Raw genomic sequence first — 72089 nt, forward strand, 5'->3', positions numbered from 1 at the left:
GCCTGGGGTGGGCGGGAAGGGTGGGGGCTCCAGAGGAATTGAGACCAGGGCTCTGAGCCCACCCTATCCCTCACTAGCACGTGGGCCTGGGAAGATCCCAAGCCCCATGGCCTCATTTCTTCTCCTGTGAAGTCAGCCTTTTTGATTAACCCGTGTGTTGGGCTGCATGATGCACCTGAGGGATGGAATGCAGCTGCCAGGGCCTGGCGGCCATTGCCTCTGTGATGTTGGGACAGGAATCTGTCACAATATTGCCCCCAGACTGTCTTTCACTCTCCACTGTGGGAAGGGATCGACTGCTTTGTGGTCCAGGGCTTGTCCGAGAATGTGCACCTCAATAGGATGTGGAATACCTAATCAGCCAAACAGGCTGTTTCAAAATTAAAACTAAGAAACTTTGCAACTTAGACCATAGTGAACCATAATGTTAGTAGCTCAGTCGTGTCTGAATGTTTGCTATTCCATGTACTGTAGCCTGCCAATCTCGTCTGTCCATGGAATTCTCCAGGCAAGAATACTGGAGTGGGTTGCCATGCCCTTCTTCAGGTGAACTTCCTGACCCAGGAATCGATCCCAGGTCTCCTACAGTGCAAGCAGAATCTTCGTCATTTGAGCTACCAGGCAAGCCGCATTTCCATAGAAGACATGTTAAATTTGGGTGTGAAGGAGTGTCCTACAGGACCAAAGATGCTCCAGGATATAGAAGCAAGAACCACTATTTGCCTCTGCCCCAGCTAGTCTTCCATCCAAAACATTACTTTCCTTTATTGCAGTCCCAGCTAAGGTCAACTCCTTGATTACAATGGCCAATTACAATCAAGATAATTGAAAGTTAATTAACACCTTGGGTTCTGGATTCAGGGGGCCAGGAAAGAAAGGGTCGTTCCATGCATTTCTTGGGCAACACTTCAAGGGAATGCGACCAAAGTCCTGCAGGATTCCTAGCAGATATGGGGTAGAAAACACCTCCTTTGCCCCTGTGATCAACAGCAGTGCGACAAGAGTTAGGACCCCTTCCTTCCTGCCCCAGAAAGAGATCTCTCTGGGCTTTATCCAAGATGCAAAAGGACACCTTACAGCAATAATCCGTTTCAGACTTTGCCATCACCCCGAAGACACACTGTCTGCAAGTCTGAGGGCTGCCACCTGCCTGCCTCACCTCGACCACCTCCCACAAAGGAACCCAGCTTCCCAAAGCCGTAAACCACCTTGGCTGAGGCACTGAAACTCGAGTGCTCCTCCTGGAGCCCCAACGCCCTACCTCATGTTGCCTTGTTCAGTGCGACTAGGGGAGGTCTCTCCACCTTCACTGTGTGACTGCAGCTCCTAGACCTTTGCTGTAGGTGTGGGGGTGTCCTGCTTCTCCTAGTGTCCCCACTCCTAACATGGCCTTTCCTGGAGCAGATACTCTGTAAAGGTCTTCAGACTATATGAGCTAGTGAATAGGGGCCTCAGATTAATTGTCTGCTATTTCCTTAAATATCCCAGGCAAATCGAAATAAAGATAATTTAGTTTTTGAGAATGACACACAAGAAGGACAGATGGATGAATTCACTACAATTACTTTTATCATCTAATTCTTGCCCCATCAATATTTGTGCATCCCTGGTGGCTCAGACGGTAAAGCGTCTGTCTACAATCGGGAGACCTGTGTTCCATCCCTGGGTCAGGATGATCCCCTGGAGAAGGAAATGGCAGCCCACTCCATTACTCTCGCCTGGAAAATCCCATGGACTGAGGAACCTTGTGGGCTACAGTCCATGTGGTTGCAAAGAGACGGACACAACTGAGTGACTCCACCACTCCACCACAAGCTCACATTTTGGAAATGGTTCTAATTCCAATTCCATTATGTCCCATTCAGGGTCACAAAACAAAATGTAAGAGTTTCCAATCTCTTACAAAACAGCAAAACTCTTGTTCCTGAACTGTGTAAGCACAAACACATAGTGATCAACCTCATTCACCAACTTACGACACTGAACTTTATTTAGCTTTTTGGGAAAACAATCAAAGCTTGAAGATTTTCTAAGGAAAATAGATGAATCTCCATGTCATTGTAGAGAACAGGAGCCCACAGATGCTGTGCACTGGTTCCCCCAACTGGTCCGGGCCCTCACTTCTGAGAAGGCTGACTACTCCCTCTTCAATCAGAGAGGGAAGGATTACCCTGGCTGCTGCTCTGGCTCAGACCGCCTATTCCTCCTCCCTCACAGCCTTTGCAGACAGGAGTGGGCAGGCGCTCAAAGCCCTCTGTTTGATGCTGAGCGCACACACCATGACTTGCCACTTGCTGATCTCCTTAGGCCAGGGGACCCCACAGGAACTCATAGCGAGCAGGGTGGCTGTCAGGCACCTGCTGGTACTCCAGGCATCCCTCCCGCACCCACACTTGGGTTAGCAGCTCCCTGGGCTCCCCAAAGAGACAGGACTCACTCCAAACACACACCCCCATCTGTTGAGTGCTCCCAAGATGCTTCCTCAGGGGGCAGGTCTTCATTCTGCATGATCAGATTGAGGACCAGCACCAGGAGGCCAGCCTTGGGCAGGCTCTGCCCATTGCTCAGCATCACATCGCAGGTGAGGCCCAGCATGGGGACCATGATGTAGATGTGCTCCCCGGAGTCCAACTCCTTTACCTCCACACCAACAACCATCTGTAGGCACTCTTAGGCTTGACTGAAGACCACCAGGACATGTTCCTTGCTATCCCTGAGGACCTTCTTCAGCATTTCTGCCTGGGATGTCAGCTGTTTGGCCAGTTACTTCAGGAGCAAGAACTTCATCAAGTTAGGCACCATCTCATTCAGAGCTTCCTGGGGCAAGGCCTCCACAAGGGTGGAGCAGGAGACTGTGTGGGAGGAGGCTGAGGGAAATGCAACCTCCCCTGCCTCAGTCCCAGAGAGCTGCACCTCCACAGGGCCCTGGCCTCACCTGGGTCCTGAAGGTCTTCCTCGATCTTGCTCAGATCAGTCATCTTGACCACGAGCAAGATGCCTGGCATCAAACTACAGAGTGAGGCAGGAGTGAGGCATGGGGGCAAATGGGGACAGATGGGCACCACAGGCCTGGATGGTGGATAGACGAACTGTAAATGGCCTCACCTGAGAACCACACACTGGGTGGCCACAGGCCACTTGCAGGTCTCCTCTTGAAAAATGCTCTCAGATCTCATGGGGTCATGCCTCTGGAGCGGCCATTCCCCTGGCTACCTGAAGGAGGGAGTGAGGTGGCTCCCCAGGGTGTGGTCAGCACAGCCCGAGATTTCTGGGATTGTCAAGGTAAGGGGATTAGGCCCTTGTGGGGTCCCCTCAGTTCGGGGATATGGAGCCCTTGGTGTCCACTCAGGACAAACTCATCACCCTGACTCCTGGCACTGCCTGGGCCTCCTCTGCTCTCTGACCTCAGGACACGGGCCTCAGACGTCTGCCTTCACCTCCTGGTTCCAGCAGCTCCTGTGAGAGAAATGGAGGGGGCACCTCAGTGGTATCCTGTGGCACAGCCCTGAGCATTCTCTGACGGTATGAGGGGTGGACACTGTGAGGCCCCCTCTGGGCTCCCTTGTAGTACTTACCTTTCTCATGGCACAACCTGGTCCCTCCCCTCTGGGGGCCTGCAGGGAAACTCAGAACAAGACCCGAGACTGAAAAGAATGCGCTGAGGGACCCCACATGTGGCTGCACTTGCCCAGGGTCTACTGCGGTTCCTAGGCTGGGGAGATGCTCAGTCCTCAATTCCTCCTCACTTCCTGCCTGGCCTCCCAGCACTGACCACAGGGGCGGGGGTCTGCTCAGTCCTCCATTGCAGTTGAGGAGTACAGCCTCTGCTGACCTGAAGCCTTCACCCTCTGCCTGAAAAACCTCACCTTCCAAGGTCCCTAAGCCAGAGGTCAAGAAACTGCTCACCCCACTCTGGGCCCACCAAGACCCTCTTGCAAGGGCCAAGATCCCTCCCTGTTGGGGTCTAACTGCCTCAGTACATCCTTGTATGGAACCTAGACTCCAGACAAGACCTGCAAGTTTCCCATCTGCCATTTGGAGGTTCCACTGCTTTCAAAAGGTCCCCAGTCTCTCTGAATGGTTGTCAGGCAATGCGGCACGAGGTCATCCTGCCGAGGGACTAGCAGCGTTCCCTCTGTGCTGAGATCTGGCTACCCTCAGTCCTCCCTCAGGGTCCTCACCTTGATTTCCAGGAGGACCTAGTCTCTGTCCTCTCCCCACTGTAGTCCCTGCTCCTCACACCAGGTCCCCTGTATCACAGAGCTGGATGTCAGGAACTCAGGACAGACATAGTGTGCTCTTCTCACCCCGAGGGCTCCCAGGGCCAATGGCAGGGGCAGGCATCTGTGGGGTTCCATCACTCTTATCTTGGGATTCCTAGAGTTTTCACTTGGGGTCCCTTCAACCTTCCCTCAGGGACCTCACCTTGTCTCCAGGTATGACTTCAGATTCTCTCCTCTCCCCTACTAATGCCCCAACCCTCACACCAGGACCCCAGGCTTTCTGAGATGCAGATGTCAGTAACTCCGCTCTCTATACTAGGACACAAGTCTGAAATCCGGATATTAGGAAGGCAGCCACCATACCAGGTCCCCAGTCTCTCTCAGACCCAGTCAGGAAATCCAGCATATGTTCATCCACCATATGTCCCCCCATAGCCCACTCTGCTCTGGGGTCCAGGGTCCCCTCAGTCCTTCCTCAGTGTCCTCACCTTGACTCTCAAAAGAAAGATCTTTCCCACTGCCCATCTGAGGCCCTGCCCCTTCTAACAATTGCCTAATATCTCTGAGACACAGATGCGGGTGTCAGAAGAGGCTGCCAAGTGCTCATCCCACCACCAGGGTGACCCAGGGCTGACAGCAGGGTCAGGGATCTGTGGGGTTCCTTATATCCTCCCTCAGGAACCTCATCTTGAGCCCTGGCAGATCTGGGGATGCCCCTTGTGTTGACCAGAGGCGGGACCCTCACATCAAGTCTCAGGGAGCACAGAGGGTAGATGAGCACATGCTGCATTTCCTGACATCTGGGTCTCAGAGAGACTGGGGACCTGGGAAAGGGGGTGTAGCCTCAGGGAGCAGAGGGAAGAAACTCAGCTCCTCCTGGATTTCAATTTGAGGACCCTGAGGGGCGACTGAGGGGACCTCAGAAAAGCCTGGAGTTGCTGTTGGTCCTTGTTGGACCTGGGATACGATGAGCCCAAAGTGCATGGTCTCACTTCCTGACATCCGGGTCTCTGACTGGGGACCTCGCATATGGGGCAGGGCCTACGCGGGGCCGATTCCCAGGTCTTTCAGGGTTGAAGAATTTGCAGACCCTGAAGAGGGACTAGAGGACCCTGAACCCCTAATCAGAGGAGACCTCAGAGAAGCCCAACTCTGTTGTCAGTGCAGGGCAACCTTGGGGGCAGGATGAGCGCCACTGGCCTGAGCTGACTTCCTGACATCCGGGTCTTCAAGAGACTGGGGTCCTGGTATAAGGGGCGGGGCTTAAGTTGCGGAGAGGCGAGAATCCAGGTTCTGCACGGAGGCAAGGTGAGGTTCCGGAAGGAGGACTGTGGGGACCCTGAGTGAGGACCGATGGTACCCCACAGATCCCCATCCCTGTAGTCGTCCCTGGGAGCCCTTGGGTTGAGAAGAGCACACTAGGTCTGTCTGACTTCCTCACATGCGGGTCTCAGAGGAACTGGAGGCCTTGTGAAAGCGGCGGGGTCTCAAAATGGCAGACAGGACAATCACGTGTCCTGCCTGGAGTCCAGGCTCCATGCGAGGAAGGATTGAGGCAGTTAGACCCCAACAGAGAGGGATCTCGGCCCTAGCAGGAGGGTCTTGGAGGGCCCAGAGTGGGGTGAGCAGGGTGAGCAGTTTCTTGACCGCTGGCTTAGGGACCTCGGGAGGTGAGTTTTTACGGGCGGAGGGCGGAGGCTTCCGGTTGGCAGAGGCTGGACTCCCCAACCCCGAGGTGGACTGAGCAGAACCCCGCCCCTGTGGTCAGTGCTGGGAGGCCAGGCAGGACGTGAAGAGGACCTGAGGACCGAGCATCTTCCCCAGCCTAGGTCCTGCGCGAGGACCTGGGCAGGTGTGGCTGCATGTGGGGCCCCTCAGCGCTTTCCGCTGAGGCTTGTGTCTTCTTTTCAGTTTCCTTTTACTCCTCCAAAGGGGATGGCCCAGGTCATGCCAGGGGAAAGGTGAGCACTACAAGGAACCCACCACACAACTGGCTGTACTCACAGTGTCCACCCCCTCCTACCATCACAGAAGGCGCAGGGCTGTTCCACAGTACAGCCCTTAGATACCACCTCCATTTCCCTCACAGGAGCTCCAGGAACCAGTTGGTGAAGGCAGAGGTCTGAAGCCTCTGTCCTGAGTTCAGAGAGCAGAGGAGGTCCAGGCAGTATCAGGAGTCAAGGTGAGAGGGTGACCTGAAGTGAACCAGAGTATTCCAGAACAGAGCGGGGGCCCCAGAAGACCCCGATTCCTCCCACTTTGTTGGACCCGGAAATCTCAGGCTATGCTGACTGCACCCTGGGGAGCCACCTCCCTTCCTCCTTCGGGTAACCAGGGGACTGGCCTCCCAGGAGGAGCGTTCCTGTGAGGTCTGAAGCACCGCTTAAGGCGAGAGCTGTAAGTGACCTGTGTCATACATCCAGGATGCGTTTCTTAGGCGAGGTCGCTCACACTTCCTCTCTCGTGGAGGCCCTTTGTCCCAGTCTGTACCTCTGCCTCACTTCTGTGTCTTGTTTGACCTCAGGCATTGTGCTCGTGGTTGAGATGAGTGAGGTCAGCAAGCCCGAGGAAGACCTTCAGGACCCAGGCTAGGCACAGGGCCCTGTTGAGGTGCCACTCTTGGAGGCTGAGGTGGACAAGTCCACATCCCACTTGGCCTCCTATGCCCTAGCATCCTCCTCTGCTACTGTGGAGGCCTTGCCCCAAGAAATTCTGGATGGGATGATGGCTAACCTGCTGAAGTTCTTGCTCCTCAAGTATCGAGCCAAGAAGATGACCTCCCAGGCGGAAATGCTGAATAAGGTCCTCAGGGATAACCAAGAGCACTTCCCGGTGGTCTTCGGGGAAGTCTCAGAGTGTCTGCAGCTGGTCTTTGGCGTGGATGTGAAGGAGGTGGACCCAGCGGAGCACACCTATATCTTGGTCCCCACCCTGGGCCTCACCTGCGATGAGATGCTGAGCGATGGGGAGGGCCTGCCCAAGGCCGGCTTCTTGGTGCTGGTCCTCAGCGTGATCATGCGGTGTGGAGACCCGGCCCCTGAGGAGGCGGTCTGGGGAGCAATCAGCAGGATGGGGGTGTATGTTGGGAGGGAGCACTGTGTCTTTGGGGAGCCCAGGGAGCTGCTGACCCAAGTGTGGGTGCGGGAGAGTTACCTGGAATACCAGCAGGTGCCTGACAGCCACCCTGCTTGCTATGAGTTCCTGTGGGGTCCCCAGGCCTATGTGGAGACCAGCAAGTGGCAAGTCATGACATTTTTGCTCAGGGTCAATCAAAGAGCTTTGAGGGCCTTCCCATTCCTGTCTGCAGAGGACGTGAGGGAGGAGGGCCAGTTGGGGGAACCAGTGTGTAGCATCTTTTGGTTCCTGTTCTCTATGATGACACGGGGATTCATCTCTGTTTTCTTTAAAACTTTTTCAAAGTTTGGTTTCAGAGAAGGTTGAAGAAACTTCAATATCTTAGCTTTGTGAATGATATTGATCCAAGTGTATTTGTGGTTACCCAGTTCAAAAACAAGAGTTTTGCTGTTTTGTAAAGGAGATTGGGAAGTCTTCCATTTTGTTTTGTGGTCCTGAACATAATACAATGGAATAGAAATTAGAACTGTTTTGAAATCTTGAATTTACATAGCAATAGTATTTAATGGAGAAGAATTAGATAATAAAAGGAATCATAGTGAATTCATGCTTATGTCCTTCTTGTCTGTCATTCACAATAACTAAATGATCTCAGTTAATTGAATTTTCCTGGGTTATTAAAGTAGCAGACAATCTGAGATCCCTGCTCACTGGCTCAGTTATTCCAAAGACGTTTATAGATTCTCTGCTCCGGGATAGGCCGTGTTAGCAGTGGGGACACCAGGAGAAGCAGGACACTCCCACACTTACAGCAATGGTCCAGGAGTTGCAGTCACATGAGGTTTGTCTTGGGGGTGAGGGGAATCTCTGAAACGGATCATTGCTGTGAGGTGTCCTTTTGCTTCTTGGATAAACCCCAGAGAGATCTCTTTCTAGGGCAGGCTGGAAGGGGTCCTGGCTCTTGTCCCGTATCTGTTGACCACAGGGATGAAATAGGTGTTTTCTATCCACCATCTGCTAGGAATCCTAGAGAAATGTGAATCTTGCTCTTTGATATATGGCCCAGTATTTCCTGTGCTAGCCCTCTTGTCTCTGCCTTGGGAAGCTGATTACCAAGTACATTGAAATAACAGATTCGTTGGTCATCTGGACCTTATTATTTTCACTTGTGAGCATGGTCTAGATTTCATTTGGATGAAATGAGTGAAGAGAAGCTGCAAAAGTGGACAGGACCTGCTGTGTGACTAGAATCCTGGGATCTTTGAGTGAGCTCTGCCCCGCTGGAAACACTGCTCTCCACACCGAAATACACACAGAGACTGGAATTGATATACATTTTCCGGGAGAAAAACACAGAACAGCAATTCTGAGTGGTTTTCTATTCCATTTCTAATTAAGCTGCCAATTCTCTGAGGTGTCCTGAAAACAAAACAATTTCCAGCGGAGAGAGGGACAGAGTCTAAGATCCGAATAGCATGAGAAGTAAGTACTAGCCTGTAAAAATGTAACATCTGCCAGCATCCCTGAGTTCAGGCAGGTTCATAAGTGTGGAGGCAGCAGAGACCCAGGTTAAGGCTGTGCCTGGCATGAAAAGGCAGGAGTGACGTCCGGGCCTAAGGAGGTGGTGAGATCACTGCAGTGGGCCTGGGTCAAGTTCAGCATCCTCTCCTTATCCTTTTTGTGTTTCTGTTCCCTGGCCTTGATGCGGTCCATCCTGCACAACAAAACACCAGCAGAAATGCCAAGAACACGCCCACAGTTACCTACACACTTATGCACACAGCCTACACCGACAGTTACCTATACACTTTTATCCAAAATCGTGGATAGTGTGGCAACAGTTGGGACTTGTGGATGGTTGCTTGTTAGCAACAAGTATCTCTTTGTTTCTTTTATTCTCCCAGATTTTGCATTCTTCTTAAAAAAAAAATACTGCCTACCTCATAGAGTTGTGAAGATCAAGTGAAAAGATGTATAAATGTGAGAACTGTTTTGTAAAGAGAAAATTGCTACTTGAACATTCTCCAGTGTTCTATCAGACCCCACAAGTCTTCTGTGTGTCACATCTAATCTCTTATTGGATCTGGGAAAATGTATTGTAGCTTTTTGTCTGTTTATTCAGGAAATCTGTTCAGAAACTGCAGTGTTTAGCTTCATCTCCCACACATACTCTCTTGAAAAATATCATTTATTTTTTTTTAATTAAAAAAATGTGGCCTCTTTGTGAGGCAATGTGGTACATACACATAATGGAATATTACTCAGCTAATAAAAATAATGCATTTGAATCAGTTCTAATGAGGTGGATGAAACTGGAGCTTATTATACAGAGTGAAATAAGTCAGAAAGAAAAACACTAGTACAGTATATTAATGCATATATAAGGAATTTAGAAAGATGATAACAATGACCTTATATGTGAGACAACAAAAGAGACACAGATATAAAGAACAGATTTTTGGACTCTGTGGGAGAAGGTGAGAGTGTGAAGATTTGAGAGAATCATGCATGAGACAGGGCTCTCAGGGCCAGTACATTGGGATGACCCAGAGGGATGGGATGGGGAGGGAGGTGGGAGGGGGGTTCTGGATGGGGGACACATGTACACCCATGGCTGATTCATGTGAATGTGTGGCAAATCCACTACAATATTGTAAAGTAATTAGCCTCCAATTAAAATAAATAAATTAATTTACAAAAAAATTTTTTTGGCCTTACTGTGCAGCATGTGGGATCTTAATTCCCAGATCAGGGATCAAAACTCTGCCCCACTCCTGCAGTAGAAGTCTGCTGGACTACCAAGAAAGTCCTAAAATATTTCATTTCCTGGTTTCTTAAAATTCTAAATGTATGGCCCAAGTTTTAAAACTGATTTAAGCGACATTTCTGCTTTGGGCAGTTTAAATATTTTCTTTATTTGTTTGTAATTAGCAATGATCATTGCCTTCATTCTTTTTTTTTTTTTATTCTGACTTCTCATTTGAGGAAATGGAAAAATCCAGTGATGTAAATTATAGTAAAAGGTCTCACTTATGGGAAATTAGGAACACATACTACATGTGAGTTCAAACTTGCTATTTCTCTAGAGCTGATTTTGATAGCTAGAATCAGCAATATGAGTAGCTACACCATATAGTACTTTCATTATATATATTTTATATACCTCATATCTCTGATTATGAAAAAAGCCATGCCATGATATAATGTGATTCATATTGGCAAATAATTTTTGCACAGGGAAAGGAGCTGGGAAATGAGGTCAGGATGGAATGAAGTAGTCTTAGAAATGCAGGGAACTTTTCAGGTGGGCTGGCAGAGTCTCTCCATTTTCCTGGAGAAAGTGTCTAGGTTTTGAATTCTATGGCTATCAGCTCTTAAACCTGGCCCCAGACATGTGAGGCACTAGCCTTCCTCGGAAGTTCCACTTATTGCTAGAGATTTCACTCTAAAAAAATCATTATTTTCAGTGGGCTAATTCAAAAAGAAAAAGACTTCTCAGATCTCCTGGGTGGAGTTAGTCCATTACTTGAGTTCTCCAGAATGGCCCGGTGGGACAGGAGGCCATGAACTGGACATGGAAATGTGAGTGTATTTTTAGTGCCACCTCCGGTTAGTTGTGGGTTTTAAGTCATCTGCTACATGCATCAGTAGCTTCTCCCCAGACTGGGCTGTATTATCTCTAAAGATCCTTCTGAAGTGAGAACCCATGTACCTTCACTTCACCCATAGACACAATGGACTTCACTCTGAGTTAGTGTTGCTGGGAATGACCCAGTCTCATTCACTAGCTTGTTTAATATTTACCAGGATCAGGCAGAACTGAATCCTAATCTAAAACAGGAAACTGGAATTCAGAGAGTTTAGAGACCTGTTGGGGGTTCCAGAAGAAGCATCTAAACTAGGACCTGACACTGGTCTTGCCCATGGCAGCTCTTCCCCTCGCCCCAACTCCTCTGTGACCTCCTTCGGAAAATTTCCATGTCAGTTGACACAGAGCAAATACCTGGGCGTGTGAAGGTCACCACAAATGGCTTCTTTGGGGCTTGGGGCTCCCTGGGAGCCTGGATCTGGTGGGACAGGATCAGGCAAACCCCAAATGAAAGGGAAGTGTCCTTACTGCCTCTTCAGCTGGTCCATGGACTTTTTCTCCTCCTCGATTCTGGCCTTTACAGTCTTTACAATGGTGGTATGGAAAAGCTCAACCCCTCTAAAGGAAAGCCAGAAACAGAATGAATGAGCATTCTTATCGGTATTGGCCACTATCCCTGACAACAGTTACTAAGAGAAAACATTTCGGGCAGGCTGCTGCCTGGAGTCTCTGGGCTGGGACTGGAGATCCCAAGTCCCATCCAGAAGCCCCATCCCCATGGATGGGCTCACACAGCCTCCATCCTCCCCTGGGCAGAGTGGCTCCACCAGCTATACTCTGAACGGTAACAGGTGAGTATTTTTTCTCTACCTTCAGGAGTTTCTCCTTAAAATGGAGGCCACATGGGGGTGGGGGAAGATGTACTAGACTCTGGACCAACATGGTCTCTGCTTCTGTTCTGACTCAGGAGACCCCAAGGAGCTACTCCAGGACTGAGGTCTGGACCGAGGAGTTCAATGTCCAGTCTGTCTTTGAACTTCAAGAGTATCCTAGTCTTGGTTAGGTGTAACTCCCTCCAGAGTCTTCCTCTTTACTCTTCTGTTCTATATCTTAAAGCCTTGGATCACTTTTCCTGGAAAGAATGTGTCTTAATTCCTTGTGGGTTCTACAGGCAAACTCAGACAGCAGCCTGGGTGCAATGTCACTTCCCAGCAGGTTTCTTAGGAGAAATCCCTTGATTCCACAGCCTGACCCACCTGGATGCCAGGATCTTCAAGGCTTTTATATCCACCACCACATGCAGGAAATAGTAACTCATGAACACTCTTCTCTGCAGCAGGAGGGAGGCAAAGCACATGCTGTCCCAAATGATTCCCACCTCCCTACTGAGCAGTTTACACGAGGAGTCGTCATCAGCTGGGGGAGGGGAAAAGAAAAAGAAAAAAATTAAAATGAATACTCATTTTCATTGTTATTTTATAAGCTCTGTGATACAATCACACAGACATACGGGCAAACTTTCAAGACATTGAGTCCCTATGAAAGGATTTATTTGCAGCCAAGGGCACAAACTTCAAGTCTGGTAACAGCACCAGTTCAGAAGGCTGATCATAAGTGAGCTCTGCATACTCTAGGGCTCAGGAAGAAAGGCCAGGGAGAAATTGCATCTGTTTGTCCCAACACCATAGGGCATCTGGGCACAAATAAGACATGTTCTGGGAATGGGCCCTTCCCAGGGTGACTAGCAGAGTAGCTACAGTCTACTGGAAGAAGAGGTGCCAACAGCATGTCTGGCACCGCCCGCCCCCCCCGCCCCCCCCCCCCAGTCAGAACAAGCTCTAGTGCCTTCTTCATCCTCTGACCAGAAGGCAGGGCAGGGCGGGGGTGGGGGTGTGGGTGGGAGTGGAGGAGAGCCAGGTTCCAGGACCTATGGAGAACAGAGAGGGGGGTGGCGCTGTCCAGGGTGCTGACGCAAGAGGCACAGGGTGGGTGAGAATGGGAGTCCCGCCTCCATCAGGGAGGGAGTCTAACTGCAGACATTCTGCTGCTCCTCCCAACTGTCCACCCGGTGGGGCTTCTCTGAGCTTTGCGGTGGGGGCTCTGCAGGCAGAGCTCCTCTGATGATCCACCCAGCAGTCATAGGTTGTATGGGCATCTGTGACGCTTTCCATCATAAATACAGGAAGTTCAGGGAGTTGCTAAACACCTGCTTGGGGAGAGGGATGGGATGTTTGTAGAAGAAGATCAAAGATTATCTTGGAGCTGGAGGTGTCCTGACCACAGATACCCTGGAGGCACCAACCCACAGCTCCATGAAGACACTGAGTTGGGCATCCCTTCATCTCCTTCCTTCAGGGGCTTTGGCCCAGATATTTAAATTAGAACACTACTTCTGCCCTCCCTTCTCTGTCCCTCCATTCCCAAATCTGTTTTTCATACTCATGCATTTTGTATCCCTTGACTGTGCAGGCCAGGCTGAATGCTTGGATCAACCAGCAACTATTTCGAACCAATTTTTCAATATAGCCACATGCTCCTATCTGAAAAACAAATGGGAAAGGAGTATTCTGAAACTCTGCACTCAGAAAACAAGATTTATGTCTTGCAATCCCAACACATGCAGGAATTCCCTACAGCTCAGTGCTTTGATGGCTCCTAAAATCCAGTCCCACCCAGTAAAGCACCTGATGTTTCACTTCTGGGAGTTAAACCCAAGGAGCAAGGAGAAGCCTCAGCATGGTGCTCTCTGCACTAGGAACTACCTCTCTTTTCAAAGAGGATACTTAGAGCATCATAGGAACAAGCCTGACTCTGCAATAGCCAATGGGTGAGCACTAATCCAGGATTCATATTTGGGCAGAGACAAACCTAGACAGCATATTAAAAAGCAGAGACATCACTTTGCCAACAAAGGTCCATATAGTCAAAATTATGGTTTTTTCCAGTAGTCATGTATGGATGTGAGAGTTATGCCATAAAGAAGGCTGAGCACTGAAGTATTGATGCTTTTGAGTTGTGGTGCTGGAGAAGACTCTTGAGATTCCCTTGGACAGCAAGGAGATCAAACCAGTCAATCCTAAAGGAAACCAACCCTGAGTATTCATTGAAAGTACAGATGCCGAAGCCCCAATACTTTGGCCACCTGATGTGAAGAGCTGATTCATTGGAAAAGACCCTGATGCTGGGAAAGATTGAAGGCAAGAGGAGAAGGAGACAACAGATGATGAGATGGTTGGATGGTATCACTGACTCAATGGACATGAGTTTGAGCAAACTCCCTGGGTGATAGTGAAGGGCAGGGAAGCTTGATGTGCTGCAGTCCATGGGGTCTCAAAGAGTTTGACAAGCCTGGGCACCTAAACAACAACAGAAAAGTGAAGACCAGGTCTGAAACCCAGGTTTACAGAATGAATAAGTGAATCAGTGGATTTCACAGTCACACACTTTCCAGGAACAGCTCTTGGAAGGGATCAGTTACCAGGCGCCAGTCTCTGCCCATCAGACTGACTTCAGGAGAAACCATGACCTCCTGTCCTGCCTCACCCCCTGCCCGACAACTCTCAACACCACCCCACAGGCAAACATGCACTGCTGGAGTCCAACTGAGGAATAAAAATAACTTTTACTGCCAACTAGAAATTTAACCATTCACATGGACTGGAGAAAAACTAAATTCTTCAAAGACACACTCACGGTTACAGAGACTTGGCTTCCCCAGACCTCTAAACACAGCAATGTATGTGCCTCCCCACACCCAAAGTCAAAAACTTGCCAGGAGAATTGCCTGGCAGGCTCATCTTTAAGTACCAGGAAGGGGAGAAGCAGGAAGTCATAAATCACTGGTTTTTTATTTCTATTTTAATTAATTTTAATTGGAAAATAATTGCTTTGCAATATTGTGTTGGTTTCTACCATATATCAACATGAATCAGCATATATATATATATATATATACACACACACACATATATATACATATATATATATATATATATATATATATCCTCCTTGAAACTCATTCTCACCTCCCACTCCATTCAACCACTGTCCTTCTAATGCTCTATCAGTTACAGCCATGAGCAGCAGGCCCTGAGATTGAGTTTAAATCAGAGCTAGAGGTGGATTAACTCCAGCTCCTGAAAGGTCACTGTTTAATTTCTTGACAGAATACATAGCTTAAAAGGTATCTTTGTGGCTTAAAATTTTCACGCAATTCTGGGATGACCCGTGTGCAGTTTATCTACCAGGGAGGGGCCACACTGTGACCTGGAAAGTAGAAATTTAACAGAGAACTGGCCATGTTCTGTGGACAGGAGGTGTTGGTCTCAATCCTGAACCATCTTAGCTGTTTTTGAGTCAAGACACCAGTGCTTAGGGCAGCTATGAAGCTCCTGTGTCCACCTATGCATCAGGGCATCATAAAACACCTGCACCTTTGGGAGCCTGTCCCTCCCATCTGTACCCCACACAGTGTGGTGAAAAACCTTGTCCATTCTATCAATATTTACACTTGCATGGTGCTTTCCTGGTAAGAAAGTTGGTTTCAGCCAACAGAATATAATTTGTGAAGACATCCCATGATTATTTCAACTCATAAAGGGCCACATGCAGCCTGTCCTGGAGAGATATCCAATTGTTCCTCAGAAGGGATAGATTTTAATTGAGAAAATACATTGTAGAGTTTTTCCCCCTACAAATACATATTTTCTTGTCCTTGAGAGGGTAGAAGTGAGCAAAAAGGATTCTGCTTAAAACGGCAAAGCAAGGAGTAATAAACCATCATTCCAATTCTGAGTTTGCCAGCATCCTATTTGGGGCTTTTAAGAGAGCAGCATGAGGGGCTGAGGGCTTTCTGTAACCACCCAATGGGTCATTTGCTCTGAGGCTGGGACCACAAATGTGTTACACGGCACGAGCCACTTACTGACAGTATGTTTTTTGTTGTGATCATGAAGACGTTGTAAGCAATCAGTCAGTCCCAGTAGCACGGGATGCTCTTGATGGGTTTCAGCAGCAAGTTGCCCCCGAAGAGCAGGAAGTAGAAGCAGGCCACCACATAGCCCATGCAAAAGTTGCTGATGTGGGTCGTCCCAGTGATGAAGATGATAATGAGCACGAACCAGAAGAGGTAACTGAAGATGACCACCATAGATATGTCCAGGTATGGCCTGGACAACGAAACCAAGAGACAACACAGACTGCAGCACAGATGAAGTTGGGAGGTTCTAGTCGAGGAAGGGAATGCATTCACACATCCTCCTCCTGACTTGGCCTGGAGGCACAGGCCAGACAGGCACTCTGATCACTGGATGGTCCACGTGTAATCCTTGCCCAGTTAGTGACAGACAGAGCAGTACTTTGTGAAAACACCGTGTGCACTTTTATTATCATCAAACTGGGGCCAAACTTCCCACAAGCAGCAACATTCTCTGCCTAGTACCTGAAGAGTCAGACATGACTGAGTGACTACCACTTTCACTTTTTTACACACCAACATGGAGTTTGCAGGCTCTGTAAGCACTCTCTCTGCACTTCCCTGGGCTGAGCCAAGATCCCTTCTGTGGGACCACTCCTCACTCTGCAGACAGGCAGATGCTCAGGCCCTGTCCTCCCCCAGTGATGGAGCTCCAGGAGCTTCCCCAGCTGGGTATCAGCTGACAGACATTGTGCTTACAAGTCGTGTCCTGTCTGGATTCATTTGCTCAGAGGATCTCGGCTTTGGAGGCTTTGCTTGGTTGTTTCTCTTCCTAAGTGGGGAGAAGCACAGAAGCACCAATTGTGCTATCAGATACTTGATAACTGAGTTGTTGTTTTGTGGAAGCTCTTAAGTCGTCTCTGATAAAATAGGTTCTACACTGTTTTCAGCATGGTTAGAGAATAAATGGTCCCTAGAAGAATGCTGGTGATGGACAAGGTGATGGAGTTGGTGACAGAGAGGGAAGGCTGGCATGCTGCAGTCCATGGGGTTGCAAAAAGTCGGACATGACTGAGTGACTGAACTGAACTGAGAAGAAAGCTGTCACAGAAGTGGACTTTTGGACTGTACTCTTAGGCTAAAATACTCAACACTTTTGAATAGTTCCATGATTTTTCTCTAAACTATGTTTCACTCATCCTTGATGTCACACACACTGGAGAATGCATAAGATGTGAGTGTTTCTCAGCATCCCACGGTCACACAGGCAACGTCAGTGATTCAGTCCTGGTGGGATCTGAACACCCATAGTCCTCCTGATGTGTGTGACTTGAAGTTGGTGGAACTAGGCTGCTGGCATGTTTGAGTGTGAGTGTGTATGTACTTGTGTGCACATGTTTGTGCACTGTGGGCTTTCCATCCATTTTTCTTCCCTGCCTGCAGCTGTGAATCCCCCTGTAGGAGCTCCAGCCCTCACTCCTCAGCCTGACCTGCTGTGGGTTCAGAAATCATAAAACTAAGCCTGTGGAAACAGCATGGAAACACCAGCCAACATGCCCCGGGGAGGACCTCTGGGGGCCCTGGGAGCATGTGAGGCCCAGGCTGTCCTGGGGTTCAAGGGCATCTGCTCCCCAGAACTGCCCTAGGCATGTCCATGGAAGATGGAGGATAACAAGGAGGTTTGACCTCCAGATCACCAAGCCATCTGGCCCTGGGATTCTTGGCTTCATGGTGCAATCAGCGGGTCAGTGCCCAGGAAAGGCAGGGGAGCTGGAGGCATGGACTTCGGGGTCATGCCTTCTCAGGGGCTGCCCGCGGGTGGCCGCATTACTTGCAGTGGATGAAGTTGGGCATGGGGTTGTGCTGGCTGAATGAGGCCACGTCCAGATTCAGGCAGATCTCTACATTGTCACCTGCCACGATCCATATGGCAGCCTTATTCTTGTCCTCAAAGATCTGTCATTGCAGCGAGGCACACAGGAGCAGCATGAAATCATCTGGTGGAACAGAAGCATCTGTGGTCTGGCCTTGTCCTTCCAGCTACCCTGTCCAGTCTGTAGGTCTATGTCCATGGTGGCAGCAAGAAGCAACTGCTTCCCCCAGACCAGGCCCATCCACCCCTACAGCACCCCCAAAAGGTGAGTGCATACAGGTGTTTGGGGCTGGATAGTGGGGGTATGTGGCAGGAGATAAAATTACTAAAGTGAAAAAAGTGTTTGGAATGCTAACACGGTATTAACTCTGCAGACATAACAGGGCCGACCAGCCTGTCCAGACTGTATGTGCAGGGGTGTGGTGGGAGGGGGGGCAGGAATGCACCACTAGGGAAAGATGATCAGGTGGGACCCCAGCTCCCCACTTACACAAGAGGAACACAAGTTTGGGCCAAACGATGAAGTCAGGGAAGTACAGCCACTTGACGATATTGTCATTGAAGCTGGCACCCTTGAACTTCCAGGGGTGGTCTGCAGGGGGTGGAGTGGGAGGAGCTGGTCAGGGAGCCCCTCATGCCCTTGAGTTCCCTCCTTCCCAGCGCCAGCACTGGTGTGGGGGAGACTCACCTCGGCAGGGGGCAGGGGGGATGCCGGTGCAGATGAAATACTGGAAGGTGATGGTGCAAGCCAGGAAGCAGCAGTACTTGGGTGGATCAAATCTCCGTGATGGCCTTCCTCCCGTGCTGGTACAGGATGGCAATCAGCCAGCGGGCGTGAATCACAGTGTAGAAGTCTATGCACTGGTCGATCACGTTAGCTGACATGAGAAAACAGATTTGCATGAGGATGAAAGAGGCAAGCTGCAGAGCAGGGGACAGGCACTGAGTCCTGGAGACTCTCCACCAGGCCAGGAACCCTGCCATGGAAGCTCCCCCCAGACCCCTGGATCCCAAGGAGGCAGAAACCAGGGTGTGGAGACGTGCCACAAAGCCCTAGTGGCCACCTGGCTGAAAGCAGCCACTGGAATTTTCAGAGAAAAGAGAAAGAAAACAGCTCAGCAAGGAAACTCACCTCCAGACCAAACTTGTGGAAAAAGTAATTGATGAAATACTTGGCACAGTTAACAAGTCCATCATCCAGCGGAGTCTTGTGATGTTGTGGAAGATGGTTTTAGAGAAAGGGGGTCAAAAGGTTGTTCTGACTTTGGTAATACTCCTGATGGTGGTAGATGGTGACCTCGAAGGCCAGAATGGCCAGCATCAGCAGGTTGTTCTAGAAAACAAGAAAAATACATGTGTTGCCACGTGGTCATTTACAGTCTCCTCAAAAAGCCATCTAATTTCACTGTGGGTGTCTAAAGGGACAGTGTGTGATCAGATCCCACATCCATGAAATAGTCTTGACTTTAATGCTCATTTTCCCTGTTTTGTGGTAACAAGGGTAGAGTCATCTCCAGTTTGCAAATCAGGCTAATTTTCACGATAACAGGATTTAGAACCTCTATACCAATGACTGGCCATGGTCACACCAGATCCAGAAAAAGTACCACCGAACCAGACAGCTGGGTCCAGTTATTCAGAAGGGTTGTCCAGTCTTCTCTTTAACGAAATGTGAGAAAATCTCATACAGCATCCTACAGGGACCCTGGGAAAGAGACTGAGCTGCAGACTGGGGCTCAACTTAGCAAGTTTTGAACACAGTACCTCTAAAAGCTGGCTAGAGAGAGCAGTAGAGTGAAAAATATGCTGACCATACTACAAAATAATAATATAAAATAGGTGACATTTATGTGCCAGACATTATTCTAATCACACCTTGCAAATATTGAGTTGGTTTTATCCTTGTAACAGCTCTTAATGGTAGACATCATTTGTATGTTGCAAACAATATTGGTCATATGAGCAAAAAACCAGAAATCTACACCAAGAGAGAGAGGAGATGCTTAGTACACTTTCAAACTCCAGGAGTTGAGTACAAAGGCTTTAATTACATTATCAGCATAATCCATCAAAGTAAAATGCTCAAACTATCCATCATAGTAACATGTGAATAATCTGAAGTATATTGCTTTCCTTATGTTTGTTACAACTATTTGCAATCAGAATTCATTTTTCAAAGACACGCTCTTTATATGTGGCTACTTCTAAACATAATAGATGCCATTGATTAAAATATGTAGAATTTAGAGAGCAAACATTTCTTGTCATGCTACACTTACTTCTCAGAAATAATTACTCTGACCATTTGTTGTAATTTACTCAATATTTTTTCTTTGTGCCTACAAGACATCATTCTATGTATCCTGTTTTGAAGTTTGCTTTTTTTCAACATTATAATATATTTTGGATATATTTCAGTGTCTGATAATATCATCAATCTACCTCAGTCTTTGAGTGGTTTCATAACATTCCAGTGAATATATTTGTCATACTCTATTCAACGAATCTCAATTTACTCAGCTGATTTCTTTACAGCACAGTTCAATACCGATTTTAATATTCACTCATGTGTTTTGGAGATGACTTAAAACCCCATGTAAAAGGATGAGGCTGCTCTCAAAGGTGAGGTGAGTGGTCTCCAGGGAAAGGGCTGCAGAAGTGAACTTGGCAGAGGCAATGCTAAGGATGAGGAAGCCTTACCCTCAGGTAGACGAGCAGAGGAGACGACTTCCTGAGGCCCATTCATTCCGTGGGGTCAATGGGTGCACTGTAGAACAGAGACAAGTTCAGCTGGTGCAGGGGTATTTTCATCTGGTTTTCATTTGCCTGAAAAGAAGAAAGGAGTAAGAGATAGCCCCGCAGTCAGGAGAGTTCAGACTAGTCTCCTTCAGCTTTAAGCAAATGGACTCAGTGATGGGGAGGGAGGACCCACTTCAGAAGGAGCCAGCATTAGGAGAGACAGAGTCAGGACACCTCCAACTCACTGAACCAATGAAAGCCTGATGGTGAGTGCTGGGGGATGTGGGCCCCCCGAGGTCTGCCTGCCTTCCCTGAAGGCCAGGCAAGGAGACCCCCGTCTCCAAGGCTCGCCAACGGACAGATCACAGAGAAGTTCTCAGGCTTGATGGTCTGCAGCTGGTACAGCATCTTACAGATGATGATCACATATGTCCAGACAGTGCAGACACTGGAGGCCAGACAGCGGAGCTTGGCGTATGGCAGAGTGAAATCCCAGGAAATCCGAAACACGTAGTTGAACAGAGACACTTGAGAATACAAAATTGGAATTGCAGACAGAAATATGTCACATGGCACAACATCTAAAAACCTAGATGTTTTTAGGCAACTTGACTGATTCAGTTCCTCTGAACTGAGCAAAGGCTGGCTGAACTCTTATGTATAAGAAACAGCCATGGGTGTTAAGATATACATTTTGTATGCAGACAGGTGTACAACCAGGTGATATTAAGTAACATCACAATGGGAAACTACAGAGGTGAACAGGCTTCTGGGAGGACACCCGGGGGATCCTTGGCTCAACCTGGAGTTTAAGGAACCTCTCTTGGGAGAGAACACACTTGAGCGGTGCCCTTAAGCGTGGGGACCTTAAGTCCGAGCGGTCTGGGGCTCCAGCTTGAGCAGACGCCTGGCTGGTCTGGCCTGAAGACAGAACAGTGTCACTTGCCTCCTTCATGGACACCCAGATGATGTAGGAGGATATGATCTTGATGATGTGCAGCTCCAGGATCCACCACAGGGACGTCTGCAGCTGGTAGAAGCCCTCCAGGAACCACAGAAGCAACACTGTGAGGTGGTCAATCACCAAGTATCAATTGTTCCTCAGATCTGCAAGGCAGGACATGTGTGTAGTTGTAAGTGGAAACCTGACCTGTATGGATTGTTCCCACAGTTTCTAGCTCTCTGTCTGGGTCAAGTATATAATTGAGCATATAGTGAATATATATTTTATTATATACTTATATTGAGTATATATTTTATTCACTCGGAGCAAGTCAGCGTTTTGTTTCCTCCACCTGTGAGTCAGCATCCGAGCGGTTCCTGGGCGGGCAGCTTACCTGACATCTCCTCCTCCTCTTTGTCCTCCTCATCCTCATCCTCATCCTCGCTGTCCCTGCCAGGCCCACCCTTCTTGGCTTTTGCAGGGCATCCCCCCCAGTGTCTCCTCCCCAGACCCAGCCAGCTGTTTGACTTCTGCTACCTCCAGGCTGGCAGTCAGCTTCATCATGGCGAAGTCCAGAAGGCTTCACTCGGGGAGGGCCAGCCTGTTGGCAGAGAGCAGCAGAGTCAGGGAGGGAAGGGCATTGGGAGCTGAGAGTGAGGGGCATGTGGAGGAGGATGAACAAAATGGAAGTCACTATGCAGCCTGGCATGTGGGCTTGTCAGTGTCTGGTCACTTTTTATTTTTTAAAGCTCTTTCTAAAATATGAACTGTAAACTCAGCTTTGGTGAGCTCTTTCAATTCAGATTCTAGTGATGAGTCAGTCATGAGAGCTATCAACACCTAAACTTGACATTTTTTTCCCCTCAGGAAAAAATGGTCAGAGTTTAGGATGGAGAAGCATAAAATGGCATCCTGTAGAGCAAGAATTTCAAGGCTTCACAGAGGCACTTACTCATTGTGGTGGATTGGTAAGTTTTTCTTGATGCTGCTCAAAGTAATGGAAATAGAAAGAAAAAAAAGGAGATGAGAACAGAAGAGTTATAAGGAGAGTCAGAGATCACACATCATGCTACAGTCTTCTACTGGGTGCAGGGACCCTAACACCATGTGCATTCCAGGATGGCGGCCACAGTGTGTTTTGACTGGGGGCCCTGAGCTGGGCAGCTGATCTGAGAGTGAACGGCGCTGCAGTGGTAAAGGGCAGAACGCAGAGACTACTAAGGTAAGACAGGTCATGCTTTCTTAGAAACATGGCAAACCATCCCCTAGGAATCAAGTCATTCACAGTTTAAGGAGGGATTTTTTTTTTTTTTTAATTCTCAGATAATGTGTAATGTTGGGCAAGCTTTGCATGGACTAATCTCATCCTGTGGCCATCTGAAGCATTATGCAGTGGATGCAAATGCTTCCAGGGGTAAGAAGCCTGCAACACACCCCATCCTTGGGCACCAGGTAAGCTGCCAGACCAGATCTCCTGTGAAGAGTGCAGGAGCGCGGCTGAGGGGGCTGTAGCCTTAGGGAGCTCAGCGACTCTCAGGAGTCCAGCTTAGCTCACAGCAAATAGTAATGAGTATGATCTTGCTCCTCAATTTTTAAAGAGCATATCTTTTTATTCATATTCAAATGAATGCTTGAAGGAACGTTTCTGGGCAATAAAGTAGACATTAGGAAAAGGCTTATTACAGATAATGCAGGTAGTCCTCCTCATTTGCAATAAAGTATTCATTTCAACCTGACTGTCACAAGACAGGCATTGACTAATGTTATTGTATCTGTAATACTGCGGGCTCTGAGTCAATTTCACATCTCTGGAATTTTACTTTTTTTTTTTTTTAACAAAATGTAGAAGTCTAGCTAGATAAAAATCTAAGCTCATATGCAACTTGTTGGTTTTGTATTTAAAATGCCTGTGATATTGGAGAACTGTGGTCAAGATTCTACATTGCCTTTGGACTTTCAGAGAGGTTCTCCTTCAAAAACAATTCCTTTTAGAGATGTCAAGCAAGTAGATCACAGAATGTCAGAAACAAATTGCTAATTTAATGAACAAAGAATGTTCTGAGGTCTGGCGGAATAAAGTGTGCTGACATGTACTTGCTTATTTTCTTTTCCTTTTCTTCTTATTGGATATATGCATACATATAGCTGATTCACATTGTTGTACAGCAGAAAGTAACACAACATTGTAAAACAACTATCCTTCAAAGTATAAATTAATTAAATCGTATAATTCCCCAAAAATTCACCTTATAGTTTGGCTTTGATGATCCACATTATAGCCAGATTTCCACATCATTATTTTCCACTTGTATGTACTTACTTATTTTCTTAAGATAGATAATTCACCTGAGAATATCTGTGTACCTAAACTGCATCTTATTGAAATTATGCATGGCTGGAGTTTCTACCTTAATGACACTGTGTGAATCCTTTCACTGTGCTTCCATTTTTCTCATAGCATTTTTCTGAGACAATCCAAAACAATGTTAAAAGCATGCTGTTTGGAATCAAAAAAATTTAGATTCAAGCCTCAACTAGACATCTTACTAACAAGGGCAATTGGCAAAGCTCCTTACTCTGTCTTTTATTTTAAAAAGATATTGAAATAGAGTTGATTTACTATGTGTTAATTACAACAATGTGATTCAGTTACACATGTACACAGGATCAGGTGTAATGGCCCTGATTTGTGTATATGTAGCAGAAATAACCATTGCTCCTGTTAAACTATTCTAAATCAGTCTGTTTACAAATTCAGTTGGAACTTCCTGCAATTTTTCACACCATCAGAATTTTATCAGTCAGCCACTGTCCTTAACACAGCCCTACCTCACATCTTATAAGGTCAAGTCTAAATTGTGATTGACCCAGAAGTCGGATATAGGTATGTCCCCTCTTTCATCAGAAATCCCATCTATAAACACATTATTCTCCTTATTAAACAGCACTGAGCATACAGAAATAAATTTGGGGAGGAAGAAAGCTTATTGACTCAATAAAAGTTTCACCCTATCATTCTAATCAAGAGAAGTCCCTTCAAAACTGGACATACTTCACATGCAGCCTTCAGAAGCACATGCTGTGCAGGGACAGAGGGTTTATTAGGTTGAGTGCTCCCTAGGGCACAGCTCTGACTTTTCTTAAAATGTGGGCATTCGGACAAAAATGAGAGTTCACTGGAAAGAAGATTGAGATAATGGTGGAATGCTTCAAGTTTTTAATTATTTTAGATAACTGCATCTAGGTCATTCTGAGAACTCCTGAGTCAGTTCAGGGTTGATGGGCATGGACTTTTCCTCAGAAGGAAAGCAGGAGGCCAACTCTGTACCATCAGCATCCTTGGCACATTGGTTCTAGGACCCCCATGGACATCAATACCTACGGGTGCTCAAGTCCCTTGTATAAAATGGTATAGTACTTGCTTGTAACCTATGCACATCCTCCTATATATTTTAAGTGATCTCTAGATGACTTGTAATACCTAATACTATTTGAATGCCATGGAAATAGTAACTGGCACACAGCAAATTCAAGTTTTGCTTTGGGGAACTTCCTGGATTTTTTTTTTAATGCTTTTGGTTGAATACATAGATGCAGAACCCACGGATACGAAGGGCTGAGTGTATAAGTTGTCAGAGCCCATCAAACCACTCCTGCCTCTTGGGCACCCCAGCCACCTCCTCTTAAAGCATATGGTCAAGACTTTATCAGAAACGCAGAGGGAGAGACAGACAGATACAGTGTGGTTCTTTATGTTAAGAGGGATAATACTGATATCGTTGCCCACAAAACCAGCCCCAAAGGGAACACACCTGGCCTCATTCCTCTTCCATAAAGATCTCCACAGAGATGCACTACGTTTCTTCACCTCCTTCTAGAAGTTCTGCCTCCTTAGGTCTGCTACTTGGTTATCAACCTTAGCATTCTACTTAAGAGGAAAGAGAGTGGAGTAGAAAACCTACAAATCTTTCCAAGAGTTATTTGTTAAGTGGATTAATTGCGAAATACGTGCTTCTATTACTTAAATTACTGACTTGATTACTTATGACATGAAGTTATGGGAGTGGATATTTTAATTCTCTCAATAAAGTAAGAAGAGCTTTGGTGAATTAGACCTGAAGACTCTTCTCTTTGGGCACTTGAGGATAACTCCACACACAGCAGGTGTCAAAGCTCACCCTCTGTTACCTGTGGTCATGAGCATGTGTTATCTCCCTGCCTGGGTGATGTGCATCTAAAGCACACTGCTCAACCTGGCTTTTTCATTTTTTTGGCAGAAGGCAAATATGTTGTGAAATCTGTCATGCAAAATACCATCCTTCTATATGATGCTCTTTTAAGTAGACTTATATTTGAAGAAATTGGTGTTTTAATTTTCTCTTAACCATAGATTGTTGTGCCTATTATCACTTCATTGAGGAATATTCACTAGTGGTTAAGCCCCCATTGTAGGTGAGATGTAGGCCCTGTGGTGGATTGTACAGGGACCCAGGGGCTGAGGGGCAGAGGCGGCAGGCGGGGGAGATAAGACAGGCTGAAGGCCAGTGTCAGGAGGTGACAGCAAAGAGAAAGTGCACTGGGAACTCAGAGGAAGGGCCAGTATGCTCAGCAGGGACTTGGCAGTGATGGGTAGTTTGTGGACCAGCTGATTCTTGAGCTGAGCTCTCGACTATGTGTTCAAGAGGGAGGTGGGCTCGCAGGCAAGCCCAGGACTAACTCTACCAAAGGGTGACCAACGCCAAGTGCCAGCTGAAGACCCTCGGTCACCTCCCAGTCCACTCAGCAGCACCATTCAGTCCAAACACCGAATGGTTGGGTTTGCCAAAGACATCCATAGCATACCTGGAGGCCTTGTCCACTGTCTGATGATGTCAGTTTCATTTACAAGCTAATAAAGTGCTTAACACTCCCAGCTGCTGATGCTAAGTCACTTCAGTTGTGTCTGACTCTGTGCTACCCCATAGACGGCAGCCCACTAGGCTCCCCTGCTCCTGGGATTCTCCAGGCAAGAACACTGGAGTGGGTTGCCATTTCCTTCTCTAATGTAGGAAAGTGAAAAGTGAGAGTGAAATCGGTCAGTTATGTCGGACTCTTCGCGACCCCATGGACGGCAGCCTACCAGGTTCCTCCGTCCATGGGCTTTTCCAGGCAAGAGCAATGGAGTGGGGTGTCATTGCCTTCTCCTAACACTTCCAGAGACCATTTTAAAAAGGAGTCAAGAGAGAAAATGCTGAAGTACCCACCTATTTATTATCAGATACACACGCCCATTGACCTTGGCATGGCTATGTGGGAAGTGCAAGGCAGCAGCAGGGAGACAGTCGGAGAGAGAAAGAGGAGAGTGTTAGCCAGAGAGAAGGAGCTGACTGTGTCCTGTAAGCTCTGCATCACCAGGTGTGTCACCAACACCTTTCATGCACTGTGAAGTGTCCGGACAGCGAGGTTCAGTGGCACCGTGAAGTCAGACAGAGTCAGCTTGAAAACACTTGACAGTAACAGCCTCTTCCTCCCTTCCTCCCCCAAAGAATCACATGCCCGGTCAGATATCTCTAAGGTTTAAATATCCAGAGTGCATTTATCAAATAAAATACCATGTAAAACATTAATTTTTGCTCCTTCTCCAGAATTAAAAAAAATAAAATCTTTTGAGTATCCGTATTCAACATACTATTTTCTGAGGTTCTTCTAAAACGAAAGTTAAAAAAGTCATTCTATTTCTTTATGCATCACAGTACTTTCTAAAACAAATTATTGACATGTGGCAGTCACAGATATTTAAATAAGGAATGGGCATTCAGTACCTTACTATTAAGTGTTTATTATATAATAATTATGTTGTAATTATGTTATAGTGCCTATTTTATCAATATATAAGGGAAATGGTATTCCTGACAATGCTAACCTAGACAAAATAATAGTTTCTCATAAGATTTGTTATAAAATTTTTCATAATGCTAACTATAAATTCTCGAGGGCTTTACATGATGAATTCTTCTTCAGACACAAGTGACACTTGACTACAGGGCAGACAAAAGCCACACAAACAACAGACAAACAGGCAAAGGATAGCTGGCTGTTTACAGAAACAACAGGACCAGAATCAATTCAAGGGTTAAAACATACTGATCATTCCTAGTTTGGGAATTTTTTTTTTTTCTGGTGTAGCATCTACCAGGGAGTGGGAACAGAGAAGGCAAAGCATGACAGTCAATCCAATTCTGAAGACCTCTTTCTTCATCATTTTGACTCTAATATAGCCACTTACTAGGGTCCTAGGGACTAAAAATCACTAGTAAGGAAAACACTACAATGGAAAAGAGTTGTGAAAAAGATGGGATACACGTCCCACGCTCCAGGTAGAAATTTGGGGGCTTTTATATGAAACTCCTGCATGAAATCCCAAACTACCAAACTCAGATGAGTCATTGGAACTCCTTGAATTCCTAGAAAACTCTTTTCATAGAAGCAAAAATGAAACCCCATGACCCCAAACCATACATACTGCTGACATTACTCATTCTTGCCTCGCCCTTTATGTTCTCTTAGAAAAGTAACAGTTCAGAGGGTTCTAGGGGCTGAGCCTTGGTCAAAGGAGGGCCAGTCATGGCCTCAGACCGACCAGACCATGGGTCTCCTTCCTTTCCAGCCAGGTGAGGGGGTTACAGGCTGGACAGACAGTGGAGGAAAACAGGAGGACACATCTTGATAGGAGGCTTCTATCCTTTTTCAGAACCCACATAATTAAACCATGTTTACGTACTTAAGGAAACCCTGTTCAACACTCTCAGTTTTCCATAATTTCACCAGTCAATATTAAAGGAAGTCAACCTTGAATATTCATTGGGAGGGCTGATGCTGAAACTCCAATACTGTGGCCACCAGATGTGAAGAGCTGACTCATTGAAAAAGACCCTGATGCTGAGAAAGATTGAAGATGGGAGGAGAAAGGGACGACAGAGGATGAAATGGTTGGTGGCATCACTGACTTGATGGACATGAGTTTGAGCAAGCTCTGGGAGTTGGTGATGGACAGGGAAGCCAGGTGTGTTGCAGTCCATGGGGTTGCAAAGAGTTGGACATGACTGGGCGACTGAACAACAACAACCCCCTAGCACAGCAGAATGTTCGCAGTCTGACATTTCATGAACTATGCCTAATGAATTACTGCTTCATCTTCTTTCCATGGACTCACTGTTCCCCTTGAGAAGGAACTCAGGGGAATTTTCACCTGTGGCGTCTGTGTTCCTCTGAAGGCAGCACTTTGCTCCCTCATCTATGCAACAAGGGTTTTCCAGGAGCTGGATCACAGGCTACTATGTGAAGCAGAGAGGAAAATCTGTATCAAGGCTCATTAGATGAATGCCTGTAATGTTCCCGAGATGGAGCAGGCCTAAGGATGTGTGCTGACCCGCTGTGGCTCTATGCACATGGCCAGGGTGAGACGGATCCCATTGGCTGCTTGGAAACACTTTGTATTAGTATTTATTGATGGAAGACAGCAACAGAGAACTGGTGGCAGGAATCACTGCCTTCACTCTTTCCTTAAATGTTACTCTGGTTACTTGCAGATGGCAGAATATTACAGCCGAGGTCCTTCCTTCCCGAAATGAAAAGGAGAATTCTGTACTACGCTTTTACTCATAGAGGCTTCCTTACTGCCTGTCAGTGCAACAGAAGACTCACCCTCTGAATTTAACCAGATTCTTTAAATGGTTCTAAAAATACCCCATTACACCAGATACAAAAGACACATCACCACCACAAGGGAACTTCAGTCTGCACAGCTCCTCTGGACCAACTCACACGCCTGTCAAGATCACCCATGAAATGTCATAAATCACTACCCACGTGCATGCTAAGTCAATCAGTCATATCCGACTCTTTGCAACCCCATGGATTGTAGCCCACCAGTCTCCTCTGTCCATGGGATTCTCCAGGCAAGGATACTGGAGTGAGTTTCCATTTCCTACTCCAGGGAATCCTCCTGACCCAGGGATCGAACTTGTGTCTCTTATGTCTCCTGCACTGGCAGGCAGGTTCTTTACCATGAGTACCACCTAGGAAACCCAAGTCACTACCTACTGTTTCATAAAGTGCCATCAAACACTCCACATTTTTTCTCATTTTTTCCCACTCAGAGACTGACTGTCACGGCAAGTACAGGTTGAGATTCTCAGTGAGAGGACAGGAGGGTTTGGCTGCACTTGTATGAGTTCACCTATAGATGGCACTGTCCTCCTCCTGGGGATGGACTCAGATTGGTGAGCTCTAGGAACCAGTTGTGGAAGTAGTACAGGTGCAGGATGCAGACCAGGAGGAACGAGGCGGGGATGAAGATGCGTGTGAACAGCTCAGCCACCCTGAACTGCTTCAGGCCAAGGTCCTCCAGCCTGTGAAACAGGGCGGGTTTCCCCTAGTGGGCTCACTCACCCAAATGTCCACTGGAATTCGGCTATTTTTGGTGATTTCACACTGAACATTTTCAAGACAGAAGTCTCCATTTCCCCATGTTCCTGAAGCAGCTAAGCTGTTCTCGCCCCCTCCCCACTTTGGTCTTCCCTGGCACAATCATCCACCTTGTGCAAAACGCCCAAGTCAGGATGCCCCCTCACCCCCACACTTTCCTGTCTCCACCATCCACATTCCTTCACTCTCATTTCCTGAATCTGTGCTCTTGTTCCCTCTTTAGTGCCTCCTATTCTAGGTGGGACTGCCATCCTCGATCACAGGACACCCCACCTCCCCACCATTGCTGACTGACCACCTGGCTGTGTCTATTCTGGCCCCCACACATCACTGTTTTCTCAGCCAGGCAAGGGTGCTTTAAAGACTTGTAGACATTTCACCGAGAATGAGACACAAACCATCACCACCTAGGGGCCCTGCACCTTCAGGCGCCTGGCTGACCTCCAGCCTCCCTGCAGGTGAGCCTTCGTGCTGTTCAGCTCACTCACCAAACCCTGTCCTGCCACAGGCCCTTTGCATTTGCTGTTCTCTTTTCCTGGAATGTTCTTCCACCTCTGAGCTCTCAACTCAGTTTTCTAAAGACAAGCTCCTTCTTATTCTTCAGGAGTTTAAACTACATCTCCTGGAACTTCCCTGGTAGTCCAGTGGTTAAGACTCAGCATTTTTACTGCCGAGGACATGGTAAATCTGTGCTGGTCAGGGAACTAAGATTATACATGCCAGGTGGTGCAGCCAAAAATTAAAAATGGCATCTCCTCAGGGAAATCTGCCTGAACCACTCCATCTCTAGCTATTGTGCCCCCACTGTTCACTATCTAGGCCTGATTTTGTTTCCTTCACAGATGTGTCTGTTTGTAATTTATTTGACATAAAGTAGGCCTTTTGGTTTGTCTCCTGTCCTAGAATGTAAATTCCACAGGATTCAGACTCCCTCTGGCTTCCTGTTGATATTCAGGTGCACAAGAGTATCTGGCTCAGGCAAGGTGCTCAGTTCTATGCCTCCTTCTCTGGACACTTGACTCTATGTCTCCTCCTCTGGACACTATGCCCAGTTCTGGTTCGATTTCTAAAGGAATTTAGGAAGTTTAGAGCAGCAGAGTAGAAAAGGCTAGAGTCCTATCTATTTCATGCATCAGAAGGAGCTCATCACTGCTAGTTTCCATGGTCAACCACTTCCTTAAGAGTCCCTTGGACAGCAAGAGGATAAACCAGTCAATCCTAAAGGAAATCATCCCTGACTATTCATTGGATGGACTGATGCTGAAGCTGAAGCTTCAAATCTTTGGCCACCTGATGGGAAGCCCCAATGTACTGAAAAAGACCTTGATGCTGGGAAGGATTGAGGGCAGAAGGAGAAGGGGATGAGAGAGGATGAGATGGTTGGATGGCATCACCGATTCAATGGGTATGAGTTTTAGCAAACTCTGGAAGATGGTGAAGGCAGGGAAGCCTGGTGTGCTATAATCCAGGGGATCACGAATAGTTTGACACAACTTAGCAACTGAAAAACAACTGCTTAGAATCTCAGCACCAGCTCCATCAGGGAGGGAGGCTGATGCTCTGTGTTATGAGCCTCCTGTTAGGAAGGGAGAACGTGTGACTCTGAGGAGCCAAGCAGGTGAGCTTCACAGGAAACAGACACTAGAAAAAGCCATTTCATTAATAAGGGGCTGAGAATTCACTTTCCAGTCAATTCTTATTGAGTATCTATTATGTGTCCAAAGCTCAGGCCTAGGTCATGAGAACCCCAAACAACCAAGACCAATGTGTTCTGTTCTGGAGGAACTTACAGCCAGTGATGACATGAGGTTTTACTAAAACTTCCTTCCCGGCAACGTGTTTGGAACAACACACTCTCACAACTTCACCTGATGGGTCACTTTCCACCCTGCTGTCCAGAACAGTTACTTACTTTTCTTTTTTCAGTCCAGTCATGTTTTGCCACAGGCCTGGGAAATTTTCAAATTGATATGTGTATATAAAGATGAGCACCAGCATCATGTAGGTAACCACTGACTTCCAGAAGTACTTCAGGATCCGCCTCCACCATTCATAGTTCACCTGTGAGTCAACAAATGGGGGAAAAGCATGTTAGGGGAAAACTCACAAAAATACCTGCTCCATTCAACAAAGACAGGTGATTCCATTCACAGATGTCTGAAAGCAAAGTCAAGTTCATTTAGTTTTTGAAGCTGTGTTGCTTGTAGAGTTGGGATGATGTAGATTGGAATCTGAGGGCTTCCCTTGTGGCTCAGATGGTAAAGAACCCGTCTGCCAACGCAGGAGATGCAGGTTTGATTCCTGAATCAGGAAGATCCCCTGGAGAAAGAATGGCAACCCACTCCAGTATCCTTGCCTGGAGAATCCCATGAACAGAGGAGCATGGCGGGCTACAGTCATTAGGGTTACAGTCAGACACAGCCAAAGAAACTTGGCACACACGCATGTTGTGTTAGTTTCAGGTGTATAGAAAAGTGAGTTGGCTATATGTTTATACATCTTTTATAGGTTATTACAAAATCTGGGTATAGTTCCCTATGTTATTCTGTAGGTCTTTGTTTATCTCTTTTATAGATAGTAGTATGTATATGTTAATCTCAATTTCCAATTTTATCCCTACTCTCACTTTCCCTTTAGGTTAACAATAAGTCTGTTATCTATGTCTGTAGGTCTGTTTCTGTTTTGGAAATGAGTTCATTTGTGCTGTATTTTAGATTCCACATGTAAGTGATATACTATGGTATTTGTCTTTCTCTGTCTGATTTACTTCACTTAGTGTGATAATCTCTAGGTCCATCCATGTTGCAAATGGCACTATTTCATTCTTTTTATGGTTGAGTAATATTACATTGTATAAATATACCACATCTTTATCCAGTCATCTGTCAATGGACATTTCTAAGGTCAAGAACAAGACAAGGATGCCACCCTAACCAGTTTTCTGACTTTTTAAGAACATAATATTTCAAATTAGTGAACAGGTGGAAGGGGCTCATTCCTCATTTTATGATTCCTAGCCTGTATTGTTTGAATCTCATCAACCCCTTTACACGATGTGTTCATGAGGTCACAGTAACTCAGTGCCTCGCCAAAGGGAGCTCAGGCATACCCCTGGACAGACATGAGGATAGTTAACGGTGGACACAAGCACCCACCTGATATAGGGCCACATAGAAGAGGCAGAGCACCATGTAGATGATCTTGTACATCATGATTTTACCCTCAAAGCTGATGAAGAAGAACATCCCCCTGCAGATGTAGATCAAGTACTTGATGAACAGGGCCACCACCAGGTTCTCCAGTACCTTCATCACATCCTGTTCATCCACCTCTTCTTCTTCCTCTTCCTCTCTCTGTTCCTGCTGCTCCTCCTTCTGCTCCTTTCCTTCCTCCTTCTCCTGAGCCTTGCTGTCCACCTGTACATCCTGTTCATCATCTTCAAGAGAGAAGACCCTGCTGTTAGGAGGAGCCAGTCCATGGATCAGAGCCACACACTCTGACCCATGATATATCGGTGCCACACAATTTAGGCATTACCATACAATTTAAATTATTTTAGATAGTTCTAATAAACAAGGCAGAATTTATAGAACTAATCATAGTCCATTTTCCTAATCTTCCTGAAACATAAAAGAAACACATTTTGTAATACTTTTATACAAGCTTTTCATAACACCTATTTCACTTGCAATGTCCAAAAGCTATAATTACTGCAGGATCAAGAGAAATAAACAGACAACAATAACACAAACCAAAACTATGACAATTTCAGATTCTGACTACAACGTGCCTCTCAGTTCAGTTCAGTTCAGTTGCTCAGTCATGTCTGACTCTTCACGACCCCATGGACTACAGCACGCCAGGCCTCCCTGTCCATCACCAACTCCCAGAGTTTACTCAGACTCATGTCCATTGAGTCGGTGATGCCATCCAACCATCTCATCCTCTGTAGTCCCCTTCTCCTCCCGTCTTCAATCTTTCCCAGCATCAGGGTCTTTTCAAATGAGTCAGCTCTCTGCATCAGGTGGCCAAAGTATTGGAGGTTCAGCTTCAGCATCAGTCCTTCCAATGAACACCCAGGACTGATCTCCTTTAGGATTGACTGGTTGGATCTCCTTGCAGTCCAAGGGACTCTCAAGAGTCTTCTCCAACACCACAGTTCATAAACATCGATTCTTTGGCGCTCAGCTTTCTTTATAGTCCAACTCTCACATCCATACATGACTACTGGAAAAACCATAGCTTTGACTAGACAGACCTTTTTTGGCAAAATAATGTCTCTGTTTTTTAATATGCTGTCTAGGTTAGTCATAACTTTCCTTCCAAGGAGTAAGTGTCTTTTAATTTCATGGCTGCAATCACCATCTGCAGTGATTTTGGAGCCCAAAAAATAAAGTCAGTGACTGTTTACACTGTTTCCCCATCTATTTGCCATGAAGTGATGGGACTGGATGCCATGATCACTGTTTTCTGAATGTTAAGCTTTAAGTCAACTTTTTCACTTTCATCAAGAGGCTCTTTAGTTCTTTTTCACTTTCTGCCACAAGAGTGGTGTCATCTGCATATCTGAGGTTATTGATATTTCTCCAGGTAATTTTGATTCCAGTTTGTGCTTCAGCCAGCCCTGCATTTTTCATGATGTACTCTACATATAAATTAAATAAGCAGGGTGACAGTATACAGCATTGACATACTCCTTTTCATATTTGGAACCAGTTTGTTGTTCCATGTCCAGTTCTAACTGTTGCTCCCTGACCTGCATACAAGTTTCTCAAGAGGCAGGTCAGCTGGTCTGGTATTCCCATCTCTTTCAGAATTTTCCACAGTTTATTGTGATCCACACAGTCAAAGTCTTTGGCATAGTCAATAAAGCAGAAAGAGATGTTTTTCTGGAACTCTCTTGCTTTTTTGATGATCCAGCAGATATTGGCAATTTGATATCTGATTCCTCTTCCTTTTCTAAAAACAGCTTGAACATCTGGAAGTTCACGGTTCAGGTATTACTGAAGCCTGGCTTGGAGAATTTTGAGCATTATTTTACTAGCATGTGAGATGAGTGCAATTGTGCGGTAGTTTGAGCATTGGTTGACATTGCCTTTCTTTGGGATTGGAATGAAAACTGACCTTTTCCAGTGCTGTGGCCACTGCTGAGTTTTCCAAAGTTGCTGTCATATTGAGTGCAGCACTTTCACAGCATCATCTTTTAGGATTTCAAATAGCTCAACTGGAATTCCATCGCCTCCCCTAGCTTTTTTCGTAGTGATACTTCCTAAAGCCTATGGATGGAGGTTCGTGACATTGTAGAGGAGACAGGGATCAAGACCATTCCCAAGAAAAAGAAAAGCAAAAAAGCAAAATGGCTCTCTGAGGAGGCCTTACAAATAGCTGTGAAAAGAAGAGAAGTGAAAAGCAAAGGAGAAAAGGAAAGTTATACCCGTTTGAATGTAGAGTTCCAAAGAATAGCAAGGAGAGATAAGAAAGCCTTCCTCAGTGATCATTGAAAAGAAATAGAGGAAAACAATAGAATGGGAAAGACCAGAGAACTCTTCAAGAAAATTAGAGATACCAAGGGAACATTTCATGCAAAGATGGACTTTAAAAAGGACAGAAATGTTATGGACCTAACAGAAGCAGAATATATTAAGAAGAGGTGGCAAGAATACACAGAAGAACTGCACAAAAAAAGATCTTTACGGCCCAGATAATGATGGTGTGATCACTCGCCTAAAGCCAGACATCCTGGAATGTGAAGTCAAGTGGGCCTTAGGAAGCATCACTATGAACAAATCTAGTGGAAACGAGACCGGGAGCTGACTGTGGCTCAAATCATGAACTCCTTATTGCCAAATTCAGACTTAAATTGAATAACATAGGGAAAACCACTACACCATTCAGGTATGACCTAAATCAAATCCCTTACAATGTGCCTTTCACAGTATTTTATTGAATCTGGGTTATTAGTAATAATGTTAACCAGAGAGTATGATTTTATCGAATTAAAAAATTTAGAGTTAAAGCCAAATATAGTTTAATTTAAATTAGGCTTCAGGATTAATTATAATTTAGCCAAATTTAAGATAGTCTTATGCATTAGAAATAAAAGCTTATTTGGTCTTACTTTAAAATATGCTAACACATAGGACTCATCTTTGTGGTCTTAAGGTGACCTACTGTTTGAATAACTTATTCGAATGACCAGGAGATCCACAGAGTGAGGGGAATGCATGTGGGGTGAGAGGTTGGAGCAACTGTTGATCTTAAATGAACTGTTCTTTACATAAAGTAGCTGGTGAATTTAATCTCTGTGTTAACAGAGACATCCAAACTCAAATAGTCAAGATTCAAACCTTAAAGACGTCCATTGCTGAAAAACAACCAATGTTTAGGTCTAAATGAGAAACTATAAGAAAAAGATGAGTTTGTTTTTTCCTCCTGATGGGGTTAATCTGAAAGTTACCAGTCCTGCCTCTGACAACTTTTACGGCTTCCTTTTCTGACAGTGCTACATGCCTCACTAATGGTCTCCAACCTGTTCAACGAGTATTAAATTTTATTGTATTTATTGGCACATCCAGGCGGGTAGGGAGCAAGTGACTCTCATTTGACCCATGGAGCAGGTCTAAAATTACAGAGTTGATCATCAAAACATCATCTTCCTTTTTTTTTTTTTTTTGACTCTGGTACATTTGTTTTTGAAAAGGCAAGAGGATTTGAATTTGGGAGATCTGAGTAACTGTGACCTTGGAGAATCCAGGAAATGCCCTGCAATGGGGATCACTTTTGTGTGGGTCAAATGGCCAAGGGTCCCTGAAGCTCCAGTGGACACCCATGTGGGCAGTAACTCAGCCCTGGCATGAGATCATCCACGCCTGGCCTCCCTCCAGTGATGTCCTCTGGGGCCCTTCTTCTGGTCACATTGCAAGTACTAATCACCTTTTTCTTCACTTTCCTGACTTCCGATTTTGGTCTCAGACAGAAGAGCTTCCTTTTCTTGGAGAGCTTTCTGCTCTGTGAGGTGCTATCTCAGCAGTAGTCAGAATGTGATGGTTAACAGGATCTGGAAGGAGACAATAAGGATCAGAGCATCACCCTTCTGAAGTGTAAGCATGTTCAATCATGACTATGCTTCCCTGCCCTTCAGTGGGAGCACACTGCATAAACCTGTCTACTCCAGACAGTCAGGCACCCAGTACATTGCACCTGAAAGCCACCAGCTTTTAAGCCTCCCTTCCTGAGGATGCTGGAGTGCAGTCCAGCGCCGGGGTGCCTTCATGCCTGGGACACTCCAGGAAGATGCACAGGACCACCTGGGCTAGAAACTGACGTGGGTCAAGGGTCTCCTTCCTGCCTCGAACCTCAGCACAAGTAGAAGAGGAAGATGTATTTCTCTTATGAGCCCCATTATTTCAACAATGTTCCTTATTTTGAAGAAATCCACAGAGGGGGTAAAAGAACATTTCATCCCAGCAAACAGAGTCCCTGCATCCTCCCATTCTTTTCTGGAAGCTGAAAAGGTAGTTTTCTAAGTGCCCACATGTTTATATCAACATTTTCTTGAGGGAAAAGGGGAAAAATAATGATTTCAAGGAGCACTGAATATTTGGAACCTACTTTTGCATGTTCCTGCTTGGATACGACTGTTTTGATTACTGTGTTTTGGTCTGAATATCCTGTCCCCTTGTTTCCATGCCCACTTACCTTTGAGGCGAGCTCCCCCGGCTCCTTTGTTTCTAAAACAGAAAAAGAGACACAGAAGTACAGAACAGACTTTTAAGAATCTCCGGAACCTTTTTAATCTCGGGGAGCTCGAAGCTCCACATGTACCGCAGTATGAGCAGCAGGTTTCCGTAGACAACCATGAAGGAGGAGCTGATCATGGCGTACTTCCTCCAGTTGCGGATCACCACAGAGTGCAGGACCAGATGAGCAGCATGAAGGTCAGCCAGCTGTGATAGGTGATGCTCCAGGCCTCTAGGGGGGAAGAGTGAGAAAGCAGGGCAGTCAGTACATGGTGCAGTCCCCACCCTGCTGAGTTAGACGTAGTCTACGAGGAAAAGGTCAGTGACATTCACACTAGGGGGGAGGATCACGGTGAAACTGTGGAGGGGAGCATCCCAGCTGCATAGGGGATGAAGCAGGGAGAAAGGCTGCCCTGTGAGCTGACACTGCCCTCAATATCCTAGAGGGAAGAGGGTCAAGTGAGGGTGGGGATGGCTTCACTCTGCATCCTTTGCCCTCCAGTCCAGATGTCTTCCGTTTAACTGGATTTGCTGGATGAAAAGCAACCCTAAGTGCTTCTTCCTTCATTCTTCCAAACCAGCTTGGGGTTGGCTCTTTTTCCCGGGTGCTGGGTGAGTGTGACCAGGCTGGGCTCCTAAATGGAAGCTGTGGGACCACAGGGTAAGCAGATGAACAGGCTTCAGGGGTCTCCTTAGCCAACCCTCTGGGAAGACAGACATGATAGGAATCAGGGAATTGCCAGGAGGAGGTGGAGTGTCAGGTGTCTGCACCCCACGTAGTAAAGCCAGGTTAATGGAGAGTCTGGCCTCAGCTTCTATACTGTAGGGGGCAGGACATCCTCCACTCACACCAAGCTCTGGCAGACCTAGAATGCATCTCAAAAAGCAGTTTCTGGAACATTCTAGAAAATCAGGCTCATGAATATCATTAACCTCAAGAAATCTACCCTCTCTTACCATAATCTTCGATACCAAATTTCTGTGAAAAGGCCTCTGCGACAATCTAGAAAGGTGGGATGGGGTGGGAGGTGGGAGGGAAGTTCAAGAGGGAGGGGACATATGCATACCGATGGCTGATTCATGTTGATGTAAGGCAGAAACCAACACAATGTCGTAAAGCAGTTATTTGCCAATTAAAAATACATAAATTTATTTTTTTTAAATGTCTAGTTGGGGCTGAGTTCAATCATATCCCTGACTATCAGGAATTTCAAGGGTTATTGCAAAGTCGGAAATGTTTTATGTCTGTTTTGCTTCTGGAAAGCAGATAAATAATGAGATAAATAAAATAAATGAATGAAGTCAGTACAGAACAAATACTTCCTCTCAGCAACTTGCAAATGTATCCTAAAGCAAAGCCAATTTTTTTAAGTACAGAGTTATTTTAAATTGTTGTTTAAAACATATGGCAATCATAAACAGGAAATTAGAACTGCTTTTATTAAATTTGAGAACTGACAGCTATTATTAAGTCATGAATTATTTTCATGAAAAATAGTATTCCTTGGAAATGGTGTTATCAAAGTGTTAGTTGCTCAGTTGTGTCCGACTTTTTGTGATCCCATGAGCTGTAGCCCTCCAGGCTCCTCTGTCCATGGAATTTTCCAGGCAAGAATACTAGGGTGGGTAGCCATTCCCTTCTGCAGGGGGATCTTCCCCACCTAGGGCTCAATCCCGGGTCACCTGCATTGCAGGCAGATTCCTTACCACTGAGCCACCTGAGAAGCCTGGCGTTATCCAAGGTATGTAATATTTAATGCCTTTATCCCAGAATGAAATTCGGATCTGACCTTGCTACTTTTGTGTGGATGACCCAGGAGAGTAACCTGCACAGCTATTGTAATTCCAGCAGAATTTTTTCCCTATACACTATTCTCCTTTGGATGAAAGATGGAGGAAAACAAATTGGGAACATTTTGTTAAACTTCTCTCATTTTTAAGGCCTCAGTCACACACACCCTTTGGTTGTTGGGGGTAGAATCTGCTTCACGTTCCTTCTTATGTGCAGTTCTAGGATCATCTGAAGGTATGGAACATTTGCATTGTGTGTTTCTGAATAAAAATGTCTATCATCCTAACAGATTCAGCTGCTTGGCACTGCTCTAGAAAGAAGAGATCTGCTGTGATTAAAAGTCTGCTGCAGAGGGGAGCTTCCAGGGAAGATGCTCATAACCAGAAGACACTCTTGGGGACTCGGTGCTTGGTGTTCAGACTGGTAAGCATTTGTTTCAATTCAAATGGAATGCTGCTGCTGCTAAGTCACTTCAGTCGTGCCCGACTCTGTGCGACCCCATAGACGGCAGCCCGCCAGGCTCCTCTGTCCCTGGGATTCTCCAGGCAAGAATATTGGAGTGGGTTGCCATTTCCTTCTCCAATGCATGAAAGTGAAAAGTGAAAGTGAAGTCGCTCAGTCATATCTGACTTTTAGCGACCCCATGGACTGCAGCCTACCAGGCTCCTCCATCCATGGGATTCTCCAGGCAAAAGCACTAGAGTGGGTTGCCATTTCCTTCTCCACCAAATGGAATAGTCTCACTCAAATCTAAGCTCTGACTATACTCCTCATCATCTGAGAGAAATAAAAGTGGCCTTTGTTAACCGTGAACACCTTCAAAGCCGTATTAGAAAAACTACCATCATGTCTTTTTAAATCTGAAAGACAGAGGGCAGTCTGACTTGATAGGCTAATTTGAGAGACAGGTATTAATATTTAAAAGCAGTCTAAGCAGCATAGAGGGGGACATAGTTTTAAAATCTATAGTATAAAAATCCCGTGAAAAAATTAACAGAAGCAGCCATTGTCTGCTAAGACATCAGGAAGATGAACAAGTCATGCTGGTGGGAGGAGGCGGTAGGGCTTGGAGCCAGCGGGCTTCAAGCACTGTCCATCCCACCAGCGCTAACGGTGTCCCAAGGACAGAGCAAGGTGTGGGGTGGAATCTGGGCAGAAGTCAGGACTCTGGCGCATACGCACCATCGTGGCAATGAGGGTGCAGATGAAGCTCTGTTTCATGATGAACTGGAACACAGACACCATGGCGTGCACTTTGACACTCCTCTTCTCCTCCCAGCTCCACTTGTCCTCAAACTCTTTCTTATCATCTTCTTCCTCCTTCTTTTCTTGAGGGACAGATTATTTTATATAACAATTTATGCATGTAGGTGAATTTCATATAAGCAACCCAAGCAAGAATTTGTCCTCTCTAGTAACAGGCAGCTCTCTTTCAATAGGATTGTTGTATGCTAAATCATTCAGTCATGTCTGACTCTTTGTGACCCCATGGGCTGTAGCCCACCAGGTTCTTCTGCCCATGGGATTCTCTCTGCAAGAATACTGGAGTGGAGTACCATTTTCTCTTCCAGGGGATCTTCCTGACCCTGGGATCAAACCCACAGCTCTTTCATCTCCTGCATTGGCGGGCAGATTCTTTACCACTAGTGCTTCAACAGGATAAACTGAGGGAAAAGGGAAAAGGTCTCATCAAAGTTTTGGGCCTCTTGGTTTTTTTTTTATTAGACAAAAAGAACTCATCCAGAAAACATTCATCCAGGAACCAGCAAAACTATGGACCGTGATTGTGGAATCAAATTACAAAAAGACCAAAACACAAATATGCATGTAGGTTTAACACTGCAAACAAGATGACCTGTTTAAAATAATATTTTACCTTCTATTTTTCAAAGTTTATTCCCATTGTGCTCAGTCACTTCAGTTGTGTCTGACTCTTTGTGATCCTATAGGCTATAGCCCACCAGGCTCTTCTGTCCATATGATTCTCCTCTGCTAGAGATGAAAAGGAAAGAGGACCACATCTGATGAAGGATAAACCAAAGACAGGAGATGCTGAGCTCTGCGGGCAGTGGTCCCACAGGCTTCTGACCTGGGGAGGTAGTGGTGGGCTCCCAGTGGTACTGCGGCATGGAGTACAGGTCAGCCTTGGTGGGGCCGTTCTCCAGCAGGAGGCTGCGGTGGATGGTGTGGTAGTCCGTGGGGTTGCCATTCAGGGTCATCGGCAGGCCCTGCCAGGGGCGTGGGACAAAGGCAGGTGTGACAGCAGCTCTGGTTTTCCACACAGAGCCCCCTCCTCTGCTCCGCTAGGTGGGCATACTGGACACCGCAGAGCCGAGGGGAAGCTGAGCACTGTGGGTAGTGATGCCTGCCAGCAAGACAGCCCTGCTTGCCCTCTGAACCCAGCCCCGCAGACCACACAGGACAAGGCAAACCTGAGCTGGCCTACCACTGCTGCACCCATGCCATGCACTCTGCTCTCCATATGAAGTGTGAAGCCTGGAAAGGCTGCAGAGGGCTCAGGGCCTGCTCTGGTCTCCCTCCAGCCTCAGTTCCTGGCCCTCCCCTGGCTACAGGATCTCCAGACAGACTGGGTTCTGGCCTGGAACTGCTGTCTGCCCTGCTTCCTCCCCCCCCCACCCCCAACCCTGATCCCACCTGCACCACATTCCACATGGCCCTCGGGATGAGCAAAGTCTCTGGTTAGCCACAACCCTACGGTCGCTCCCTGACACTGCAGCCTGCAACTCCCGTGTTGTAGCATCTTGTACACTAACTACAGTTTCCTACTTTTTCCTTCTGTCTCTTTGGCTTTACATTTTTTTTAATTATGCAGATACATATAAACATACACACACACACATGTGTGTCCACAGACGTGTGAGACTTCTTATTCAAATCATAAAACAGGCATATCTGCAGAGCAAAAAGCTTTTTGAGGAAAAGACCCTCCAATGTGGCTTTTTAAAAGTTTAAATACATTCATATGTTTACACTCGAGCTCATCTTATATGAATCAGTGTTTTAACAGCAATAAATCAGATATAATTTCTGCAAAATAGTATTCAAAAACGTATGAAAATTTTATAGAGCATTAAACTACACTCAGAGGAGCTAATTCCATTTATGTGCCCTTTATGTCACTGACGCATGCAGAAATGAGAATTCTAGGGTATACCGATGTCGGATAGCTTGTAATCATCCTGAGTCACGGATAAAAGCTGCAAAAGCAATACAGGACAGCATGTTAACATGTAAGCAGAAAGCGATGTGATATTTACACACAGCTACAAAGTCTCAGCACATACACACTCGCTCCTTCAGCCGGCAGCATGGGTGTGTGTTAACATCACTGTGCAAAACATAAACGGACAATGATGCAGCTAAAGGCTGCTGTTTATTGTAACCATTTCCAGTTTCTGATGCCATCTTTTCATCACAATAAACAAGCAGTCATAAACCACATGACTAAAAACACTGATGCTGTTTTTCAAGTGTTTTGTTCTCATAGAATTAGCTTCTTGGTTTTAAACTCCTAGAACACTTTGAGACGTCTGTAGGATTCTGAAAGTGTTGACTTTTCAAGAAACTGAAGTTTCATAATAAAGAAAGTTTGACTTGTAGTACGGATTGGGATTATTTTAAGATTTGCTCAGTGTCCACAACAAAAGAATTATGACATGGCTGTGACTTTCAGTTGTAGTAGAGCTGGGGGGTTCGGCTTCCCAAATAACAAGCATCTGCTGAACTAGCGGTTCTTCTGCTTTTTGGCTCAGAACTCTCTCACTTTCTTAAAAATCACTGAAGATCCTGAAGGGTTTTACTTATGAGAGTCCTACCCATCAAAATCTATTGTGCTAGAAATTAAAATTGTGGCGTTAAAAATATTCATTTGTTCATTCATTAAAAATTGGCTCATTCACATGAATAATTTTATCTAAATAGTTATCTTTTAAAAGATAATGAAAAGAATGGTGCTGTCATATTAAAATATGCTTTTGTGTATCTTTAATGCTGGACTCAAAAGCCCACTCCATTTATTTTAAAGTAGCTGTCTGCTGAAAGCTCGCGCCTGAACCCCCCAAACTGTCCATCAGCTGTTCTTGCACGTAGACCTGTGGTACATGGATGGCAGCAGGGTCCACTCACTGGCCAAGCACTTCTCTTTCTCAAGGGATTGGGACTTCAGGGGGTCTTCCCCTGATGTCAGTCAGAATATTAAAAAAGTGTGTGCCCCAAGGTTGAGATTTAAGAAAAGCAAAGACTATTTATGGTTTATCAAGAATATTCTTAAGTGGACCTGACCTTTCTGTTTTGTTTCCTGCACACATGTGGCCGCCAGTTTCATGCTGCTGCCATGGTTGGAGCTCTTGTACTATCAGAGCAAGTGTCAGCACAGCTGAAAGGTAGATCTCTTAAATGTTGTTACAAAAATTGTTTCAAGCCTATGGATCCCAGGAAGGTCTTGGGAATCCCCACCATGGCCCGCAGCCCTCACCTTGAAAGCTGCCATGCTGTCTCCATGGATACCATGACTTAGTGACCTGAGCAGGACAGTCTGGCATGTGTGTGACTGGACAAGAGGGATCCAGGACACTAGATGTCTTTGGGCACCATGGCTGCTCCTCTAGGCTGCAATGCGCTGAGAAGTTCATTCACTGATTCCCCATCTCTCAGCCCACAACAGGCAGGGGCAAAAACGGGACCACATATCTTAGAGAAAGTCTGCCACTGAGTCAATCAGAGAATCTCCTCCTTGATTCCTAACATGACCCCACCAGAGAAGTGTGAGTATCTGTGGTCCCCACATTGCAAATGGGTCACTGTAACAAGTCAGTGGCTGGGTCGTGTTGAAAATAGTGAACAAATGGTGATGGTGAAAAGCTTAAGAATCACCCTGCTGTGCTCTTGGCCCCAGTGTCTACACTGTGACCCTGACACAGGGAGGGGCTCCTTTTCATGTCCGCACAGACTGGCTGGTGTCCCATGAGTGGTTGTGTGAGAGGTCATGGTCACCACGGCAGCTGCTTCAATATAGAATCACTCTCCACAGTGCATCCCAGCACCTAGGCTGTCACTGCCCAGGGCCAAGGGATCACCTTGTTTTTTTGTTGTTGTTGTTTTAAATACAAATTTATCTTTAAAAATTAAGACCACTCTATTTTTCTGGGATTGAGAGTCTTCAGGGGGAAGCACTGAACTGTAAAAGGTTGGGTCTGACAGAACGTGGGGTTTCCTTTCCAAGCACTGGGCTCTCATGTCTGACCCTAACCTTCACCATCAAACAGCCCCTGTAAACTGAGCAACCTGGGTTTGCATGTGGACTCATATGGCCTATATTCAGCAATATGATAAAAAGCAGAAAACAAATGAGAAACAACCCTGCCCTGGCGGCTTACTTTTCTCTCCGTAGGGTAGTGGGTGGTGTACCAGAGGCTCCGCCTCCTCTCAGCTGTGAGGGGGGTGGGGCTGCAGGCCAGGGCTCTGTCTTCCTTGTTGGTCCTCTCTTCCTGCATCTGAGACACAAAATAACCCAGAGGACCTGCTTCTGGAGCCGGTCCCTCAGCAGCCTGGGAACCCAGACAGAGCTGCTCGTCTCTGCCCCTGCATGCTGATCTTGTAAAGTAACGTACACCCTACACAGGCTTCCATCCAGACACTTCACAAATGGCCAAGGGCCACCCTATAAACGCAGAGACAGCAGACTCGCTTGGTCCTGATCCTTGTGAATTACAGGAACAGGTGCCCATGCTCCGTAAGAAGCCTCCATGTGTGTTCTGACCTGTGGGAGGAGGGCCATGCAAGGTCCACAGAGGCCACAACTGCCTGTGGAACCTGCCAGGGGACTCTCATGAAAGAGACATTCACTACAGGCAGAACCATCTAGAGTACACACCACTTTAAGCAAAAACACAGCTACTGCCTAACACTGCTGCTCACCTAATTGAAACTTGGCCTAAATGAGACAGTCGGTCCAGGAGAGATGGATAGAGAGAGGAAGGATCAGTACACACTTGGTGGTTGAGGATGGTTTCAAACAAAGATGCCGCATGAAAGGGCGCTTACACGCGTTGATCTGCAGACAGAGGGAGAGTGTTCAGTGTTGCGGCTGATTCCTAGGGCCTGGCAGCCACACAGAGCACCAGATCCTGGGGAGCCCAAGCCTTACATTCAGCTCCAGACACTTGCTCCTCTCTTTCTCAAACTTACATCATAGACTTTTACTACAGAACTCACATTTTCCATGAAAGCTGCCAGGCCACCTGGAACCATGATATTAATACAACCAGGCACCTGCCCTCCATCACCACCTTGGTGAGGAAGTCCTGAATGCCACCCCATTTAAAACACTGACCCCTGAGGGTCAACTTGGTATGAATGAGTCTCTGTTCTGCACAAACCTGCAGATGCTGTGGGGTAGGAACTGCTGTGGACTGTGGCCTGGAATGTGGCCTGTCCTCCCCACTCTCTGCTTTCCCTGGTTCCTGGACAGCCCGGGGCGTCCTCCCCACTCTCTGCTTTCCCTGGTTCCTGGACAGCCCGGGGCCAAGGAGGTTGAGAGTCTCCAGGGCCCAAGGGGCTTGAACAGCCTGGCAGCTCCTGACTGAGGCACCAAGAGAAAACCAGGGGCACCTGGGACTCTTATGAACCTGAAGGCATTAAGGTCATTTCCATTATTGCCTAAGATATTGTTCAGAGTAGACCTCCCATTTTAACTTCTTTCGCACAGTTTTATGTGTGCATCTACACATACCCATATCTGTGTGTTTGTGCAGGAAACAAACACAGCAACACTTGTAAGGGGTTTACTGGCGTCCTCATGTCTTAGAAGAGACTCGAAGGAAAAGGTAACCAAGATGACTGGGATTCTCCGTGAGCCTGAAATCATTCTGTCACCACTTGCCATCTTGGGGTCCAAGGAAAGTGAGACCTGAGACCCCTGCAAACAAGGACGCCTGTACCATGGGCCAGGGTGGGGGTCGCTACACAGAGAGAGGTAGGCAGACCCCCTGCAAACGAGAACACCTGTGCCGTTGGCTGCTCACATATTTGGGGGCTGCCATTCCTCTTGTAAAACATTCACCTCCTCCCCTACACTGGGCCAGTGCTCTGCCCGCTTTCAGTACACACTGGTGGCCTGATCACTGACCATATGGATGGAGCTGGAGGGGAGCAGGTGCCAGCCTGGCATCTCACCTTTGCCCCCTGTCCCAGCATCCCCCTACCCCACTAGGCATGTGGGCATGAGGTGATGTGTAGCAGCCCCGTCTATGCCACCCGAATCCCTCATACCTGAGCTTCTCACAGTCATTTTGGGAGGACGAAAGGGACTGGAGTTTCTGTCACTGAAAAGGAAAAGAGAGGGACCACAAGCCATCTTCTCTGATGGTGCCCCAACATACCACATTCTACAAACAACCCCACAGGGAACAGCCCATTCCTCAGCCCTGCCCAGTGGCGGGACCCTGGGGGTTACAACACCACCAAGAGTGGGGACATCCCCATCATATCATCAGAGGTTAGAGGTCTAAGATTTAGGAAACTCCAGTTGCCATGACAACAGTCTGGGTGGTCAGAGACTCTTGCTTTGTCGGCAAACATGGGCTTGAATCTGATTTCTACTGTTCTGCAAGTGCGTGATTTACCTCTCTACCCTTGGCCTCCTCATCTCTAAGATGGGTACAGCACCTGTTCTTAGAATCATGCAGAGGACTGAATGTGGTAATGTATGTAAATAGCCCAGGACCTGGCCTGGCACTTAGTGAGTGCTCAATGAAAACGAGGCTTCCACTGGCCTCACCACTGGCCCTCTGAGCAGCCTGGGGAATGCTAACACAGGGAAGCTGGTCTTTGATCTGATAGAATCTGTACTCACTTAGGACTCTGTGTGGAAACAAAACACTCTGATAAGAACACTATAGTTATTTCAGAATACACTATAGATTAGTCAGCAGTTGATAGGAACGAATCCTTTCTCCAGAGTCTCCTGCTACTTTGCAGACAAGACCATGAAAACTTCTGGTCCTTACAATGGGCTCCTGCAGCCAGATTTGGATCAGAGTGGCCAGACTGTAGTATATCACCAGCAGGTTGATGGGGTACCTTGGTGGTACCAGGACAGGTCGGAGTTGGCAATGATCCTCCACATGCTGGAATAGTCCATCTGAATGACTGATTCAATACCAAACAACCTGTTTAAAAGCAAAGAGAAATATTAAAAAGATGCAACAAAGATCTGGGTCCAATCCACAGAACACAACCAGCTTGTCCTACACATTCATGAGCTGTGTTGTGTCGCAGTTGTGTCACTCAGTTGTGTCTGACTCTTTATGACCCCATGGACTGTAGCCCACCAGGCTCCTCTGTCCATGGGATTTTCCAGGCAAGAATACTGGAGTGGGTTGCCATTCCCTTCTCCAGGGGATCATCCCAACCCAGTGATTGAACCCGCGTCTCCAGCATTGCAAGCAGATTCTTTACAGTTTGAGTCACCAGGGAAGCCCCATATATAATATATGCATCTTTAAATCATATATATGTATGTTCATGTATGCATACACTTCATGCAAACATTACCCAGATGGCTTTTCCTCTGGTTTAAAAATCTAGTTAATACTAAATCTTTGTACACTTATTAGAAATTTATGTCTTAATTGTCAATAAGTGTTTTATTAATGTAGATTTCTACTATATAATCAGATATGATATGATTATATAATGGGAAATTGTGTAAATGTGATTCATTTAGAAGTTCATTTTATATGAATTTTTTCTCATAAATGCTCTACCAAGTGAATGAAATATTTACATGTCAAGTGAGTCTCCCTGAAATGGAATCTTTCAATCGTTTGTAGCTTTTACGAACTTCCTTTAACTTTGATGTCCTATTCTTCACTGCTCTAAGGTTTTGCAAGATGAATTCTCCACTTGTAAAACCTCTCATAGATATTGCAGTTATTAACACGAGGCCAGGGCAACATTAGTGACCATCCCCACCCCCAGTCCTATCAGATTCCTGCTTCTCTTCTTCCTCCTCTCTCTCTCTTCCTCCTTCTCTTTGGCAGGGAGCACAACTGTCTCTCCACTCCCCCTGGAGCACTTGCTTTGTAATTTTTCTCTCCTTGCAAAGCACTCCCAACATCTGACAGCACGTGTTGATTATGACTTGACTGGGTGTTTTTTTCTCCTTGCACATGTTGGCAGATTTACAAAACCTCCACCTGTTTTCAGGTTTACTCAGTATCACATCTGCTGGTCTCTGGTAATACAGAAACCCAGCCATTTGCAAGAAATATGTAATACTGAAAATAACACCCCACTTTAAAACATTTAATTGTGGTAAAATGCAGATAACATACCATGGGTTGGGAAGGTCCCCCAGAGAAGGGAACAGCTACCCACTCCAGTATTCTGTCTTGGAAAATCCCATGGCTTTCCATAAAGTGTCCTTGTAATTTGGTGTAACAATAAGTATAAGCTTTTCCCATTCCTGGGAATTTTCTAGTTTAGGGAAACATGAATATATTTTAATGGACATGTATCATGGAAATACAGTAACATTAATCAGTCTCAAACCCAATGAGTCATGGAATGGATGTTAAAGCTGTTTTTTTTTTCCTTCTTTCTTTCTCTTTTCTTTCTTTTTTTAATTCATGGAATCAGTTTTTAGGAAGGTGAATGCAATTTTCCATCAATATTAATATATAAAGTAACAATAATAGGAACTTCAGGTGTATTGTCAGACACAACGCAAGTGAGAAGACAGTGATGGAACATCTTTAAAGTAGTGAAATAAAAGCTGTTACCCTAGAATTCTATACCCAGCAAAACTATCTATCACCAGAAGGTTTGCACTAGAAAAAATGTGAAAAATTATTTTATGCAGAAGAAAAATAATAATAAATGGAAATGTGGACATGTGGACTGAATAGGAAAAAAAGATGGTACAAATTCTCTGAATAAATTAAATATTCTCTGCAATAAAATAAACATCATTACTGATTCTACAAATATTCAAAAGAAAACAAACTAAACATTATTAGCAACTTTATGCTAATAAATTTGACATCTTACATGCAAAGGCAAATTCCTTGAAAGACACAAATTACTAAAACTGATTCAAGAAGAAATAATCTGAGAATCTTATAATTATTAGAAAAATTGAATATTCTTCTTAAATACCTTCCCATAAACAAAATTTCAAACTCACATAGTTTCATGAGTCAATTCTTAAGGAAAAATTTAAAAATAATAAAAACATTCGACATCAACTCTTCTGTTATACAAATTCAATCCCAGCAGACTTTGCTACAGACATCAACAGACTGATTTAAAATTCATATGGAAACATAAATGGCTTAGAATAGCTTAAATAACTTCAAATGAAAATTTAAAAAAGGAAAAAGAGAGTATGACATTGCTTAAATTCAAGACATTATCAAGCTACATGTAATTAAGACAGTCACATAAAGATGAGGAGAAGGCAATGGCAACCCACTCTAGTACTCTTGCCTGGAAAATACCATGGACGGAGGAGCCTGCTAGGCTGCAGTCCATGGCGTCACTAAGAGTCAGACATGACTGAGCGACTTCACTTTCACTTTTCACTTTCATGCATTGGAGAAGGAAATGGCAACCCACTCCAGTGTTCTTGCCTGGAGAATCCCAGGGATGGGGGAGCCTGGTGGGCTGCCATCTATGGGAACGCACAGAGTTGGACATGACTGAAGCGACTTAGCAGCACATAAAGCACATAAAGATGAAGAGACAAATTGTACAGAACAGTCTATATATAAAACCAACCACATAATCATGGTCATGATTTTCAACAAATGCAAAAGAAAACACAGTCACTTCAATAAATGATTCTATACTACTTAACATGAAAGGCTAAACAAACTCTGAGAAGAAGATATAGAGGAAACATTTGTGAATTTGGGATTGGAAAATATTTCTTAACTATCACACCAAAAGCATGATTCACAGAAGAACAACTAAGAAGTATATTTCATCAAAACTAAAAACTCTGCTCTTGCAAAGACACTAGTGAAAGGATGATTACCCACAGACTGGAGAAATATTTGCAGAAGCATATACCTGATAAATGATTTGTGTCCTGGTTTTCTAAACAAATATCAGAACTCAACTGTAAGAAAACAAAGTTAACATGATTTTTAAAAATGGGTAATAGGTGAAAGATTTATATGACCTGAAGAGAGAGTGATGAAGAGAAAGTAGCATCTACATACAGTCCATAGCATTGCAAAGAGTTGAACATGACTGAAGCGACTTAGCATGCACACATGTGTAAAATAGATAGCTGGTGAGAAGTTTCTATAAAACACAAGGAGCCCAGCCTGGCACTCTGTGATAACCTAGAGGGGTAGAATGGGGTGAGGGGAGGGAGGCTCAAGAGGGAGGTGATATATGTATAATTATGGCTGATTCTCACTGTCCTACAGCAGAAGTCAACACAACATTGTAAAGAAATTTCCCCTGAATTAAAAATAAATTTTAAAAAACAAATAAAAATGGGTAAAATATTTTAACAGACACTTCATTAGAAAGATATGTGAATGTAAAATCAGCTCATGAGAAAGATCTTCAGTCTCATTAGACATTAGGGAAATGCATTAATTTAAAACCACAATGAATTGCCTCTACACAACAATCAGAATGCCCAAATTTAGAAAGATTGACTGTACTAAGAGGGGATGAAAAAGAATGAACTCTCACAGTGCAAAATGAGACTTGCCTCCTACCCCCATGCAGGATAATAATAATATTAATAATAACAACAATAATAGCAAAAATAACATTAAAAAGTACATAATACTTGATTTCATTTAGAGAAAGTCCTAGAAAATGTATTCTAATCAAGTTAGGGAGAGCCATAAGAGGTTACCTGGGGATGGGATGAAGGAGGATAAAGACAGGAGAGAGATTGCAAAAGGGATGGAGCCCTTGGGACAGATGGGTATATTAATTCACTTAATTATGGTGATGATTTCACAGGTATGATTATGTCAAAACTGATCAAACTCTAAGTTTTAAATTATGCAGTTTATTTCATATCAATTATATGTCAAGAAAGCTGTTAAGAAAAACAATTATATTACTTCCACCAAAAGTGAATAACTAGCAAGTTTATGAAAAACTGTTGTTAAGTTTTCTCAGGAAAAGTAGATTCTTTAGAGAAACTCTGAAGAGAAAAATCAGAGCCTCTTGGTTTGCATTTCCAGAGCTAATCTCTTACTTCTGGGTCAGTTTGTTTAGTACTAAAATGAACATACTGCTATATTTTAAATGGATAACTAACAGGGACCTACTGTACAGAACATGAACTCTGCTCAGTGTTACGTGGCAGCCTGGATTGGAGAAGGTTTGGGGAAGAATGGATACATGTATGTGTATGGCTGATTCCCTTAGCTGTTCACCTGAAACTACCACAACACTGTTAATCAGCTATACTCCAATACAAAATAAAAAGTTTAAAGTTTGGAAAAAGAAAAAAAAATGAAGACAACAACAGCCACAGTTCCTGCATATGTAACATTCTGAACTTCAGAACGCCAAGCAGTTACGAGGCAACATCCTTCTGTATATTTATCCTCAAAATAAGTTGCAAGTCAGTCAAATTGGCTTATCTACAGTGTAAAAAATTAATGAGGTGTTACTGCATTGAATTAAAATCCATTCCATGAATGAGAAGCTTAGCTCTAATAAACAAGATGGTCACACTTTCCAACAAAACGTTTGATAGCAAAATAATTGTTTTGTTCCAAAATGCCCTTTCTCAAAAGATTGCTTTAATTTTTCATCAGTTGTTATCTTAACTTGAAGGATTAGTCCATCTTCCCACCAGAAGAAACTTTACCATCATTAACTTGCTATTAATTTTTAAAGTTGAAGCACTTAAATGTACCATCCAGGCATAGTTTGTAATATGTTCATTAATACTAATCATTTGGAGCAAATGAAAAAAAAAATAACTGCCAAATCTACCTAATCTCTATTCCTCTTCATATTTTGTAAGATTAAATGTAAAACGAGTCATCTTTTCAACTGGCAAGGTTCACTGGACCACACTTTATCCTTGAGAGCAGGGACAGAACTTGGGCAGAAAGGTCCTGACTTGAGGTGACCCATGCAGGTGAGCTGCTCTGTGGAAACAATGGCTCCAGAGCAAGACTACCCTCCAGGTCAGCCAGGACACCAGATCACAGGACAGGGTGGGTTCTTCCTGGACACTGGAAGAAGACCCTTCCTGAGAGGCAGCTCAAGAGCAAAGGCAAGACACAGCTGGTCAAGGCTGCATTTCCAGAAGCCCAGGCTAGGAGGTTTCAGGTTCAGGTTGGACAGACGTCCAGTGCGGAGGCTTGTCTGCCTGGTCAGGGGCAGTGGCTGCTTTACACATGATGCTAGGTGTCAGGGTGACACCCCACCCAGGGACCCCCTTTCCCGGGGTCTTGAGTCAACACCACACTCACTCATGGCCCCAAGTGACCATCAGGTTTTGGAGATTCCCCAAATGGACTTGAGGGTCAAGTATTTACATTCTATTGATTTTCTATTTATCTGTGGAAAGTCAATTTGTTTCTCTTGGTTCCCAGTTTTTGCCTTTTAGATGAGCACAAATGAAGTGGATCTGAGATTGGTCACTTAATCCAAAAAGAAACAAGAGTTTGGTTGCTGTTATATCACCTACCTACTGGACAAACTAAACCATTGGCTACCTGGTGGTGACACCTTTAACAAAAAGGGGAAGTGTTAACCACAGGTTCATTTACATTCCTCAGCGTGAAAATGACCTGCTTGACATTAATTTTCCTCACACTGGACTGCTTTCTGATGAAGTTCTCACCAACCTGCCTCCATTAAGAATAATTTCATCTTTCCATGCTGTTTCTGTGCTAGGCTCAGATGGCTCTGATGGGGGGGCAGCACCATGGCTGTCCCAGGTGAGGCAGCAAATGCACTAGAATAAGCCACATTAGACAACCACCTGCAAAGCTCATGGCGCCAGACATAACACAAAAGTGACTGCATTGTGTCACCTTCTAGGAGCCCACTGGCTTCTCCAAACTAGAAGAAAAAGGCACAGCATCGGAGCCATTATGACTCTTGACACATTACTGACATTTTAATGACTAGTATAAGAACAGGATAAATATAATAAATAATACCGTACCACGGTTTTGTTTTGTGTTTTTTTTTTTTTTCATTTTTCTTATTTGTTACAGAATGGTTAAATATTGCTGAAGTTTGAAGTTTTGGCTTTTCTTTCTTACACCGTTTTAACACTGGAGTAAACATGCTTTTCCTTCACTAAACAAAATGCATTTTCTTATTGTGAATTGTTGAAACAGGACATGGAAAGGGTGGCATGGGACAAGTTGTTCTGTGTTTATTTAATAGAGAAGGCTGCCTCCACAGGGAATGGTCCAAAAATCTCTCCCATTCCTTCCCACAATTCTTGTTCATTTTCAAATTGCAGAATCTAAGGTGAAAACAAAAGCAGCAAAACAAAATGAATTTGAGCAAAGAAGTCCAACACCTGCAGTGCAGAGAAAGTGACTCTGTGATTGTCACAGAGAAAGTGCAGAGTCAGTGCAGTCGGTCAGAGATGATGAGACGCAACTTTGAGGGCTATTCGGGGCACCCCCATATGAGTGTTCACTGTGCACCAATGTTCATGACACATGTCCTACAGGTTCCATCATTCTCTCTGTCATGATTATGAAAACAGTAGACGCTGATTCCCCTGCCAAGCCCTCCACCTGGCCCACTTGAGAATATTCACTGGGATTGTCCAGATAATTTTGGTGAGAAAACAAGGACCGCCCCCCTACCCCGCCTTTGTCCAGGACTGTTTTTACATAAGTTGACCTCAGAATTACCTGCATTGTCATCTTTGCAAGGAAACAGTCAACAGTGAGCTGACACTGTTAAAACTGGCTTTTTGTAAAGTCACCAGCGAGTAAATGTTTGCTTACAGCATTGAACACATTTCAGCTCACGTTCAAGGACACCACAGAGCAAGTCAGTTCCACCTGCTTCGGTCCCGTCCTCCACCCTGTGCACACCCCATACTTTCGGTGCAGAAAACCCACAGGACACAAACTGGCTGGGACTGGTGGCTTTATCACAGAGAGGAACCCAGGTGAGGACTGAAGCGACTTAGCATGCATGCATGCATTGGAGAAGGAAATGGCAACCCACTCCAGTATTCTTCCCTGGAGAATCCCAGGGACAGAGGAGCCTGGTGGGCTGCCGTCTGTGGGGTCGCACAGAGTCGGACGTGACTGAACTGATTTAGCAGCAACAGTAGCAGCCAAAACCTTAAAATCTCATCCAGGGATGCTTTTACCCTAAAATGGCTTCTTGGAAAAATTGTCACAGAGACCATAGGCCTGCAAAATCTAAAATATTTGCTAACTGATCCTTTACAGAAGAGGCGTTTTCAAGGTGGTTCAGAATAGTCTTTGTATTTCCTATTATCAGTCTCTAGATGGCAGAAAAGAGACTTAAATTGGGGTATGTGGAGCGACCACAGCCCCATAGAAGGTATACAACTTAGCTTTCCAATGAAATCATCCCCTAAATTAGTCCAACAGTGCAAAACTTTTTGCTCTATGGGGTCCAATAAAACAAAAAATTAAACTTCTAAAAGTGACATATTCATTTAGTCTGGAACTAACCACCTTGCAACAGTAAAAAACATGTTTCTATATGTGTTCAATAAATTAAAAATTATATGTCTAGAAGAAACTAAGACTGGCTTAGCCTAGAACTAATGTTTGCACTGAAATCTTGTATCTGTCAGCTTCTGCTTAAAATAAATATTATGTAACTCTGCATTATTAAAGAAACTTCTCAGTTCCCCCAGCTTTGCTGAGGTACAATTATATTTAAAGTGGATGGCATGATGATTTGATATAAGTATAGGCTGTAAAATGATGCATAGCATCTCAATCAAGTTAGTAATCACTTCACATAGCTACTCTTTTTCTTTTGTGTGTGTGTGTGGTATGAAGGTTTAAGGTCTATTCTCAGCACATGTCAGTACAATGTTATTACAATGCAGTGCTACTACTACAGTACCACTGTAGATAGATCCTCAGAATTTACTAATCTCATACCTGAAAATATGTACCTTTCCACCTCTGCCTATACTCCTCAGCCTCCAGTGCTTAGCAACCATCACTCCACTCTCTGTTTCTTTAGGTTTGACTTCCTGTTTAGATTCCACATAAGGGGTGAGATCATACAGTATTCATCTTTCTCTGACTTATTTCGCTCAGCACAATGCCCTCCATGTTCATCTAAAAAAGTGAAGTTACTCAGTCATGTCTGACTCTTCATGACCCCATGCACTGCAGCCCACCAGGCTCCTCTGTCCATGGGATTTTCCAGGCAAGAATACTGGAGTGGGTTGCCATTTCCTTCTCCAGGGGATCTTCCCAACCCAGGGATCAAACCCTGGTCTCCTGCATTGCAGGCAGACACTTTACCATCTGAGCCACCAGGGAAACCCAGGTTGTTGCAAATAGCAGGACTTCCTTTTTTTTCATGGCCAAGTAACATTCCTTATATATGTGTACTATATTTTCTCTTGTCATTCGTCCATCAACAAACACCTAGGTGTTTCCATGTCTTGGCTCCTCTGTTTTTCATGTTTGTGTATCCTAAAGAGTTCACTCTGTATCTTCTAAAACAATGACATTTTCCCAGATATCCACATACAACCATGCACCTGAGAACTAACAGGGAGTTTGTAATATCAGTAATAACCAGTGAATATTGAAATTTCCCCATTTAATCTCAAGAAACTGGGATGTGATCCAGTGTTGGGCTTCCCATCTATCTGCAGGTTTCCTTGCTTCTCCTTTGAAGTAGAACGGCCTTTGCCCACACCCTTCGTGCACACTTTTTCAGAATGCTGATTTTCGAAGAGACCAGATTGCTTCCCTTACATTCTACATTCTGGACTTAATGACTGCTTCCCTGTGGAGTCAATTAAACCACATTCCTGCCCCTCATATTTCATGGAAATTGGAGGTTAGGTCTAAAGCCTTAACAATACAGTGCCTCATTCCCCACACTGCATCCAGCCTAGAAGTCTGAAAGGTCAAGGGACCCCACTCCAGTAAAATTTGTTTGGATAAACTGGTCAAGGTGCTGACTACCCCGGAAGGGGCTTTTCCCTTTGCAACTAGCAAATGATCAGTAAGCTTACACTCTGTCATCCTTGCAAACAATCTTCATCCCAGGAGCCTCTTTAAGTCATGGTTTCAATTTGTGAATAGATTTAAGTGTCTCATGAAGAATTGGTAAATGGTAGTTTTCTAACTTTATCACTCCTTTCCCTTCATTAGCTAGTGTCATCCTGTCAAGAGAAGTTTTCCCTCATTAACCGAGAACGGCCTAGAATTCCTTCTTAAAAGTCAAAGCAAATGCTGGGTTCTTTACCTTCAATTCTCATTTTCATAAAAGACTTTGGGATAATAGTCAACTTCAACTGAAGCACATTAAATATTTCTCTCTATCTCTCTCTCTCTCACACACACACCATGGATTCATGTATTTTTACTTTTACGTTTTTATGATCACTCAGTTCTTTTTGACGCTCAGTTTGTCCTCTGTTTGCTCTTGAGAGCTCCCTCCCATGGATGCTCTGACATATCCTTCTTATTCTTTACTGTAAAACATTCTCCCTAGTCTCCTTCCTCAACCAAGACCATGTGTCTGCTCTTTGCTGCAAACAGCAGCTTCCCTCCACTTCACCATAGCAGCACCCCCACCTGAAACAACACCTCTTCCCTGCAGACTGTGCGGCAGGCAGACACTGTGTCCCCATCTCCTCCAAAGCCCGGCAGACCCACCAGTGGGCATTAGAAGAAACTTTGCAGATGCTCAGGGCCCGGTAGGGTCCTCCCGAGGGCTCGAGGATTATCTTACGGAATCTTCATATATCCAATGATGCCTCTTAACCTGGTGTAGTAGTTGTGGGGAATGGCTTCCTGGATGAACTGGGAACTGGTACAGATAGAGTCCGATCAGGTGTCCCACGGTGAAGATCGCCAGCAGGATGCAGAGACAGCTGAACAACAAGGGGTCGAAAGTCTGGCACCAGGACCACCAGGTGCAAAGGCCCAGGAATACGAAGAAGTACACGGACGAGGTCAGGGAGGGCAGCATCAACCCTGCGGGGGGCGGCGGGGGGGGGGGCGGGCGGGAGGGGGCGGGCTTGTGTGAGAAATGCTGAGAGAAGGAAATCCTACACAGTTCAGCCTCCATCACTGTTGGGGACGAAGAGGAATTCCTCCTCCACTTGTAGTAAAATTCACCACACTCTCTTGATGAAATCAGAGTTAGTGCTATTTGTATTGTGAAAAAAAGTCATATGTAAAGTGAAATGTGTAAATATGGGGAAATATCAGATGATGAAGAAATCCTACCTGTGGCACTTGAGCCCTATCAACAAACATTCACTTCTCCAACCAGTAGAATTTAGCTTGTTTACTTGCCTGTTTCCATCTTTCTATTTTCCCCCCAGTTTTTCAGGAATACTGTATCTCCATTTTAATTGTCCTCGATAAACTTTTAAAATAATGATTTATTTTTGCTTGTCTGTTGACAAGGGTTCATAATAATATTGCATTCTGTGGCAGATAAAACCTCACTAAACCTTTGTCCTGCCCGACAAAATGCGATTTGCTCTATCACTAAAAGTGGAAAGGTCAAATGAAATCATTCCTTCATAGGCATTTAAAAACTTTGCAGGGAGCATTTTGAAACAACTTCTCATTAAAGTCCTAAGCTCCATTTCTTGAGAAATACTCTTCACTTTTCTATCTTTTAACTCTCCTATGGAAAAAGAGCTGCTTCATTTCATGAAACTTCACAGAAGCAGGATGGAATAATTTTGCAGCAGCTATGGGGCAATGGGGACAGTGCAAAGATGGAGATAACGTATTTATGGAAGGAGCAGCCTGCAGCCAACAGGGAGAGGTAGTGGGTGTGTGTGCTGGGAGATTAACTGGGGAAGAAAAACACTCTATCCTGAAGAGTTAAATTAAGAGACCTAATGACTCAGTGTAAACAGACAAGCTTCTGAAAGCCCATGTGTAACTCTGGACAGGGACAGAAAAGGGTCCCTTGTCACAGATCACCACCTACAGGCTCTGAGGGAGGTGAACAGTGGTCCTGTTGGTCACGTAGAAAATGCCACCTAACTACTAAGGGAAAAGACTGCTTTATAGAGGTTAACAGAAACCATCTAATACATAAAACCTACAACTGAACGGGTAAAGCTCTGTGTGTGTGTGTGTGTGTGTGTGTGTGTTTGTGTGTGGTTTGTACATGTGGCCAGTTTCACAAAATCTACATTTACGATTTTGTTGCTATGGAATAGAACTGTTTCCTTCTTTCATCATTCGCCAGCTCTCTCCCTGTGTGCCCCAGGACTTGGAGGTTCTCACCTGATGAACCCAGTAAAATCTTCAAGACAACCTTCCCCTCAGTGGTTATCATGTTGCCAATAAACTCTCTCAGCTTAGATGCCACGGGGGCCAGCCTGCAGAAGAGTTTTAATTTTGCGCTTTCCTCCAAGTCACCTTCAGTACCATCTCCTTCATCTAAATCCTCTTCATAGATCGGGACCTCTTTGGAATCTATTTTTTCTCCTCCAGTCTAAATAAGTGAAAAAAGAAAACACTGTAGTCTCTGCCTATCCACCCAGAATATTATATGGTTTGTAATTTACTGGTAGGTCAGTGAGGTGAATTTCAGAAATGAGGAAAAAATGCAGACTACCACTCAACCACGTAAGCTTCCTCAGGTCTCTGGTGGTCCCTGTGTGAAGCCCAAAGAACTCTGATCTTTTTCAAGACATAAACAAGAAGCATCACTGATCATAGGGTCCCCAACAGCAGATCATCTCATCTACATGAGTTCAATATTTTTTTAACACATAGAAGCCGAAACTGTCTGAAACATCTATTCATAACTCAGTTTTCATCAATCTGAGTTTGGTTCCTCAGATTTAGTTTTCCACTAAGGTGATGGGAAGTTTGATGAATGGGCTTAAACGGAAAGGATGGGCCAGATCAGCTCTGAGAAAATCTCTTTTCATTCTGGAGTTTATCTGTGTTCACTATTTAAGTGTTTCCTGCCTGTGGGAGGACGAGTGGTCCTGGCTTCTTGGCTAAATAAACAGTTGCTTCCTATCTCATCCTTTTAGAGAATTGTGCACAGGTCCAATCCCAGGCCTCATGGGACCTCAGGACCATCACTAGAGAGTCAGAAGAAACACATGAACAGCACAAATAAACTTCCATGGATTATTTTAAACTGTGTATACCACGGGCTTTTTTTGTTCATTTTTAAAGACTACATAAGAATTTTTTTGGATAATTACAATCTTTCCCTGGAAGGGTTAGGATTTTTTAAAGGAATTACAAATATAAACTGTCCCCTTAAGATGAAAGGAGCCTGTCTCAGACTCAGGACAGGCTTCAAGGCAGCAGCTTCTGCAGAGTCAGACAACTCTGGGACCCAGATCAGACATCGAGTCCAAGCAGTACCCGTTTGCTTCATTTTCCCATTTTAAAGTTTCTTTCTTTTTAAAAATTTTTATTGAATGAAAGATCCTTTAAAGTCTATGGTGTTTTAAAGTTTCAAAGATTTCACACATATGATTTCATCTAATTCTATAATAAGTCTTTTTCCCCCACCCCACTGCTAACTACTAGTTTGTTCTCTATGTGTGCGTGTCTGCTTTTTTTTTGTTTCATTCACTAGATTGTTGTATTTTTTATAGTTCACATATAAGTGATATCAAACAGTACTTATATTTCTCTGACTTATTTCACCAAGCATAATGCCCTACGAGTCCATCCATGTTACTGCAAATGGCATTATTTCATTTTGTGGCTGAGTAATATTCCATTGTGTATATATACACATACCATATCTTCTTTATCCATTCTTCTGTAGATGAATGTTCAGGTTGCTTCTGTGTCTTGGCTGTCATAAATAGTGTTGCTATGAACACTGGGGTACCTCTTTCCCAATTAGTGTCTTTTTTTCAGGCATATATATATATATATATATATATATATATATATTTCTTGATCTGCTTAGTTCAGAATTACATAATATTCACTGCTGGTGTCTGAGCTTCTATCTCACTGGAGGAGAGGCTGGTGCACCACTCAGTAAGTACTGAGTGACCTGAGGGCTCAGACCTGCTGTTTGCCTAGGTGGGTACAGGCCACTTGAGACTTACGTTGGCTGTTGATGAAGCCAAGGCTACAGGATGCACTCCCACCGCTGTGTGCACAGACACACACACACACGAAGACACACATGCACATCATACATACATACACACAATACACACACACACATACACACATGAGGATGTAATCCCAGGCTATTCAAGTCCATATACCCAAATCGGGTTGTGTGTTATACTGTATTTCATCACATCACATTTGTACTTTTTCTGGAAGGGAGAAAAATGTCACAGGCTTATGCATGAAGATTTTTCTATCTGCTCAGAGCCCAGTAGGCCTCAATGTCACTAGTAAGAGACAGAAGAGCGCACACACTAGAAAGAGATAGAAATAACTTAACAACTAAATATCTTACAGTGACACTTGCTATTCCAAGAATTAAAACAGAGTGATGTGATTGAGAGAGTCAGGGTGGCCGTTTTAGATTCTGAGTTCAAGGAGAGCCTCTCTGAGGAGGTGACATTTAAGCTGAGTGCTGACTGTCACAGGGCCACCGGCCATGTGAAAATTCTAGCCAGAGCCTTTCAGGCAGCAGGAAGGGCTGGTCAAGCCTCCATAGTGCATCCCCAGACCCACGCCCTCTTCCACCTGCTCATCCTCCTCACTGTCAGCTGATGCCCCTGCATTCCACCTTGTAGAGACATGAGGGCTGAGCTCCAGTCAGTGCAACACCAGCAGCCCCACCTGTGTGCAGATGCCCAGCCCCTGCCTGGGTTGATAGGAGAGCTGCAGAGCCGGGGTACCAGGAGGAAAGCCTGCCACCCCCTGCCCTGCATCACCCACAGAGGGAGTTTCAAAGCAAAACTCTCCAAGAGGTGGCAGGACTCAGAGCAAGACTTGCCCAACACTTCACTTCTCTTGAAATCAAGCTAAGACGATTCTGATCGCCAACCACTCCACCCAGTGAGAGGGACAACGGTATCTCTTCCAGAGTGACTCCAGTGGCTGCAGTGGAGGAAGAGCAGGGGGACCTCTGAAGCCAGGAGGCTGTGCTGATGGAAGAGGGGGTGGGGAGTGGAGCTGAAGAGGGTTCACGTCTTGGGTGAGCATCTTGTAGGTCCAGTCATAAGATCCTGGTTGGTAAATTTCACATGGTGGAGGGAGGGATGGAGGAGAATCAGAGGGAGCTCTTGTCTTTGTGGATGAGATCAGGACAACCAGCCATGGAGCAAGTTGAAGTAGATGAAATATTGTTGACATTACAGGCACATATAAGAGTGTCTGACTAATCTCCTGGCACAGAGCACAATCCCTGAGCCTGAAATGTGAAGCAGCTGAACAGCCATCAATCAGCTTTTAAAGATGCAGCAAGTACCAGCCTTTTTAAAAAAATTTCTCCATACTGTACTTTCAAACGCAAAGTGGCTGGTGGCACCTGATGTGAAGGCTGAAGCAATTCTGGACTCACAACAGAAGCTCACTCTCTGTGCTTTTCCAGGAATCCAGATAGACAGCTGTTCATGACAGACAGAATCTTGTCTGGGCACTGACAACTCTAGCAGGCAGGCTCCTTCATTTTATTGCATCCTCTTTCTGCTTGTAGTCAAAGTAAGACATAAAAACTGCATTTCTAGGGGAGTAAAATGTTTATGACGAGGGTGGGCAACCCCAAGAACTCAGACATGGGTAATGTATATAGTCTGGGGGATTCAGACCTTCAGGAGCCCCTCCTTGATTACCATACCCTCCCCTCCTGCAGAGGCAGGGTCCCTAAGGCAATCTCTTGGAAGCGACTTCCCAGGGAAGGAATTGGGGCCCCAGGCAGACAGTTAGGAAAGGAGACAGGATCCCCACTGCCACCCTTCCAGGCCTTAGGCTTTGAAACAAACACCAGTGTTTCCTTTGACAGAAAGGCAGAGGAGGGCTTGAACAGGAAATGGAAAGTCTACAAAGCAGAGGAGGGTAATGAATTCTGCTTGGGTGTTCAGGCTGACAAAGAGAAGTCCTGAGCGTGGCCTCAGATCGCTCCTGAGGGGAAGAGAAGCAGGGGATGGGCTGCTGGCAGGACACGTGCACTGTTCCTGTCTTGAGGTCTCAGGGATGAGGTGGACATGCCCACCGGGTCCCTGTGTCCCTAGTCCTTTGCCTCACACAGGTCTCAGGGATGAGGTGGACATGTCCACCAGGTTCCTGTGTCCCTACTCTTTTGCCTCACACACATTCCTCACTCCCCTTCACAGGAGAAGGAGCCAGAGTTATAGTTTTTCAATCCTGCATCCTTACAACACCATAAATAAACAATGAAAGGGCTTCCCTGGTGGCTCAGACAGTAAAGAATCTGCCTGAAATGCAGGAGACCTGGGTTTGATTCCTGGGACAGGAAGATCCCCTGGAGAAGGAAATGGCAACCCATTCCAGTAGTCTTGTCTGGAGAATTCATGGACAGAGCAGCCTGGTGGAAAACAGGTCATGGGGTCACAAAGAGTTGGACACAACTGAGTGACTTCACTTTCACTTCATTTTCAAACAATGAAAAAGGGATGTTGCAAATGAAAAAAAAAAAATGTGATGAACACAGAGCAGGTGGTTCAGCCAGCACTGCAGCACTGTCCCCAATCTGAAGTCGGTTACATCCTGGTCCACAGAGCTGACCTGACAGGAGCCAAGAGATCCTGGTGATTCTTAGTGACCTGAAGAGATCCAGGGCCATCATCCTAGGAGATACCTCACTTCGCAGGCCAGAACATCTCTTCCCGGTTGTGATTCAAAGTTCAGGAACATTTGGAAAGAGCTGTGAAATAATTGAGGGCTTCCCAGGTGGTGCTAGCTGTAAAGAACCAATGCAGGAGACGTAAGAAATACAAGTTCGATCCCCGGGTCAGAAAGATTCCCTGGAGAAGGACATGGCAACCTACTCCAGTATTTTTGACTAGAGAATCCCATGGACAGAGGAGCCTGGTGGACTACAGTCCATGGGGTCACAAAGAGTCAGACAGGACTAAGGACTAAGCACATAGGACTCAACATACCAGAAGCACATTTTTTAAAGAACCTTAGTAGCTGCACTTCATTACTTTACTGAGCATGCAGAAAGTGTGGACAGAGCAGCTACTGTAGCTGAACCCATTTCAGGCCCTGAGTAAAAACCTGGGAACAGAGCGTCCATGGTCTGTGCCCACCTGCAGTGTAGTCTAGGGCCGAAGAGAAGCGACAAGGACAGCAACATGATTAAAATTACAGCAAAGCTTTAAGAAGTAAAAGAAAGGAGAAGAATGCTTCAAACTAAGGTGGGGGACAGGGGCAGTCACCTGGAGTCACAGTCGACTGCCCGTGCAAAGCTCTCAGCTCACGTTAACCTGGGAGCAGATTCCACGTCCCAGGACTCATGACTTTCCTATCACTTTGGAGGATGGAGTGGGTAGTATGTCCCAATGGTAAGTGATTCACTTAACACAGCACCTTAGAAAAGCCCTGTCCCTCACATTAGCCTGGATTCGGACCCTTGGAGAGGCCCCAGTCACACTCCAAGCAGGAGAAGCAGGGTTCTGTGCTGTAACTCAGTGCTGGGGGCTGGCGCTGGCCCTTCAGCAGCTTCCAGGAGGAGGGAAAAAACGATGCTCGCTCTCCTGCAGCAGGAAGGCCTCACCTCACTGTCTGTCTGAGCAGTTTTAGGATCAGGTCTCCACAATTGCAATGTCTCAATTCTTTTTTTTTTTTTTTAAAGAAAGTCATGCAAACTTTACATCTCATAAACCTTCTTTGGATTTATAAAAGTGGAACTGGCTTTGGAATGTCTCTGGACCTTGTTCTCAGGTAATTGCTTTTTAATACACTCCTGAAAAGAGAAAGAAAGGAAAGTCTTAGGATCCTAGAAAGGAGGTTCAGAAGCGTCCAAGACTGAAACACGCTCTCAGGGCAGCGCAGCTGTTGTCAGAATCCTGGCGCTCATTCTCTCCTCTCCTTCTTTCTGCTGATGTGTGGGTTGGCTAACTTTCCTGGCTGGGGGATGTTCAAGGTCTGGCATCTAAATTGTAACAGTTTTGCCAAGACTAAAATACCTGGGGCTAGAATTTCAGGCCCTGAACTAGGAAGGAAGCTGTCTGATGTCATCGCTTCAGGCCAATGATCAGCAACTTGACCCACAGGACATATTTGTGCTGGAGATAAGAGAAGCCAAACGCTGCAGCCGGGTTCCACCAGGCTCTGCTCAGAGGGTTGTGTGCACACAAGTCAACAGAGCTCCCATCCATGGGGCACCTGCTCTAGCAGCCCCTCTGCCCAGCAAGACCTCCTCTCCAGCATTGCACCCTACCCCAACCTTTCCTCAGAAATCGCTCCCTCCCTGACCCCGGGGCCACCTTCTCCTCTACATCCTGGAGACCTGGGCTGCTTTTAAGCTTGTTTAAAGATCCATTTTGGCCTACTCTGCTTTCTTTACAATGAGAACTCCTAAAGCAGACTATCCAGCTTACTGTCAGCAAGAGAAGTGGATGTTTAGTTTATGAAAAGCAAACTAGTTGCTAGAAAATGACACATAATGACCAGGAGATGGCACAGAATTAAACATATCACCTTGAAGTAGCTGAGTGGAGCCTCCTATGCCGGGGTTCCCAGGCCAGTAAATGGAGGGCACCCCCACAATGTGTGGAGTTACCTGTGGGGTCTTGGGGTTCTTTGCTAATGCACACAAAAAGGCGTAATGAACTCTTCTCTGGTTTTGAGTTTGGCTTCTGGACGGAGGCATTCTGGCCTTTCGGAAGTGTGCTCCCCCACCAGATTTGCAACGACAGCACCTTCCTGAGCCTGTGATGCTGGCGGTGAACTTCCTGTTGGGAGAAACGGGTCAGAGTCACCCCACACCAAGGCTGAAAGGGGACAAGTGATCGGAAATTCTGGCAGATTTGGCTAAAGTGTTTAGTCACTCAGTCATGTCTGACTCTTTGTGACCCCATGGACTGCAGCCCAGCAGGCTCCTCTGTCCATAGGATTCTCCAGGCAAGAATACTGGAGTAGGTTGTCATTTCCTTCTCCAGGGGATCTTCCTGACCCAGGAATCAAACCTGTGTCTCCTGCATTGCAGGCAGATTCTTTACCATATGAGCCACCAACTTAGCCTTCTGAAATAGCACTTAAAGATCTCATTTTATATTTTTATATTCATTTTATATTCAATTACACTTTATAATTAACCAAGATAGGAAGCAGGACATCAATGGAGTAACAGAAAGAGCAAACCTGGGGTCAGAAGACTCATAGACTGTGAACTTGTGAACTTGGCCCTTGGCCTCAGCTTTCTCATGTGTAAAATGGGTTTAATAATACCTGCCTCATGTAGTTCTTAGCATTAAATTGAAATAATACTGGGAAACATGCTTTGCAAAGAGTCCAGTACTACAAAAAGCTAACATATTAGGCATCTAATAGGTATTAATAGCAGTGAGGTCTGACTACAGGCAAACATGCGTTTTAAGCTCTGACTTGTGCCAAAAATCCAGGGCCAGACAGAGGAAGGAAAGGCCTGTAAGTCAAACAGTCCCCTTAAGAAACATCCTTAGGAAGTCAGCAAAGACTTGAACATTTTTGCTTCCAGTTAAATGAGCAGTGAGCAACTCCAGAAAAGTTCTAGCAATCAATTATTTAGGCTTCACATGTCATTAATAAAATACATTGTTTTAATAGACAATAATGAACTTATTGAAAGATTCCTCTTAACCAGAAAAGAGGATACTCAGTGCATTTTAAAAATGAATTAATAAGTGAATTCATTTTATAAATTAAGATGATTTTCTAGAAGGAAATTTCCTTCAAAAGAGATAGCTAGGTAATGGTTATTCACATTTCAAAAGCAGGTTTACATTCTTTTAAAAAAAACTTTTTAAATTGAAGTATAGTTAACTTACAATGTTATGTTAGTTTCAAGTGTACACCAAAGTTACACACACATATATGTATATTCTTTTTCAGATCCTTTTCCATTACATGTTATCACAAGATGTTGAGTAGAGTTCCTTGTGCTAAACAGTAGGTCTTTGTTTAGCTTTTTTATATATTGTAGTCTCTCTATATTAATCCCAACCTTCTAATTTATCCCCAATCCATTTTCCCTCTGGTAACCATAAATTTGTTTTCTGTGTTTGTGAGTCTATTTTTATTTCATAAATAAGTTCATTTTATCATTTTTTTAGGTTCCACATACAAGTGATATCATATATTTGTCTTAACATAGTTTCAAGAGAAGACACTATAAAAAGTGAGAGATATAGCAAATATCATAGGTTGTAGTAAAACTTTAATTTCCATGGATGCCTGTGCATTATGACCTTAGAAGAGCTGAGACTGACAGTGACAACCCAAGAAGAACGTACATCACACACCACAAAAGTGACAGCCGTGTAACAGGAAGGGTGACCCTGGACAGGACTCTGTTTCGGATGCTAAGGGTGCTTGTGCACAGGCCTGGGAGATGTGTGCATGTCAGCTGACTCCAAGCTGGACCACAGGCTGCAGTTGTCCTCTTCAGAGACATAGCCTCTAGGGGTTGTTGGCCAGCTTATCCAACAGACAGCACCCCCAGAAGGTGCTACAATGCAAACCTACTAACCACCACATTAAGGGTAGGCAATCTCAAGATTGCAAGGGGGACACTTAATACTTTTGAGATGCAGGCAGTGTTTTAGCTGTATTGCTAATCTCTGTACTTTTAACATGATTCCAACATATAATAAAAATTAAAATATACATAGAAGTGTTTATGGAATCTCTACAATATTAAGAATTACTGTAATAATGATTATGCGCACACAAATGAGCTACTCTTATATTCTGACTGATAACTCTTCATTTACCACAGTGATGAGTTATTGTTCATTTTGTTAAATTATAACACTGAGAGATGCATTCTCAAGAAAAAACTGTGATGCATGTTTTTTGATTAATGCAATCTTTGGATACCAGCAAATGTGAAATAATCCTAGTGAAAGATGATCTGGTCCTCCAATTGTGGCATGGATGATGTTTTAAGATTGAAATATTTTTTTGGCTTCTTGATTGGAATGGGTTCTGAGAGTGTGTTCATTAGAGAGGGCAAGTAAATGGTAGAAGTCAGTGTGATACAGACCAGAAATAGTCAAAGTGGGGTGCAGACTATGTGGAGATTTACTCTCCCAAAGAGGGAAATAACCCAAATCAGCTATAAGTGACTGGTCGATACTTTACCCAAACTCTCACGTCATTTCACAGTAATAATTCACAAGATATGATGATCTCTGACAACTTTAACTTGTGGAGAATCTGACTCCCTATCTTCATTTATAATGTGTATGTATGTGCACACATGTGTGTTCACGTCTGTGTTACAGAACTACAAAGCATGCAAATACACAAAGTGGTGTAACTTGCATAGACTCATGCAGATGTTTGACTCACTCCATGATGGGACCTGAGGGTGATGCAGTCTGTTTGTAAAAACCAACCTCTTAGAATCATGTTGATTATATTCCAGCACCTACACCTGCTCTAGAAAACAGACTATCTCCATCTCAACATAAGGCCAAGCATCCTTTAAGGAAGCTTAAAGTCAGAGTAACGGAACTCTGAGTGTTAACCCGAGGGAACTCTGAGTGTTAACCCAGAGATCATCATTTATTGGTTGACAGAAATGGCAGTTAGATCTATTTTGAAATAAAATTTCCCAGGAAGGAGCAACCTAAGTTTTAATTTTCCCCCACTGGCTAATAACTGAGAAATAAGAAATCTTTTTTTCTCATTTCCTCCCACTTTGTAGCCACCTGAATCAATACTAATGTAGGATATGGGTGAGAATCCATGTAGCTTTGCCCTTCACATCTGCAAGCCTCTAGGAACCAGAAAAACCAAGCAAATGCCATAAATACCAATATGCTGGAAATCATGTTTAAAAAGAGAGGCTGGGCAAGAACTTTCTGAAGTTAGAGGTGTCCCTCCTCCAGCACTCTCCCTAGAGGTCAGCCAAGAATTCTCCAGAACCTCATTCCCACCTCTTCGTCTACAATCGCAGGGCAGGATGGCTCCAGGAGGACAGGGAGCCATCCGACTGGGGGCCCAGCAGTGACCTGACCTCCAGCTTCCTGCTCCACCCGAAGGCGAGGTCTCAGAACTGGGCTAAGCGTTCTTGCAACACCAGCCAGAGCAGCAGGAAAACTGCCACCTCCAAACCGCTAACAGGACCAGCTTGTGCAACACAGCAGGTGAGAAGGTGCTTTTCTGCCCAGGACTCAAATAGAACATCGTCACAGATCTCAGAACAGAATGGAAACCATGCAGGTGGGAAAACCAATCACCAACCCAACACTGTTATGTCTTCAACTATTTTTTTTCAACTAAGGAGCAGGTCATATGAGTTACTGGAAATGTGTCTTTACCTATGACCTGTACCCTGATAACACCCTCATCTGTGTTGCCAAGAGAATGTCCTTCCTGAATTATAGATCCACAATAACCTACTGGACGTTTTCTCTTACAGCTGGATCTGGATTTCAAACACCAAACTGACACCCTCCCTCCCTCCCTCCCCAAGTCAAATCTGACCTTCCCCAAGTGGTCCTTACACTGTTGAAATAGTACCTCCACCCACCCAGTCAGTCTCTTTCTCTTTCCACCATGCTGAATTAGATAGCATTGTCTTTCTCGAAGCATCTCTTCTAAAATTCCTCTGCAGTCTTCTTAGTTCAGGTTCTTGTTACTGGTCCCTCCTCCTCCATCACCCCAACTGTCATCACTCACATACACACACCCACACAAAGGTGTGCACTGTGGTCAGGATGATCTTTCTAAAGCATCACTAAGAGACCTTCCTGAAGGCCCAGTGGTTAAGATGTCACCTTTCAATGCAGGGGTTACGAGTTCAATCCCTGGTTGGGGAGCTAAGATCCCAAATGCCTGATGGCCAAAAAACTAAACATAAAACAAACAATATTGCAACAAATTCAATAAAGAGTTTAAAAATAGTCCACATCAAAAAAAGTCTTTAAAACATCATTCATTCCTATTTCTGCCATTAGGGGAAAAAAAAAAAAAACCCTCAAACGTTCCAGCTTCTGGTAAATTCAGAACTCGTCTAAGTGATATCCAAGACCTTACAATGCCTGGATCACTCTCCATGCCCAGCAGCTGTTGGGGTTCCTCAGGTCTTTGGGGGTGACTTTATTCATCAGATCACATGTTACTGCAGGAATGTGTTTGTGTGCCTACCTCTCACCTTAGAGGAAGAGCTCCCCAGAGCAGGGGGTGGCTACGGCAGTCTTATCTGTGGTTCCCTGGGGCTGACACACACCTGGAACACAGAAGCTCTGTATGATCAACCAAGACTTGTTGAATAAATGAATGAAACATCGACAAGCTAGGAAGCGCTTTCAAAACCATCCTCTGATCTGGTCTTCACAACAGCACTTCAGACAAGAAAGCACGACCTTTAGGATCTGCAGTGGGACCAGAGTCTACTACTCTGATGTCCCCACTCTTCACAGAAGCCCTGAAGCAAATAACAAGGGGAAACTCCAATTTGTTCCCACAATGGTAAGTGGCTTTTAAAAAACATTCTTTGCTGTTGTTGTTTAGTCATTAAGTCATGTCCAACTCTTTTGTGATCCCACAGACTATAGCCTGCCAGGCTTCTCTGTCCATGGGATTTCCCAGGCAAGAATACTGGAGTCAGGAAAAAAAAACCTTATTAAGGTATAATTTAAATAACTTAAAACTCACTCATTTTTTTATATAATTTTTCAAGTTCTGACAAATGCATTCAGTCATGTAACTACCACATCTGTCAAGATACAGAGTAGCTCCATCAGTCCCAAAGTCTCCCAGCCACTGGTGACTGCTAATCTATTTTCTGTCCTTAGAGTTTGACTTTTTCTAGAACATCATCCATGTCATCATATGGGCTGGAGCATCTGAGACTGGCTTCTGTCACTCAGCATCTTTCATTGGAGAATCAGCTGTGTTACTGTGTGGACCAGGACGGTGTACTTTTCACTGCTGACTAATATTCCATCCAGAGTCTGCAGTTTGTTGATCCATTCAGCAACTGAAAGACATCTGGTTTTTTCTGAAGCTTGGGGCAATTACAAATAAAGTTATTGAGAACATTTGCTTAGAGATTTTTGTGTGAATATACATTTTCATTCCACTTCAGTAAATTTCCAAAAGTAGGAATTCTGGGTTGAACAAATAGTATGTGGCTGACCATCAGATATACTGGCAACTGGTTTTCAAAGTGGCTGCATGACTCTGCATTCCTAGCAGCAATATGTTTGAATTCTAGGGGCTCTGCATCTTCATTAGAAGTTGGGGTCCTTCCTTCCTTTCTCCCATAATAAGAGATACAGAGCAGTAACTTCATGTTTTCAATGTTCATTTTCCTAATGACTAATGATGTTAAGCGTATTTTCATGCATTTATTTGTCATTTGAGTATCCTCTTTGGTGCAGTGCCTGCTCAAAATTTCTGCCCCTCTTTTAAGTTGAGATGTATGTTTTCTTGGTATTGAGTTTTGAGAGTTCTTCATATATTCTGGATGGAAGTCCTTTACCACATATGTGATTTGCAAATATTGTCTTTCAATTTGTGGCTTCACTTTTTAGCATCTTCTTGGATTTTAAGAGGTTATTAATTTTGATGTAAGTTCAGTTTATCCATTTTTCACCTTTGAATCAGTTTTTTGGTATCATACTTAAGAAATCATCTCTTTTGTCCAACTCAAGGCCACAAAGATCCTATTTTTTGAAAAGAGTTTCTTGGTTTTACATTTTAACTTCAATGATCCACTTTGAGTCAATTTTTATATATGGTACATGATAAAGATTAAAGCCCTTATTTTTTCATATGAATTTTAAAGTGGAATGGATTTAAATATGGGCTTAAATATGGAACCCACATTTTTCCAGTAACAATTGTGCTCTATCCACAAACCTGCTTTTGCATCTCTGCTGAAAATTGACCATGTATGTGCAGATCTATTTCTGGGCCCTCTTGTTCTCTCACTAACGTGTACATCTGTCTTCTCACCACCAGCAAAGCGGCTCGATTACAGTGGCTTACAGTATTCTGAGCACCTCCTATTCACCTGTTGTTGAGAGAGGTATCCCCTGCCTCAACAGAATGAGATGGCTGCATGCACAACACACAACACTAAGCAGATTGGACTGGCAGAGTTTCTCAATCACAAACACTCCTGACCTTGGGAAGGAGGATCTGTGGGGCCACAGGGGTTGCAGAGTGAGCAGGGCTGTGGGACACATGCTCAGTAACATCAGGAAGGTAGGGTAACCCCTGCTTATCACAGAAAGATGTGATAGATTGGTTGGAATAATTCTTCAATCTACAATGTTTCAGCTCATGAAGAATTATCCAGAGTGTGAGCACAGGAAGCAAAGGAACCCTGAAGCAGAGGCACTGAGCAGGGGAAGGTGGTGGATGCAATTTTCCATGTGTCCACTTTGCTTCTCTGTGACCTCCCTG

General features: G+C 44.9%; 2 pseudogenes; one reads left to right on the forward strand and one right to left on the reverse strand.

Moving 5' to 3' along the window:
- The first annotated feature begins 6767 nt into the window (after positions 1-6767).
- Positions 6768-8289, forward strand: LOC136154631 (melanoma-associated antigen 9-like; annotated as a pseudogene).
- Positions 8290-8867: 578 nt separating this feature from the next.
- LOC136154632 (piezo-type mechanosensitive ion channel component 2-like) lies at positions 8868-60341 on the reverse strand (annotated as a pseudogene).
- Positions 60342-72089: the final 11748 nt, after the last annotated feature.

This window comes from Muntiacus reevesi, chromosome X (genome assembly GCF_963930625.1).
Source record: "Muntiacus reevesi chromosome X, mMunRee1.1, whole genome shotgun sequence".
Lineage (NCBI taxonomy): Eukaryota > Metazoa > Chordata > Mammalia > Artiodactyla > Cervidae > Muntiacus > Muntiacus reevesi.